Source organism: Chlorocebus sabaeus, chromosome 2 (genome assembly GCF_047675955.1).
Source record: "Chlorocebus sabaeus isolate Y175 chromosome 2, mChlSab1.0.hap1, whole genome shotgun sequence".
Classification (NCBI taxonomy): domain Eukaryota; kingdom Metazoa; phylum Chordata; class Mammalia; order Primates; family Cercopithecidae; genus Chlorocebus; species Chlorocebus sabaeus.
In genome coordinates, this window is record NC_132905.1 from 99,906,034 (window position 1) to 99,966,981 (window position 60,948).

Below are 60,948 nucleotides of genomic sequence, written 5' to 3' on the forward strand. Positions count from 1 at the left end.
ATGCTGCTCCTCTCCCACCATCTCTCCATAAACCAGACCCAAAAACTCATGGTCATGTGACCTTGGCATTGGCTTCCTCGTTAGGAGCCAGGCCTGGAGGTGCCCTGAGCACTGGCTGCCAACCTCAGCAGGGCCCTTTGTGGTGTTGAGGTGTGGTGTCCACAGGGCAGCCTGCAGCCTGCTGGGGTCCGGACTGGGGCCTCAGGTCCTGGGAACCCTGGTTGAGGCCAGGCTGCCTCAGTGCCCCTCCACAGCCTGCTGCACCCCAGCACTCTTACAAAAGGAGCAATCACCCAACTTCAGTCTGAAAATGAGCATGCGGAGAAGGGCATGATGAGGGGAAGCAGACAAGAGCCCACTGGCAAGGCTAGAACATCAGCCCGGCCCTAGTGGGACAGACGAGAGGGAAGCCTCCTCACACCAGGAGGCAGTAAGGCCAGAGCCTTCCCTCCAGGGCTCTCAGGAGAGCCTGTGCTGGTTCATGAAAAAGTGAGGCCTCCGGGCTTTGCTGCAGTAGTGTGAGGTCAAAGCCCACAGATCCCACAGATCATCCTCCCTGCCAAGCACAGGAGTCACCCCTGCTTGAATTCAGAGGTCAGTTCTGAGGGTCTCAGGTCCCCTGTGAATCTCCACAGAATCCTGGGACCTCACAGAGCCTGCATCAGTTGGGGCCCCATACAGGGACTTAGTGACTCAGAAGCCCCAGTCAGGGCCCGCTCTGTGCCAGGCATTGCTCTGCAGAGGACACCAGGCCAGTCCTCATCCTTGGGGCCCGCAGTGTAACACAGAGGCCGTGCCGCGGGCTCTGCTCCTCTGCCAGCAAGCTGCGCAGTCTTGGGCAGGTTATTTCAGCGCTCTGGCCTCAGCTTCCTCTGAAGTGGTGGCAGGGCTGTGCTGGAGGCATGAGAGGGATGTGGGAGCTGCAGGCTCTGGCAGGTGGCACGCCGGGGTTCTTAGAGAGGGGTGTGCAGCTGCCAGGGGACTACTACTGTCATTGCCATCTGCAGAGACAAACAGAAACCCAACATGGCAGCCATCACCGAGGCCCCTTCATGGGAAGAATAGGGTGGAAACTGTCGGGTCCTGGCAAGGCCCCAAAGCAAGTGCCCAGCCTCCCCTGATCCTGAAGTCAGGTCCTGGTGTGCACAGAGATGCCCGGCTGGGCTGCTCCACCCGCTCGGGCCACAGGAAGCATTTCTCTAAAGGTGAGCAGCTTCCTCTACAGGTGGCACGGCCTCCACCCACACCCAGGGGCTCTGGCCCTCCCACTGCAGCTTACCGCGGCCCCACACTTGCCTGCTCCCACCCTGACACCCCCAACACCACAGGGGCTGCCGGGTCTCATGGCCCAGGTGGCAGGACTGCTCGGACAGTCATTTTCTGCTCCTGGCCCCCTCGAAGCTGGCACCTTCCACGTCAGCTGAGCTATGGGTCAGAGCGGTGCTCCCTCCTTTAAATATGTTGCCTTCAGAACCCAAAAAGGCATGCCAGGCCCTGTGCTTCCTCCTTTGATGTAGGGAATGCAAGATGTAGCAATTTCTCTTTTACTTTAGAGGATGTCCTGGTATGAACCTGATCACTGGTGCCCTAAAAACTTCCATGAAGTTAGGTCCCTGAATCCTCAGAGTTCACCTCCCACCCATAAATGCAAACATGTCTCATTTAGCACATGACCCTCCTCGTCCTCCTCCTGCCCATAATGTCGTCACTGTAATGGATCAGTGTGGTGTCCGGTGGACTGCTCAGGTGCCCAAATCTTTTCAGGCTATATTAGGAGAGAGGACAGAGGACAGAGTTAGAATGGCCCTGCCACTAAACCAGGAATGAGTGTTGCTGTTCCTCCCATGTAAATGCAAACTCTTTCTGCTCCTCTTTTCTAATTGGAATAGCAAAGACTGCAATGGCCAATCACTGGCCTCATTAATCTGCTACAATGATACGTCTGACACAGCAGATGCAATTGGAGCTACTACCAGGTTGAGGCTAAGTGGTCTACAGTCACTTTCTAGGATCCATCAGTCTTTGCAATGACCAGGCCAGAGAATTAAACAGAGATGACAGTCCACCACCCTCACCTCTATGAGGCCTTTAATGGTGGTGCCATCCTCCCAGGATGCAACATGGTTTGTGATTTACTCTCTTGGCCATGAAAAGGGGACGGTGTCAAAGACTTTCCTGTGGGCTTCCGCACTGTGATGTCTGTTACCACACAGGCCTGGGATCCAATACATGGCTACTCCAGCCACCAAGTACATCAATTATAATTACGTACTGAGGGGGCAGGGAAGCGGCCACTGGATGGTCTTCTGGCCCAGGGGTCTCACTGTGACCCACACTTTAGCAGGATTCCTTTTATTATCTGGCCCCGGCAGCCCCTTCTCTAAGAGGGAGGCCATAGTGGCACTTTGGGCCTCCAGTATCAGGGTCCACTCACATCCCGTGTCCATTTGTCGTCAAGATCTCTGGATTTTCCCAGCGTGCAGCCACCTGAGTGACAGCAGGATTCTACAGAACATCCTTGTCAAGGTATTGCCTGGTCCTTCCTTCTGGTGACCTGGCCACCTCCGCAATCAATGGTTCCAGACAGGAAATTAGCTCAAGTCCAGGAATGGAGTAGGGAACCACGATGTTTTACTGGAGTCCCTGCCCTCGGCCTCTTTCTTCCTTCCTCTGCCATCTGCCAGGGCAGCTTGGCTCAACACAACCCATAGCCTTCTCCAGGCTTCTGGGAGCCATCCCAGAATCATCTTTGACCCACGACCTGCAGACCTTGCCAGGTAGTTAATCCTATGTGCCAAGCAACTGCCTCCACCTCAATAGTTCTTCTGTCCCCCTGGATAAAGCACCCTGGAAATCTAATACCGGGGCTGCTCCCTGGCTCCTGCAGGCACGTCCTGGCTGCCTCGTGCAGCTCCTGGACATGCAACCTCTCTTCTCCCTGACCAGGCCCAGCAGGTCCCCATCCAGGTTACCCTGGACTTTCTCCCTAGTCACTGCTGGCAGCCGAGACAAGGTGGGGCAGCCCCCAGTGAGGACACCTGCTGCTTTGGTTGGGGAGGCCCCTGGAGCATCTTCCAGCACAGAGGAAGTACTGGCTTCCAAGGGCAGGAGGGGTCCCTCTGCAAGCTCTGAGGGGACAGGGGTCTTCAGGGCCATGCCCTCAGGGCTTCCACCTGGATGTCCAGCCCATGTTTCAGGGTCCCAGGTTTTCCCAACCAGGGTCCCGACCTTCACATAGACCAGCATCATAGGCTGGTCTTCACATAGGCCAGGCATCAAAACATGCCTAGAGCCCGGTGCTCCCCACAGTCACTGTCGGCTCCTCAGCCACACCAGTTCTACCTCTGCCGGACATGGGACTCCTTTTCAGCCACCAGAGAGGCCCTCTGTTCTCACACCAAGCCTGATGGGCAACCATGGGTAACATTGCAATCTCCGTTCATCCCTCTGTGGAGCGTCCAACCCCACCGTCCCCCACGCATTGAAAGGGGGAAACGGCCACACCCACAAGGCCTTCCCTTCCACCAGGAAAACTTCCCAGGTCACTCTTGGTGAAATCTTTAACTGGGGCCCTAACTTTGTGCCAAAGACTACCCATGTCCCACATCAACCAGAATGGCGTCCTAGGTGTTGGCCAGGGAACGGCCACCGCACCAGCTGAGTCTCAGGCCGCTCCTGCACCACTTGTGTTAATTAGGGTCTTCCAAGAGGCAGGTGCCACGAAAGTTCTGACGTGACTGGAGATTTATCAGTGCATTGTCTGTGAAGGATGCTGGGGAGGTGGCCAAAGAGGATGGAAGCCTCAGACCACAGGTGAGACCCCTGTGAAAGAGACACAGGGAGCCTCGGCCAGCATGTGCCCCTAGACAGTGCTGGCCAGAGTGAGGGGAACATCGGAGCCAAGGTAACCCCTAAAGGATTCTGGTCTTGTGAGGAGGGGCCTGGCTTCCCCCGGGGAGCTGCTGGCTTGGAAGCAGGAGGAGTTGCCCAGGTGAGAGCTCAGCGTGGACCCAGGGGAGTGGCACACGGTGCCCACAGTCAGCTGAGCTCAGGTGCAGCAGGCAGGAGGCCTGAACTCAAGGCCACCATGTGGCTGCCACAGTCAGGCACACTTCGACACACACACTCACACTCAGGCACACTTAGACACACACACACTCACCCTCAGCCTCAGCTGCAGACACACACTACACACAGATGCACACACCACACACTCACACTCAGTCTCAGACACAGACACACACCACACACAGATGCACACACCACACACACTCAGTCTCAGACACACACACTCACACTCAGCCTCAGATGCAGACACACACCACACACAGATGCACATACCACACACTCACACTCAGTCTCAGACACAGACACACACCACACACACTCAGTCTCAGACACACACACTCACACTGAGCCTCAGATGCAGACACACACCACACACAGATGCACATACCACACACTCACACTCAGTCTCAGACACAGACACACACCACACACAGATGCACACACCACACACTCAGTCTCAGACACAGACACACACCACACACAGATGCACACATCACACACTCACACTCAGTATAGGACAAGGACACACACTACATACTCACAGATGCACACACCACCCACTCACACCCACTCAGTTGCAGACACACACCACACACTCACATTCACAGAGGACACATAGTCACTTGCACACTCACACCACCTCTCCTTTAACAACCCTGGCTCCAGGCACCACCACCCACTCAAGGGCCCGTGGGAGGTGGCAGAGGACAGAAGTGGCTGACGCTGCTATGGAGGGGTTGGCCGTAAAAGGAGGGGCAGGCACAGCTGGCACGAGCTGTGAGGTGGTCCAGCCAGAGTCCAGAAACCAGGACAGACGGGAGGCCATTGGCTCCCAGGCTGGGGCCAGGGTGGACCTTGCAGGCCCTGTGGACAGCAGGCAGGGGCATTTGGGGACAAGTTCCTGGGCATCCCGGTGGACAGCTGCCATGGCGGCTTTCCCTTCCTTACACTAGGAAGTTCCACCACCTGGGCACACTGGGAACACAAGACACTGCCACAGACCCCTGCCCTGGCCACCCTACCATCCACCAGGAGAGGGGGTGAAGATGCCGAGAGAGGGCCTGGCCTCAGGGGGCAGAGAGAGAAGGCCCTGAAGACCGAAGGACACCCACACAGGGGGCCGCCTCCTGGGGCAAGGGCCACCAGGCAGCTCAGGGACCCCCTCCGGGGAAGGGGCTAAAGCAGCCATCTGCAAACCTACTTATCCAAAGAGGGCCCTTGCCCCCAGCTGCTCCACCCCCTTCCAGGACAGCTCTGAAGAGGTCCCTGTCCTGGATCCCAGGGACCTCTCCCCAACCCTGCCTGCGTCTCACCTCAAGGAGGAACCCCGGCCCTGGTTGGGGGGCTGTGACCAGGGTGGGCAGTGGGGACCCCAGACACAGCCCTACCAGGGACTCCTGTCACTCTGTCCCAGGCTGGGCTCAGGTAGGGACCTCACGGTGGTCCCAGGGCCCAGCACCAAGCCCACCTGTGGTTTCCAGCGGTAAAAGGGTGGCAGGGGTGGCTCGCCGCATGCCCAGGCTCTGCTGTCCCTGCCATCCCGGCTCCCCACCCTCAGGCCCCAGGAGCAGCAGTTTCTGCAGGAGCTCCTGACCCGGGGCCTCTCCTCTCACAGGAGGCCAGAGCAAGCGGGACACGTGACACGGGGTACGGGAGGGTTGGGGGGACTGATGGGGGGAACCCTGCACCCCCCAGGGCGGCTCCTACCGAGGGGCGAGTCCCAGGGCCCCCGTCGGCCCTGCGTGCGGGGCGCGGTCCCCAACACCCAGGGCCCCGGAGGCGGGCACAGCCCCGGCCAGGTCGACCCTGGGAAATGGGGCGGGGGCGACGGGCGGCCGGCCCGGGACGTGAAGTCCGAGCAGCGGCGGGCAGGGGATGGCGGGGGAACTCGGCCCGGGCTGCAGGGGGGTCTCCATCCTCGCCACCTCCTCCTCCCGCCTCCCGCCCTCGAGGGTCCCCCCTTCCCTCCCATCCCCCTCCCGTTCCCCCCGCCCCCTCCTCCCATCCGCGGGGCCGCAGCGCTTCCTGGTGGCGGGTCCGGGCGGGCGGGGCGGGGTATAAAGGGGGCGGCTCCGGCCGCCGTCTCCTCCCTCCTGCTTACTCGGCGCCCGCGCCTCGGGCCGTCGGGACCGGAGCGTCCTCGGGACCAGGTGAGCGCCTCCCGGACCCGCACCCTGGAAGCCGCTCGGCCCGCGGGGGTGACCCCGAGTCCTGGGAAGGCGGCGGCTCCGTCCCTCGGGCCCCCGGGAAGGTGGACTCCAGCCCCAGGGACGGCGCGGGGGTTCGGGAGTTCGGGGCTCCTCCCCGCGGGGCTGGGGCCGCGCCCGCCCGTGTGGCTCCGCGTCTCAGTGTCCGAGCCCTCGGGCCCGCGACTTGGGGCCACCTCCCCGCGGCCTCCCCTGGGGCGGAGCCGGCCTGGGCGGGGTGGGGGGTCCCTCTCTGCGCCCGAGCTCGGTGCTGGGACCCCCGCTCCCGAGACGACCCCGGCACCGCACGGCCCGCCAGGCCCCGCATCTGCGAGCGGTTCGGGTCCAGCTCCGGCCCGCGGGGAAGACGCCCCGGCTGGCTGGGACCTCCGGGGGCGCAGGGCCTCTCCCCGGGCCGGAGGGAAGGGGTGGCCGGGCGGGGGGAGGAGGGGCCTTCGGTGCCCGAGGGCGGGACAGGGCGGGACAGGGCGGGGCGGGGACGCGGGTGGCCCCGACGCCCCATCGCTGCGCCCCCGCCAGGCCCCGGAGAGGCTGCAGCCGGAGGCGGCTCCACAGGGCGGCGGGACCCGGGCTGCCAGCGACCCCCAGCCCCTGCCTGGCCGCCCACACCCGCCCTGGGACGCCGCGAGGGGCGCTGGTGGAACCGCTGGGCCCGGGTCTCCACTGCTGGCAACCACACGGAGCGGCCGCCTGTGGAGCCGCAGGTGTGCGGGCGAGCCGTGCCCGTCCGGGCGGTGCTGGCAGGACCCCGGCGCCCACGCCTCGGGCATCCCGGGAGAAGGGACCTTCCCTTTGGGGTGGGTACCCAGAAAGGAGGGGCCTGCGATCCGCGGAGCTCCTTTATCTTGCGATAACACAGCTCTGGCCTGGAAGGCCCCTTGCACGTCGACTCTGGTGATTATTTTAAGAAAGGACAGGCCGCGCACGGTGGCTCACGCCTGTAATCCCAGCACTTGGGGAGGCCGAGGCGAGCAGATCACCTGAGGTCGGGAGTTCGAGACCAGCCTGGCCAACAGGGTGAAACTCCGTCTCTATTAAAAATAAAAAATAAAATAAAATAAAAAAATTAGCCGCGTGTAGTGGCAGGCACCTGTAATCCCAGCTACTCGGGAGGCTGAGGCAAGAGAATCACTTGAACCCGGGAGGCGGAGGTTGCAGTGATCTGAGATCATGCCCCTGCACTCCAGTCTGGGCGATGGAGCGAGACTGTCTAAAAAAAAAAAAAGAAAGAAAGAAAGGCCCAGTGAGATGCTTTCTCTTAAACACGGCCCTGCACGTTGAGTTGCTGCCTCCTGTGGCCTATCTCACATTTATGCAAAGTCGGGTACCTGGTGCGGGGCCCACCTGCCACAAGCAGGGGTCCTGGCGCTGCTCATGGAAGGGGCCCTACCCAGCCCGTGGGGCACTCGCCGGGACGGGGCTGCCCAGGTTCACCCAGGATCCAAACACCCAGCCCCGCCCAGAGGCCCATCCTGGCCTGCTGTGGAAGCTGTAATGGGCAGGGGCGGTGGGAATTCCCAGCTCACAGGGCGCCTGCTCTTAGAAGGGCGGCGTCTGGGTCCAGAGGTCAGAAGGTCAGAAACGTCAGATGCCCATCCCAGAAGTGGCGAGGAACCTGTCTCCACAATGGATAGGGGCACTGCCTTTGGGTTTTTTTGGTTTTTTTTTTTTTTTTTGCTCCTTTCATAGATGAGGAATGATGCCTTGTTGGGGGTTTGTTCTGCATATCTTTGGGTTTTGTGCAGTACAAGGTTATTTGGGCTATTTGATCACTGACTGTGTGTAGTGATGTGCATTGCCTGCTTGTGATGTCCCCGTGTTCCCAATGGATGTTCGTTTTTTGTTTTTTTGGATTTTTTTTTTTTTTTTTTTTAGATAGGGTCTCACTCTGTCACCCAGGCTGGAGTGTGGTGGTGCAATCACGGCTCACTGTAACCTGCACATCCCTGGCTCAAGTGAGCCTCCCACCTCAGCCTCCAAGTAGCTGGGACTACAGGCATGCACCACTGTGCCCAGCTAATTTTCTAAGAGATGGGGTCTCACTATGTTGCCCAGGCCATGGATGTGTGTGTGTGTGTGTTTGGGGTGTTTTGGGGGGTTTTTCTTTTTTTCTTTTTTTTTATTGATTTGAAAAAGCTTTATTTTCCCCAATTTTTTATTGTGGTATACAATATAAAATGTATCGTCTTAACCATTTTTAAGTGTGCAGCTAGTTCAGTGACAGTAAGTACGATCATAGTATCATGTAGCCATCACCGAGGTCCATCTCCAGAACTCTTTTCCTCTTGTCAGACTGAAGCCCGAGGAGCGCCAACTCCTGTCACCCCTTCCCTCATCCCCTGGCAGCCACCATTCTACTTTATGTTTCCAGGAATTTGGCCACTTAGGTGATTCATATGAGTGAAATTGTGTGAAATGTCTCCTTTTGTGACTGGCTTATTTCACGTGGCTTAATATCCTCCAGATTCATCCATACTGTAACATAGGTCAGCATTTCCTTCCCTCGTAAGGCTGAGTAATATTCCACTGCATGCATGTCCCCCATTTTGTTTACCCATTCGTGTGTTGCTGGACACTTGGATTGCTTCCACGTTTGAGCTGCTGTGAACGATGTGGCCATGAACATACCACACAGATACCTCTCTGAGATCCCACTTTCACTTCTTTTGAGTATGTTCCCAGAAGTGGGATTGTAGATCATCTGATTTTTTCATTTTTTTGAGGAATTGCCTCACTGTTTCCCAAAGCAGCTGCACCATTTTGCTTTCCTGCCAGCAGTGCACAAGGGTCCAGTTTCTCCACGTCTGCACCAACAGGTGTCATTTTCTGGGTTTATTTGTTTTAAATGTTAACCATCCTAATGGGTGTGAGGTGGTCTCTCATTGTGGCTTTGACTTGCATTTTCCTCATGATTAGTGATGTTGAGGATCTTTTCATGTGCTTTTTGGCCATTTATGTATCTCTTGGGAGAAATATCTGTTTAAGTCCTTGACCCATTTTTGAATCAGGTTGATTGTTTTTTGTTGTTGAATTTTAGGAGTCCTCTATATATTCTGGATATTAATCCCTTATTAGATACACAGTTTACAAATATTTTCTTTCATTCTCTGGGTTCTTTTTACTCTGTTGATTGTGTCCTTTCACTAAATAGATGCAAAAAATGTTTTTAAATTTTGGTGTAATCTTATCTATTTTTTCTTTTGTTGCCTATGCCCTTATTGTCATACCCGAGAAATCATCTCTCAGTCCAGTGTCATCAAGGTATTGCCTCGTGTTTTCTTCTAAGGGTTTTAAAGTTTTAGGTCTTAAAACCTAAAGATCTGGGGACATGGATCCATTTTGAGTTAATTTTTGTACATGGTATTAGGTAAGGGTCTAACTTCATTCTTTTGCATGTGGATATCTACTTGTCTCAGGACCGTTTGTTGAAAAGATTGTCTTTATCAAATGGTCTTGGCAGCCTGGTTGAAAGACATATATGCAAGGGTTTATTTCTGGACTCTCTATTTTATTCCATTCATCTGTATGTCTGTCTTTATGCCAGTGCCACAGCTGCACTGTTGATGACTGCAGCTTTGTAGTAAGTTTTGAAATTCGGATATGTGAGTCCTCCAGCTTTTTTTTTTTTTTTTTTTTTTTTTTTTTTGGTTATTCATGGTCCCTTGAGATTCCATCTAAATTTTAGGATTTATTCACTATTTCTGAAAAAAATCGCTGGGATTTTTATAGGTATTACATTAAATCTCTAGATCAACTTGGGTGGTATTGACATCTTAATAATAGTAAGTCTTCCAATCTATGAACATGAATGTCTTTTTTTTTAATGTCTTCTTCAATTTCTTTCAGAAATGTTTTGTAGTTTTCTTTTTTTTTTTTTTTTTTTTTTGAGACGGAGTCTCGCTCTGTCGCCCAGGCTGGAGTGCAGTGGCGCGATCTCGGCTCACTGCAAGCTCCGCCTCCTGGGTTCACGCCATTCTCCTGCCTCAGCCTCCCGAGTAGCTGGGACTACAGGCGCCCGCCACTGCGCCTGGCTAATTTTTTTCTATTTTTTAGTAGAGACGGGGTTTCACCATGGTCTCGATCTCCTGACCTTGTGATCCGCCCGCCTCGGCCTCCCAAAGTGCTGGGATTACAGGCGTGAGCCACCGCGCCCGGCTGTTTTGTAGTTTTCATTGTACAGGTCTTTCACCTCCTAAGTCAATTTTCAAATATTTTATTATTTGTGATACTATAGTAAATAGAATTGTTTTAATTTCCTTTGGGTTGTTCATTGTTAGTGAATAGAAATACAACTGATTTTTATGTGTTGCCTATGTATCCTGCCATTTTGCTGAATTTGTTTATTAGTTATAACAGTTTTTGTGAAATTTTTAGAGTTTTCTACATATAAGATCATACCATCAGTGATCAGAGATAATTTACTTGTTTCTTTCCAATTTGAATGCCTTTTATTTCTTTTTCTTCCCCAGTTGCTCTGGCTAGAACTTCTACTACAGTGTTAAATAGAAGTAGTGAAAGCAGGCATCCTTCCTTTATTTCTGACCTTAGAGGAAAAGCTTTCAGTCTTTCACCACTGAGTATGATGTTCACTGTGGCTTTTTCATATAATATGGCTTTAATTATGTTAAGGTAGTTTTCTTCTATTCCTAATTTGTTAAGTGTTTTTATCATGAAAGGGTATTGAATTTTGTCACATGCTTTCTCTGCATCAACTGCAATGATCATGTGAGAGTTTTTTTTTCCCTCCTTCATTCTGTTAATGTGTATTACATTGATTGATATTTTTTGTGTGTTGAACTATCCTTGCATTCCAGAAATAAATCCTACTTGGTCAATTCATTAAATTCCATTTAATTGCATCAAATTATACCGAATTTAGTTTACTCTTAATAGTATTTTGTTTAGGATTTTTGCATCAATGTTCATAAGGACGACTGGATTGTAGTTTTCTTCTCTTGTAATATCTTTGTCTGGTATTGTTATCAGAGTAATGCTGGCCTCACAAGAATGAGTTAAATACTGTTCCCTTCTCTTCAAGTTTTTTGAACATTTTGAGAGGGTTTGGTGTTCATTCTTTATGTGTTTGGTAGAATTCACCAGTGCAGCCATCAGGTCCAGAGGCTCTTTGTCAGCAGATTTTTGAGTATTGATTCAATCTCCTTACTAGTTATGTCTGTTCAGATTTTCTATTTCTTCATGATTTGATTTTGTCTTGATAGGTTTTGTCTGTCTGGAAATTTTTCCATTCCATCTGTGTTATTCAAATTGTTGACATATAGTTGCTTATAGTACACTCTTATAGTCATTTTTATTTCTGTAGAATTGGTAGCAATGTTGCCACTTTCACTTATAATTTTAGTAATTTGAGTTTCTTCTTTTTTTCTTAGTCTAGAATCTAGCTTAAGGCTGGTCAATTCTGTTGATCTTTTCAAAGAACCAACTTTTATTGTCATTGATTTTCTCTGTCATATGTCTATTCTCCATTTTGTTTATCTTTGCTCTGATCTTTGTTGTTTCCCTCTTTCTGCTAGCTTGGAGTCTCATTTGTTCTTTTTCTAGTTCCTTACACTGTAAGGTTAAGTTCCTGTTTGAGAGCTTTCTTTTTTAATGTAAGTATGTATAGCCCTGAGTTTCCCCCTTAGCACTACTTTCACTGTCCAACAAGTTTTTAAATTTGTGTTTTCATGTTCACTCATCTCTAAGTATTTTAGAATTTCCCTTGTGATTTCTTCTCTGATCCTTGCTTATTTGACAGGGTGTTGTTTAATTTTGTGATTTTTTAAAATGTCCTTGTTGCTGATTTTTAACTTTACTCCTTTGTGGTCTGAAAAGATATCCTGTATGATATAGATCTTTCAAAATCTATTGACACAGACATTGTTGTTGCAACTACCCCCATCATTGCAAGCCCTTCTCCCTCTGGTTGAAGTGACTTCCATGAGATTTAAAGGACTAGCACCCTTTTCTCCCTTCGTTTTTCTCTTTTTACTCTTTTGAGAGGTAGACATTGAGGACTAGCACACTCAAAAGCAACCATATATGTGGAGAAAATTAAAGAGTCATTGCACATGCTCAGGGGAAGTCACAGGCTCAGAAAAGACCTAAAGAGACCTTAAGGTTATACTTTATGCTGATCCTTAGCACAGAGACAGCAACAATCAAAATTATAAAAACAAGAAAAACTGGCAAACTCTGGGGAAGAAAGAGATTCTGATCTCACAAGGCATACAAAGAAACTTTCCTATTTCAAAGGAAAAAAAAATAAACCAACAGAAACGGTCACTGAAAAAGACTTAGTGGTAATCTACTAGACAAAGGCTTTGAAAGAACTATCTTAAAGATACTCAAATAACTAAGGGAAAATGTGGAGAAAGTCACAATGTAGGAACAAATGAAAATATCAGTAAAAAGCTAGAAAATTTAAAAAGAAACCAAAAAAATTCTGGAGCTGAAAAGTACAATAACTGAAATTTAAAATTCACTAGAGAAATGCAAAGGCAGAGTTCAGCAGGCAGAATAAAGAATCAGGGAACTTGAAGATATGACGGTGGAAATTATTGAGTCTGAGGAGCAGAAATAAAAAGACTGAAGAAAGGTGAACAGAGCCTAAGGGGCCTGTGGGATACCATCAAGCAAACCAACATAAACATTGTAGGAGCCCCAGAAGAAGAGAGAGCAAAGGGAGCAGAGAGACTTTTTGAAGAAATAATGGCTGAAAACTTCCAAAATACGATGAATGACATGAACATAACCATCCAAGAAGCCCAAAAAACTCCAAGCAGGATGAACTCAAAGAGACCCACACTGAAACATTCTAATCAAATTGTCAAAACCCAAAGACAAAGATTTTGAAAACAGAAGAGAGAATGATTCATCACATGTAAGGAATCCTCAATAAAACTATTAGCAGATTTCTGATCAGAAATTTTGAAGGCCACAAGGCAGTGGGCCAATATATCCAAAGTGCTAAAAGAATAAAAACTGTCCTCCAAGAAGCCCACATCCAGCAAAACTGTCCTTTAAAAGTAAGGGAGAAATTAAGACATTATTAGATCAACAAAAGCTGAGAGTGTTCATTACCACTAGACCTGCCCTATAGGAAATGCCAAAGGGAGTCCTGCAGGTTGAAATAAAAGGATGATAGACAGTAACTCAAAGTTGTATGAAGAAATAAAGATCTCAGCCAGGCATAGTGGCTCATACCTGTAATCCCATCACTTTGGGAGGCCAAGGCAGGAGGATAACTTGAGCCTAGGAGTTCAAGGCCAGCCTGAGCAGTATAGGGAGACCCTATCTCTATATAATAAAAATAATTTTAAAAATTGACCAAGCATGGTGGTACATACCTGTGGTCCCAACTGCTTGGGAGGCTGAGGTGGGGGAATCGCTTGGGCCTGGGAGGTTGAAGCTGTAGTGAGCTATCACCACACCACTGCACTCTAGCCTGGGCAACAGAGCAAGATCTTATCTCAAAATAAATAAATAAATAAATAACCAAATATCTCAGCAAAGGTAAATATATGGACAATTATAAAAGCTAGTATTGCTGTAACAATGGTATGTAATGCTACTTTTTGTTTTCTACATAATTTAAGAGACTAATGATTTAAAAATAACATTATGCTTTTGGACACATAATATATAAAGGTGTAATTTTGTGACATCAATAACTAAAAGGGTTGGGGCCAGAACCACTCAAGGAGCAGAGTTTTGTTTGTACCATTGAAGCTAAACTGGTATAAATTCAATTTAGACTGTTATAATTTTAGGATGTTAAATGCAATCCCCATGGTAACGACAAAGAAAATAACTAAAGAATAAATACAAAAGGGAATGAGAAAGGGATTTAAATGTTTCACCACCAAAAAATTAATTAAACACAAAAGAGGACAGTAATACTGGAAATTAAGGACAAAAAATCCATAAGGTATGCAGAAAACAAATGCAAAATGAAAGAAGTCCCTATTTATCAGTAATTACTTTAGATGTAAATGGATTAAACTCTCCAAACTCTCTCTGTTAAAAGACAGAGATTGGCAGAATGGATTTAGAAAGCCAAATCCAACTATGTTCTCTCTATAAGAGATGCACTTTAGATCCAAAAATGTAAATAGATTGACAGTGAAAGGATGGGCAATGACATGCCTTACAAATAGTAACCCAAAGAGAGGGAGAGTGGCTGTACTAATACCAGACAAGATAGACATTAAATCAGAAAAGGTTACAAGAGGGAAAGAAGGACATCATATATTAATAAAAGGCTCAATACAGCAAGATATAATAATTATAAATATTTATGCACCTAATAACAGTCCATCAAAATATTTATATCTTACATTGGGAAGACTGTTGCTGGCTCTGAGTCTGCCTCCAGTCTGCTCATGTTGCTTTTGTTGTAATGGTGGTCGTATCTGCGAGCTCAGTATCAAGAGGGCAGACTTGAGCCCACACTGCCAGGCTTCAGACCTCGGCTATTAGCTCAGTGCCCCCCTGGGCAAGTTACCTACACTGGGCCTTGGTTTCCTCATCTATTGGAGTGGGAATGGTAATGGTACCTATGTCCAATGGCGTAGGTCCAATCGTGAATGTTAAATGAAGGGATATAGGACAGTGAATGTTAAATGAAGGGATATAGGACAGTATCTGGTACAGAATAATTATAGATTTTTCATTGACATTTTATACATTCTGTTTTCTTCAAAGACTTTCTGGTTCATGTTTTGCACTCAGATGCTTACTTTTCCTGGAATTTATTTGGGAGCACCATGTGAGGTAGTACCTTTATTTCTAGTCGCAGGGTTGGCCCTCATCCCAGCCTCCTTCCACCACTCGGAAAGGCCACCATGTCATAGCCTAAGTTCTCTTACGTTGTTATACCCATTGTTGTGTGGACTGTTGGCCTGTTCCAGCACCAGAACCAAAACTGTAATTTTATTGTTTCATTTGATAGCACAAGTTTTCTCATCACTCTATTTTTTATTTTGCTCCACTACTCTTGCTTTTTCTACCAAGTGAAACTTGGATTCATTTTGCAAACTCCTATCTACAAAAATGCAGAAATTTTATTTGGAAATTGTAATTAAAATTACATTCTGTTATAGATTCAGTTACCTATAGCCTGGAAGCCATCCCTCCCCACTTTGAATTTTCCTGCCTTTCTGGATTAAACCAATGTATTTCTTAAATGTATTTGGCTGATGTCTCGTGCCTCCCTAAAATGAATAAAACCAAGCTACACCCCAGCCAGCTTGGGCACATGTTCTCAGGACCTCCTGAGGGCTGTGTCATGGGTCATGGCCACTCATATTTGGCTCAGAATAAATCTCTTAAAACCTTTTACAGAGTTTGACTCTTTTCATCGATGATATATTTTTCTAAGGGCTCACTAAATTCTCTCTCCCTAATCTCCCATGCTTTCTCTCTTTCTATAGATAGATAGATAGATGTCTTTATTTTTATATACATATATATTTTTTTTTTTTCTGTTTTTTAAAAAAACTTTGTTCAGTTGCTTTTCTGAGTAGACCATCCTATCTTTAATAAGGACAGTTTTGTCTCTTCTTTTCCAACATTTATACTTTGTTTATTTTCACTGTCTTATTGCATCGGCTTCCAACACAACACTGAATAGTAGCATAAGGTCAGCACCGTTTGCCCCCACCCCGTTTTTTTTGTTCTTTAGTAAGCATTCTTCTAATGCAGGAGTTTTTAACCCAGGGTTAGATCTGTGAATGGAATCCCTGAATTCCTGGATGTAATTTCTGTATATGAGTATCTATGCTTTTGTGTAAGGTGAAATTGTCTAGACTCTTAAAAGGGTCCATGACCACAAAGATAAGAACCACTGTTTTAGCTTTTTGTGTAAAATATGATGTGAGCTCTTGATTTGAAATGTATATCCTTTATAATGTTAATCCTACTCCTAAATTTCTTACTAGGTTTTACCTTGTCTGGCTGTTGTTGTTTCTCAATTAGAAATTGATGTTTCAGGGATCTGTTGAAGCAATTGCATATTTTTCTCTTTTTATGTTAATGTGACTTATATTAACATATTCCCTAGTGTTTGTGGTATCAGTGTACTTTAACTTCATATTATAGTTCTAGTATAGTGGTCCTTAATATGCTATTGGATATTAGTTTTTAATATTGGCTAGAATTTTTGTGATAATTTTATGGGATTTTTAGAGTGTCACTTTTCTGGCCTGAAACCTCTGTGGCCAGTGGCGCCTTTGCCCAAGTTCTTGTCCTATGTCCAGGAAGAATGAGGTATGCAGACAAGTGGAGGGTGAGCAAGACAGAGAAGCTTTATTGAGTGTTAGATCTCACAGGAGACCCGCAGGGGGCAGCCCCTCTCTGTAGGCAGGTTGTCTTGTTGAGTGTTCAGCTCTCAGCAGAGAGAAGGCCCTGGAGTGGGTGGGTCCTGTCTGCAGGAAGGTTGTCCCATTGTCTCTGCAGCTCTTAGCAGACAGGAGGCCCTCGAGAGGGTGTCTCCTCTTTGCAGACAGGGCATCTCAACTAGTGTTTAGCTTTCAACAGACAGGAAGCCCTGGACAGGGCAGCTCCTCTCTGCAGCTGGTCGTGCTGACGTCCCTTCAGGCCCTGAAGCTCTCAGCAGAGAGGGCAGCTCTTCTCTGCAGCCGGTCATGTCATGTTGTGCCCTGCTCTGATGGAGCCTGGGGCTTTTATGGGCCCGGGGGGGGAAGTGCATGCTGACTGATCCATGGGCAGCCATGTGTGGGCCCAGAAAAATCACCTTGAGTTCCCCTCTGGTTCATAGGACAGGCAGCCTGGCCCCCAGGCTTCAGGCCTGCCCCAGCCTGAAGGTGGGACTTTACTTGGGACCCATCCCCATCTGCCCAGGGGCCTATCTGCCTCCTGCAGCCATCCTGGTGCCCAGGCTTCTGGTACCAAGGCGCACGTGTGCCCAGCCACCCTCAGCACCCCCAAGCTTCCCCTCCTGCACCTCTCAGTGCCCACAGTCTGGAAGGCGCCAAGGCAGCAAGGGGCTGGCATGTCAGCACTGCCACAAGCAGGCACACACCCGGCCAGGCTGTGACAGTGCCCAGGCTCAGCCCCAATTCTGCTTTGAGGTTGGAGTGGGTGCTGGGAGCGGGAAGAGACTGGGCAGCGGGAACAGGCACCTCCCAGCCTACAAGGGCAAGAGGGGCCTTCCCTGGCTCCCCAAGAGTGCAGGGATGCCTGGGTCAGCAGCCCCAGTTTGGGCAGCTGCAACTGCACCAGGAGTGGGGACCGGCTCTTGCCTGCTCCGTGGAGCAGGAGGCCCAGATCCATAGCCACGAGTTGGGCAGCTGTAGTTGTGCCTGGAGAACTCCCACCTCGCCAACCTGCAAGGGGCAGGGATCCCACTTATCCCCAGCTCCTGCTGGCTCCGTGGAGCATGGCACCTGGCCACGTCCTCTCGCAACCTGGGGTGGGGTCTCCAGGTCCTTGCCAGACCTGAGCCAGCATCCCGGTCGTGGCAACACCGCCGTGAGCTCCCCTTCACCCAGCCCAGCCCCATGGCAGCGGCCCTCAGGGAGGCAGTCTGCAGGGTTGGGGGCCTGTCTGCCTCTGCCTTGGGCCCTCCCTGAGCAGCCGGTGTGATGGCAGCAGCTACATCGGATGGCCTGCCACTGCCATACGTAATATTTATAGTGATATTTATCTGTAGGTACTTTTAGGGATTTTTTTTTTATCAAGCTTTGGTCACAGGTTATGCCACATTTAAAAATGAATTGGGAAAAAGTTTATCCTTTTACGTTCTAAAACAAGTAAAATAGCTTAGAAGTATTTGTCCTTGAAGGTGTGAAACTCACCCACAGACTGCCTGAGCTGGCGCCTTTGGGAAGGGACTTCATTCCTCCCTGGGCCCCAGGCTGAGGGGGTCTGGCCTGGGTCACCTCATCCACTCCAGATGTCGCAGAATCACAGCAACCCTTCAGGGTCCTCTCCTGGCAGCGCCTCCCCTGGTTCTGGTGCTAGGACTCGCCTCCCGTCTGCACTGAGGGGAGGGCGGCAGTCCCATCCCTGCATTACCCTGGAACTGCATGCTCTGAAGCAGACCCAGTGCCCCTTCCGCCTGGCTGCCCAGCTACTGCCAGCCCCACTCTGCGGAGCCAGTGGCACAGTGAGGCCCGTCCTGATGGCCTCCTGGAGCTGGAGCTCAGGCCAAGCCACAGGGCATCAGGGAGGACAGGTGTTCAAGGGCTGGATCCATTTGCTCCAGGATCCTGACACCCAACAGAAAGGAAAGCCAGGCTAATGACGTCCGTGTCTCCACACCTGACAGAGTCCTCCCTCCGTCCTTATCAAAGTTTAAAGGGAATGGAGCCAGGCTGGAGAGAGTGCCTAGCTCTGCAGGGGAGCCCGTCTGGGGAAGCTGGGATCTTTCTCCCGCCCGCCCCTCTGCACTGCTTCCAGGGCAGCCCCAGGCAGTCAGGGGCTCCAGACAGTGGTGCTCCATTCCCTTCCATGCCAACCCGCCTAGCTGCCCACTCCATCCAGCCCTGGAGGGCAGGGAACGGCCTCAAACATCCAAATCCTACCCAAAACTGAGCCCAGAGTCACCCACTAAACTAATCTGTTTACCCTACCCAGGGCGGGGCAAGAGGGCACAAGCCCCCCCAGTTCAGATGCTGCTGACGGTGTGTGCTGGCTGCAGACTCTGCTTCCTTGAAGACTGAGGGCAGTGCCCCCAATCCCACTGACCTGCTGTGTGTGCACCTGCTATGGGGGAGGGTTCCAGGGGAGAGACACTGGAGGTGTCTGAGCCACCCCCACCCCCTGTTGCAGGACTTCAGGGCCACAGGTGCTGCCAAGATGCTCCAGGGCCCCTGCTCCGTGCTCCTGCTCTGGGGAATCCTGGGGGCCACCCAGGCCCAGCAGCAGGAGGTCATCTCGCCAGATACTACGGAGAGAAACAACAACTGCCCAGGTGCCAGGGTTCGGGGGCCGGGGGCTCTGGGCATTCGGGGGGCAGGCGGGACCAGTGCCCAGATGCCAAGGGTCACCAGGTGCCAGGGTTCGGGGGCCAGGCCTCTGGGCATTTGGGGGGCAGTTGGGGCCAGGGGCTGGGGGCCGGGGGCTCTGGGCATTCAGGGGGCAGTCGGGACCAGTGCCTAGATGCCAAGGGTCAGGAGGCCGGGGGCTCTGGGCATTCGAGGGGCAATTGGGACCAGTGCCCAGGTGCCAGGGGTTGGGGAGTGGGGACTCTGAGCGTTCGGGGGCAGTCGGGACCAGTGCCCAGGTGCCAGGGGTCAGGAAATGGGGACTCTGAGCGTTCAGGGGGCGGTCGGGACCAGTGCCCAGGTGCCAGGGGTTGGGGAGTGGGGACTCTGAGCGTTCAGGGGGCAGTCGGGACCAGTGCCCAGGTGCCAGGGGTTGGGGAGTGGGGACTCTGAGCGTTCAGCGGGCAGTGAGGTCAAACCACAGGCACGGGGCCGGGAAGCGGGGCTGGACCAGCAGTCCCTCCTGAGGCTGGCTCATGACGGGTCCGTGTCCCACAGAGAAGACGGACTGCCCCATCCATGTGTACTTCGTGCTGGACACCTCGGAGAGCGTCACCATGCAGTCCCCCACCGACATCCTGCTTTTCCACATGAAGCAGTTCGTGCCGCAGTTCATCAGCCAGCTGCAGAACGAGTTCTACCTGGACCAGGTGGCACTGAGCTGGCGCTACGGCGGCCTGCACTTCTCCGACCAGGTGGAGGTGTTCAGCCCACCGGGCAGCGACCGGGCCTCCTTCATCAAGAGCCTGCAGGGCATCAGCTCCTTCCGCCGCGGCACCTTCACCGACTGCGCGCTGGCCAACATGACGGAGCAGATCCGGCAGCACGGCACCAAGGGCACCGTCCACTTCGCCGTGGTCATCACCGACGGCCACGTCACCGGCAGCCCCTGCGGGGGCATCAAGCTGCAGGCTGAGCGGGCCCGCGAGGAGGGCATCCGGCTCTTCGCCGTGGCCCCCAACCGGAACCTGAAGGAGCAGGGCCTGCGGGACATCGCCAGCACGCCACACGAGCTCTACCGCAATGACTACGCCACCATGCTGCCCGACTCCACCGAGATCGACCAGGACACCATCAACCGCATCATCAAGGTCATGGTGAGCCGCGGGCGGGAGCACCGTCCACCCACTCCGGGCCTCACTTTACCCCTCCATGGGTGCCGAGGCCGAAGGAGGAAGCTTCGGGCAGGGCCTGGGCCACTCAGGTGTCCCTCGATCCCCACCCAGACTCGAGGTGCAGCCGCCCCAGGTCTCCAGGCGCACAGCTAACCAGCGCGTCTGTCTTTTCTGCAGAAACACGAAGCCTACGGAGAGGTGAGTGGCGCTTCCCTTCCTGCCAGTGCTGGCCGGCAGCTGACCCAGCAGAGATGACGGCACCGGGCTGCCAACTCCTGGCGCCTCCAGGCTGGAACAGATGAGAGGAGCGGGAACCACCTGCTCCATGTTGGACCTGAGGCCTTGGAGTCTGGACAAAGCCCAAAGCCAGGCTGTTTAGATCCCGGGGGGGTCAGCATTAGGGCCACCCACAGAGCACGTGTTACAAGGAGAGGTCAGGGTCTGGCCTCGGGCAGTGAGCATCGATGCTCACTGTGGTTTCATGGCTGTGTACAAATGGTGCCTCCCTCACCAATGCCCCTTGCTCTTCCATCCTTTTGTAAAATTTATGTATTTATATTTGTTTTTTTAGAGACAGGGTCTTTCTCTGTCACCCATGCTGGAGTACAGTGGTACGATCACGGCTCACTGCAGCCTTGAACTCTGAGGCTCAAGCTGTCCTCCCACCTCAGCCTCCCGAGTAGCTTGGACTACAGGCACCTGCCACCGTACCTGGTGTGAGCATGTAGTTCCAGCTACTTGGGAGGCTGAGGTGGGAGAATTGCTTTCATATTTTTTTTGTAGAGACAGGATCTCGCTGTGTTGCGCAGCCTGGTCTCTAAGTCCTGGCCTCAAGCAGTCCTCCCACCTCGGCCTACCTAAATATTAGGATTCCAGGCGTGAGCTGCACCCGGCCTTTCTTCCCATCTATTTTCTGGCATGGCTTAAACCAGCCTTGGTTTTTCAAAACTTACCTAGAGCACTTGACAGAAACAGACTCTTTGGCTTGTCCCTGGTGGGGGCAGAGCCTCACAGCACCCCATGTCTGCTCCCTCACCCCGCCCGGGTTCTCAGGGCGTTTCAGCATCTCCTTGGCCCCAGCTGAGGGTCGTGGGCTACACGTTCTGAGCCCCTGCTCTGCCACCTGGGGAATGTCCCACCCTGCAACCTTCTGTCTCTGCTTCCTCGTTTCAGTGCTACAGGGTGAGCTGCCTGGAAATCCCTGGGCCCCCCGGCCCCAAGGGCTACCGTGGACAGAAGGTAAGAAGCCCGGATTGCCCGCAGGGTCTGCGCTACCGGGAAGCCCCTGATTTGTTTTGAAATCACATTTCACCAGGCGTAGTGGCTCATGCCTGTAATCCCAGCACTTTGGGAGGCCGAAGTGGGTGGATCATAAGGTCAGGAGATTGAGACTATCCTAGTTAACATGGTGAAACCCTGTCTCTACTAAAAATACAAAAGTTAGCCGGGCATGGTGGCAGGCGCCCTTAGTCCCAGCTACTCGGGAGGCTGAGGCAGGAGATTTGCTTGAACCCGGGAGGCGGAGCTTGCAGTGAGCCGAGATTATGCCACTGCACTCCAGCCTGGGCAACAGAGCGAGACTCCATCTCAAAAAAAAAGAAAAAAAAAAACCCACATTTAAGGCCAGCTGTGCCTCAGATGGTCTCAACACTTCTGACCCTGGAGAAACTAAAATTCTATATTTGTCTAATTCCTTTTAAATAGTATATTGAGAAAAGCAGAAACTTTAAAAAAAATTATTAAGATATGCCATTAAACTACTTTTGTAAGCAAGCATTTTCAAGTAAGTAAATAAAATGTGAGATGCGTTACAATTAATAATATGATTGCTCATTAACATGAAGGAACCTCTTTTGTGGCTTCTTAGATAAGTGGTTTTAGGGAGCCTGGTTTGAACATCCCCTGCATTTTCTGGTTTGAACGTTCCCTGCATTTTCCTAACAGAGGTGCATAAAATAAAATCCTTCCAAAACTCACTAACAGAGTATGTGAAATTCCAACAATTCACGTCTGTCAAAAATTATAAAGAAAGGCATAGGAGGAGAAAGCAGCTTTTCAGGAGATGAAATAAGGAATTGACCATCATAGAGGATGGTATTGCTAAGTAGCTTCATGTTTTTCTAAATTTGGATGACAGCTGTCTAGACCAGTAGGTAACTGGATGTACTTTCTCCAGGATGAGACATCTCCAGGCTGCAGGTCAAATCCTGCCATCTCCTTCCTTGGCTTCTCCAGTCCTGGTGGCAGTGCCTACCCCACCACAGCTGGGAATCAATTTGCCACTTGGGGCAGCCTTGGCTGCACACAGCAGTGCAGTGACCTGTTCTGTTGGGGCCACTGGAAGCTGCCACAGGGGCCAGTGTGGTTAGAGTTTGAGGGGGTGGCAAGGTGCCAAGCAGAGCCCAGGACAGGGCACAGTTGCAATGTTCCAGAAGCCTCTGCCCACCTCATTCCCTGCCCTGAGTTTCCTCCCTTTTCTTCCCTTTGACCTCTTAATTCCTCCCCTTTCCTCTGCTCCTCTTTGCACTTAAATTGGGAGCATATCAATAAATTTATTTATTTAATAAAATTCTGTCATAGATAGATTAAAAATTTTAATTCCAAGGGAGTGTAACCTTTATGTGGTTTTCTGAAGTCCTGATCTTTCTAAAGCTACTTAGATAAATTAATCTTTGTAGTGACGGTGACCCGGGCATTGCTGGAGAATCAGAGCCCAGTGTTGGCCATGGTCACGGCCACTGGGTGCAGAAGGGACCCCCACGGGCCAGGCACCCCCACCCCCAGGCAACTGTTCTGGCTCCATTTTGCAGGTGGCTTTGCGGGAAGCTTCCCTCAGAGCTGGGAGAAATGGGTCAAAGCAAACCCTGGTCTGGCAGAGCCTGGCCCCTTGGGAAGCAGCCGACACTAAGACATCTCCACCTGGGCAGGGGAATCAGTAACCTCTGCTATGTCACCTCTCAGAGGAGCTGTGGCAGGGTCCCCAGCTGCCTACCGCCCACCCTACCCTGCCTCAATTTACTCCTTTCTCTGTTGCCTGCTTTTAGGGTGCCAAGGGCAACATGGGTGAGCCGGGAGAGCCTGGCCAGAAGGGAAGACAGGTGAGTGTCCCTGCCCCACGCCCGCCCCACCTGCAGCCTGGTGCCCCAGGGCTGGGCCCACACTGCTGCTTTGTCCCTCACAGGGAGACCCAGGCATCGAAGGCCCCATTGGATTCCCAGGACCCAAGGTGAGTGACCTCGGCCAGAGGCCTGGCTCCACCCTGCAGCCCCAGCACTGCCAGGCAGGCTCCCCCAAGCCCAGCCTCGGCCTCAGCCTCTACCACCCTCCCCCAGTTACCAAGGAACAGAAGCACATTGATAACTTGACGGCCGTCCCAAAACCCAGCCTCCGGCCCGACCCTGGGCTCAGCCTCCTCCATAGACTCTTTGTCGAGAACACCAGATGCCAGCGGCCCACCAGGCACGCCCCTCAGGCTGCAGGGCCGGCCCGTCCCTGCCTGCGTCTCTGCAGAACTCCTCACTAATCCCCTCTCTCCTCCTGCCCCCAGGGCGTTCCTGGCTTCAAAGGAGAGAAGGTGAGGCTCTCACCCTGACAGACCTCAGACCTGCTCCAGCCTTGGCCCAGACCCACCTGGCAGCGTCTGCCGCAGCCTGTCACTGCTCCTGGGGCACCGGCCTGGGCTTTTCTCAGTGGTGGCTTCGGGGTTCCTGGGGGGTCCTGTGGCCTCGAGTTTGGCCTAAGGGCTTTGGCCCCCCAGAGACAGCAGTACCCATGATGCTTTGAGGCACCGAGCTCACTGCCCCGGCTTTCCTCCCACACAGGGTGAATTTGGAGCCGACGGTCGCAAGGTAGGCTGGTTGGGTGAGCAGAGCCCCTCCTTTCTGCTGCTTAGGGCAGAAGGACCGGGGCTAATGGAGTCCCCTCTTCCTTCTCTCTCCAGGGGGCCCCTGGCCTGGCTGGCAAGAATGGGACCGATGGACAGAAGGTAGAGGAGCCTCGGGCTCACAGCTGGACTGGTCTCGTGGAGGCATCTGAGCCTCTGCAGAGCCCCCAGATCCAGCCTGACCTGTCAGCTTACACGTGTGCATACATGCATACACATGCATACACGCATACACACGCGCACACATGCACATACACGCACACATGCACGCACATGGAAACACATGTATGCACATATACACACGCACACGCACATGACACGTACACACATATACACACATGCACATGCACACGCACACATGGACACATGCACATGCACACACGTACACATGCACACACACACTCCAGGTCCCGCCATATCCTGCTGCCCCACCCAGGGCTTCACCAGCCTGCATCTAATTCAGGGCTGCACATCCTGGCTTGGGGCAGCTCCACAGCTGCTTCACTCTCCACATGTGGGAATGTCCTCTGTGCCCAGGGAGCTCTGCCCTCAGGGCCTCTGGGAGGCAGCCTGGGCTGAGGAGCAGCCAGGGATGGCCTGTTCCCGCACACCGGCCACTCTGCCTCCCCGGAGACGGCTGCACGGCAGCCATGGCCTCATGTGTGCGCCCGTGTGCTGGGAAGAGAACGCTGCAGCTCAGGGGCAGAACCGGGCGGGCTGTGCCTTGGTCATTGGCACACACGGACCCCAGAACCCTGCCCTGAGACTCCTCCTGCCCCCTTCTCCTTCAGGGCAAGCTGGGGCGCATCGGACCTCCTGGTTGCAAGGGAGACCCCGGAAACCGGGTAAGGGCCGTTTGCACCCCTCCTTCAGCCTCGGCTCGGGGGTATGGGTGCCTGACTGGGCGGGAGAGTGGTTGCTGCTGCAACGGGAGCTTGGGTTCTCCCGGCAGCCCAGCACCCCCAGCCCAGCGTTCTGCTGGGTCTGAGTTATATGAGGAATTCCCCCTGGGAGCTCCTGGCGGATCCCCGTGGCTTGAAGACCTGATGCATCTTAAGCTTCAGTGTCACTGGACAGCTCCATTTCCCTGAGCAGCAGATCTGGGCCTGGCCTCTCCGTCACTGAGCCTGGGGCCTCACAGTGAGGGTGGGAGGTGCTTCCCAGGCTGGGACAATGGGGCACTTGGGCCCTGGCTCACGGGGAGAACCTCACCCGCCGTGTGCTGAGCTCCACCTCTCACTCCTCTCTCAGGGCCCCGATGGTTACCCAGGGGAAGCAGGGAGTCCGGGGGAGCGAGGAGACCAAGGCGGCAAGGTAAGTGACCTTGTCAAGATGCAGGCCGGCCAGGGCAAGTGGGGTCACCAGCTTCCAGGGGTTTCCCTGCCCCCCACCGAGAGGGGCCTCCTGGAGGCAGCCCCAGCTGAGAAGCTGAGCAGAGAGGGCCTTTCCTGAAACACGGGTTAGTGAGGACTCAATGGCCGTGGGACGCAATGGGGGGTACCTTGCCCACTGCTTCATCAGCTTGCGTCTAACTCAGGGCTGCACATCCAGCTTGGGGCGGCTCCACCACTGCCCACCTAAGCCTCAGCAACAAACCCACCTCCTCCCAGGTGCAGCCCCAAGGAGCCCCACCCACACCTCCTGTAGCTTCCCCATGGGAACGTTCGTGCCACGGGGGCTCTGCCCTCCTGGGCTGCCTGCAGTATCGCCCCATCCCTGGCGGCCCCAGGATCCCCAAGGGCTTTTCTCTGGGAGCCTGGCATTTGGACCCAGGGCTTCCCAGTTCTGATCCACCTTTCCTCAGCCCGAGCCCAAGTCTGGCTGGGTCCCCTGTGCAGATGCACAGACGTCCTGCCCGTGACACACACTCTGCCCTCGGCTGGCACGGTGGTTCCGGCAGCCCCCAGCCAGCATCTGGCATCCGAGGTGCCCTGCGGACATCAGGGAGGTGCAGCCCCAAGCCCGACTGTGGGTCCTGCCCCACCGCTGGGCATCCTGCACCCCCTTCCCCTGCCAAAAGACGTGAGGCTGATTCTGCAAACCCTTCCAGGGGGACCCTGGCCGCCCAGGACGCAGAGGGCCCCTGGGAGACATCGGGGCGAAGGGAAGCAAGGTGAGCCCCTCTGCCTCTTCACCTGCAGCTGAGCTGGCCACACGCATGCCCATGGCCCGGATGGACGGTCACACTGGCCACCGTCTCTGCTGTCACCATGGTTCCCCATTGGGCTCTGGGGACATGGGGAGGGACAGGAAGGACAGGCCATGTGCCCTGAGCCACCAACCGCTCTGACATGTGTCCTCCTCACGAGGCTGGACAAGCTCCAGGGGACCCTGCAGGGCCCCACGTGCCTGGCAAGTGGATTCCGCTGGAAGACAGTAGGGGCTCCACACCACACACGGACAGGCGTGACAGTGCCTGAGGGCCCAGGGTCAGGTCCTGCTGTGGCCCTCCGCCTTTGGGTGACTGTGCTGTCCCCTCCTTCCCCAGGGGTATCAAGGCAACAATGGAGCCCCAGGAAGTCCTGGTGTGAAAGGAGCCAAGGGTGGGCCTGGGCCCCGTGGACCCAAAGGCGAGCCGGTGAGTCCCTCGCACCCCCGCCTCAGGGCCCCGCTCCGAGCATCCTCCTTGCAGCTTGAGGAGGACCATGGGGGAAGGGCACCTGGCTGTAGGCAGGACCCCCTGCTGGCAAGGCACAGCCAGGCCGCTATCTTCCTGAGAAGTGGACCCAGACCACCCCACGGGTACCCCCAGGGCTGAACTTAGAGGGGAGGCCCAGGCAGGTCCTCCATGGTGTTCCCTAAACCCAGCCCCAGCTGCCCAGGCCGTCCTGCGAAGAGTGGGTGGGGCCCGTCCCAGTGCTGACCACTCCAAGGGGATTCTGTCTGAGCACGGAGCCTGCCTAGGAGTGACCACAGTGGCTGGACGGCACCAGATCTCCGCCGGACCCCAGCTTATCACCTAAAACGCCACTCACTGGACATGCAACTCCACCTGGAGCCTCCCCAGATCATTCCTAACTCCTCAGCATGGGCGGGACCAACCCAACATAGGGGTGATGGCTGGTAGCAGAGCCACCGGCGCAGGCTGAGGCCGTTGGGAAGCAGAGCCCTCCTGGAGAGAAGCAGCATCGGCCCCGGCACAGCTCCCACCCTCCCGGGCCTCTGGGCTTGTGCTCAGCCCCCTCCCTCACCCACACGCCTGTTCTCTGCAGGGGCGCAGGGGAGACCCCGGCACCAAGGGCAGCCCAGGCAGCGACGGCCCCAAGGGGGAGAAGGTGAGTCCTTGTGTGGAGGTGCCACAGGGTCTCACTGTGGTGCCCATGGGCCCTCCTGATGAGGGCCCCAACCCCGTTCCTCCCAGAGAACAATAGAACTCCAGGGCCTCACCCTCCAGGGGACACTCCTGTAGAGTCTGGGAACGCAGCCCGGAGGTCCCCACACCCCCTTCCCTGCTGAGGGAGCTCCACTACCTGCCCAGGCACACCCCACACGGCTGTGCAGGCACCACTCACACCCCCGGCCCACTGAGGCACAGGCCCGTGACCTCAGGGGTGATGCTGAAGGGCTGTGCGGCAAAACCCCAGCCACCAGCTCCCCTCGGCATCAGGTGAAGGGGCTTCCTCCCGGGTGGTGGACAAGGTCTTACCCACGTGTGGGTGGCCTCAGGGACCGAGAGACCCCATGCTCAGAGCAGCAGCTACAGGCACCGGGAAGGGCTGTGGGTGAAACAGGCGACTGGTCCATGTCCCCCTGGACAGACGGGTCTTCCTCTCAGGCCCCCTTCCCCAACCCCGGCCACACCCGCCTCTCACGTGGGACCCAGACTGGAGGCCTCAGCTGAGACCCATGGGGCCTCCCTTCCCTTCCCACAGGGGGACCCTGGCCCTGAGGGGCCCCGCGGCCTGGCTGGAGAGGTTGGCAACAAAGGAGCCAAGGTAGGGGGGCAGGGGGCTACACCTCAATGTAGGGAGGCCCAGGGAGGCTGCACCCCAAGGTATGGTGGAGGGGGCTGCACCTCAAGGTAATGGAGGAGGGGTGCTGTACCCCAAGGTAGTGGGAGATGGGGGCTGAACCCCAAGGTAAGGTGGCCCAGGACTGCACCCCAAGGTTGGGAACCCAGGTGGGTGCTGCACCCCAAGGTAGGGGTGCTTAGGTGGGGACTGCACCCAGAACCTGGCCTACTCCACGCAGTGTGGTCAGGGCTGAAGGTCAAGTGGAGCCACAACCTCCAGGAGGGTCACGGGCCGGGGCCAGACCCACCTTACCCCCGAGGCCCTGCAGTGTCCACAGGATTGATATCGGGGTCTCCAGGGTGCCGCTGTCAGTCAAGAGGACCCCAAACTCCTCCCCTTTCTTCCAGGGAGACCGAGGCTTGCCTGGACCCAGAGGCCCCCAGGGGGCTCTTGGGGAGCCTGGAAACCAGGTCAGTGTGGGACACCTGTAGCCCCACGGCTAGAGGTGGGACCCCTGTGCCCTCTGACCCCACAGCTAGAGGTGGGACCCCTGTGCCCTCTTACCCCACGGCTAGAGGTGGGACCCCTGTGCCCTCTGACCCCACGGCTAGAGGTGGGACCCCTGTGCCCTCTGACCCCACGGCTAGAGGTGGGACCCCTGTGCCCTCTGACCCCACGGCTAGAGGTGGGACCCCTGTGCCCTCTGACCCCACGGCTAGAGGTGGGACCCCGGTGCCCTCTGACCCCACGGCTAGAGGTGGGACCCCGGTGCCCTCTGACCCCACGGCTAGGGGTGGGACCCCGGTGCCCTCTGACCCCACGGCTAGGGGTGGGACCCCGGTGCCCTCTGACCCCACGGCTAGGGGTGGGACCCCGGCGCCCTCTGGCCCCACGTCCATGCCCTCTTTGTGGCACCACTCAGGCTTCCCTGTCCATGTGGGGACAGGCTGGAGCCAGCCAGTGTCCCCATAGGAAACCCAGGCCGCAGAAGCCAGGACCTGCTCCCCTAGACCCCGAGCGCCTCATACCCACTCTCAGCCCCAGCCCCTCATTCTGCCCTGAAGGACCCAGGTGGGGGAGTCAGGGGCAAAGCGGTGGGCCTGAGCGCCTGGATGGGCCACGGGGAGAGGAGGAGCTGGGACCCTCAAGACAGGGGTCCATGGCCCCCACAGGCAGCAGGAGGAGCTGGGGCCATACGCCCTGATGCTCAGGGCTGGACGGAGCATGTCAGGTGACCCCTGGGCATGGCCAGTCCCTGCCTGTGGTGACTTCTGAATTTCTCTCCTGCCCTCAGGGATCTCGGGGAGACCCCGGTGATGCAGGACCCCGTGGAGACTCAGGACAGCCAGGCCCCAAGGTACATGCTCCTCCTCCAGCACGATGTGTTGGGGGTTCAGGGCAGCTGCCTGAGGAGCAGGACAGGGGGCCGGCCTGGGGCCTCTGTTGCCAGCAGACGTGCCTCAGGCCGGGCCTCTGCCTCCTGTTCTCTGCTCTGGAGGAAGGGGATGCCTCCAGGGTCCAGGAAGCCTCCCGGCTCTCCTCTTCAGCAGTGACCCTTGGGTGTGGGTGGTGCATCCTTCCTGAGGCAGGGCCTGAGGGCAGCCATGTGGCCTGAGCAGGGTCCTCCCCTTGTGTGGGCAGGCGGCAGCTCCTGGGTCTCTAGGTACATCCAGCCCCAACTGGAGATGGACAAGGCGAGGTTGGCTCTGCCAGGCCCCTGCTCACAGCCAGCCCTGGACAGCACCCCCAGCCCACTTCTACCCCAGTGTGCACCTTGGGCCCTGTTGAGCACAGCCCCCTAGCCCCACCCCATCCTATGACCATGCTGACCGACTCAACGTCCTCCTCCAGGGAGACCCCGGCAGGCCTGGATTCAGCTACCCAGGACCCCGAGGAGCACCTGTGAGTCACAGCCTGGGATGGCAGCTCCCAGGAGGGGATGGACATTGTCCCAAGGGCCCTGAAGGTTCCTAGTAGTTCCCTCAAGGCCTCCTGTGTGCAGAAGAAAGTGTGAGGTCCCTCCTACGGGACGGAGTGGTGAGAAGGCTCTGGGTGACTCAGGGAAGGACAGGTCCAGCCCAGCATCAGAAGAAAAGTGTGGCTCAGAACGCAGCACGGTGGCCTCACCCAGAGTGTGCATAAGCAAAGGAGGGAAACAGGGCTGCAGAAAGCTGCCCAGAGGGAGGAAGGAGCACCGGATCTGAGGCTGAGTCACCCTGACTTCTGTTTGCTTCACAGGGAGACAAAGGCGAGCCTGGCCCACGCGGCCCGGAGGTACATGTGGGTCCCGGCCACCTGTGCCCACCCAGGGTGGGGGTCTGCATGCCCACCCACTACTGCTGGGAACACAGCGCCCACCATCACTGACAGGACCATCCCTGTCTTGGGATGGTCCTGGCTCCCCAAGGCCCAGCCATGACACCTATGCTGAGCTCTGAGGGAGCCACCGGCCACTGGCTGGTCCCTTTCCAACCAAAGTTCAGGCTTTGCCAAAAAACCACATAGATATTCCTATTTAAATGATCCCAAAATGCCAGATCGATTTTTCCACGTAAAAATCTCACTGGTGTCCCTGGTAGAGATAAATCATCTGTCCCAGGCTAACATGTGTCCCCTGTCACAGGGCGGCCGAGGCGACTTTGGCTTGAAAGGAGAACCTGGGAGGAAAGGAGAGAAAGGAGAGCCTGTGAGTGTCGCCATCCCAAAGCCCACAGCAGCTGGGCAGAGGCAGGGAGGGGCCCTGAGGCTGAGCGTGTGCATCTGAGAGTACGGGAGGATGCCAGGCAACTTGGCCCCAGCCATGAGCACCACCTTCCTGAAGGGGACGGCTGGCTCAGGGTCCTCCTCCTTCCACCCACCCTCACTTCCAGCATCCCCCAGAGTCCACTCCCCAGCACCCCTCACACAGCATCCTCCCACACAGCATCACCCACCAGGGTCCCCTCCCCAGCACCCCCCACACAGCGTCCCCACCAGGGTCCCCTCCCCAGCACCCCCCACACAGCGTCCCCCACCAGGGTCCCCTCCCTCCAAAGATCCCTCCACGTAGCATTCCCCTCAGAGTTCCCACACACAGCATTCCCCAAGGGTCCCCTCCCCAATGTCCCACACACAGCATCCGCTCCCAGCATCCCCTCCCCAGGGTCCTCCCCACAGATATCCCCCAGCAGGTGCTCTGTGCCTCCAACTCCCCAGGCTGGCCAAGGGTTTAACCAGGACTGCAGGTTGGTCTGGAACTGAGTGAGCATAAGACGAGGGATCGATAATGATGGATGGATGGGAGGGTGGATGGGTGGATGGGCGATGGATGGATAGGCGATGGATGGATGGGTGGATAGATGAGTGAGTGGATAGAGGATGGATGGATGGGCAAGCGGATGGGGGTAGGCAAATGGATGGATGGGAGGATGGATGGATGGATGGGTGAGTGGGTGGGTGGATAGATGAGTGGATGGACAGAGGATGGATAGGTTAGTGGGTGGGTGGGTATGTGGATAGAGGATGGATGGATGGGTTAGTGGGTGGGTGAACGGATGGATGGGTGGGTGGGTAGGTGGGTGGATGGATGGATGGATGGATGGATGGGTGATTGGGTGGACGTGGAATTGGTGGGTACCTGATCATGGGGTGTAATAGCCATGGATTGGAATGAGCTGTTTTAGCTGCCATTTCTGGGACACTCAGCTCTGCCAGGCCCCTACCCCTCTGATGGGCCAGGCTCTGACGGTAGCCACTCACGGCCTTCCCAGCTCTGGTGCCAGCACAGGGAAGGTGGGGGCACAGCCTCATCTTCCTCCTTACACCTGTCAGGCTCCCCCAAGGCAGGACCCGTGGTTGGGGACGGCACAGGGCCCTGCTGGGTGCAGAGACTGTCCCTGTGGCCACTGAAGCCGACCTGTCCTTGTTCCTTTTCAGGCGGATCCTGGTCCCCCTGGTGAGCCAGGCCCTCGGGGGCCAAGAGGAGTCCCAGGACCCGAGGTAGGTGGCTGGCCAGTGCCCATGCCCTCCAGACCTCAGCCCCCGGCCTGCCTTGCCAACATGCACCCAAGCCTCATGGTTCCACCCATGGTGGACCCACGTTTCAGTGGACAGTGGCCTGGGAGTGATTTGGCCGCTCAGCCTTGGCCCCGGCGTCTCAGCCTCATCCTTCCCTCCCCAGGGTGAGCCTGGACCCCCTGGAGACCCCGGCCTGACGGTAGGTGTCACATGGGGCAGAACCAGTGTCCTTCTCCTGCCAAAACTAGAAACCAAGAGCAGCGGGGCAGGGGGAGGTCAGCAGGGGGAGGTCAGGGGAAGGTCAGCAGGAGGAGGTCAGAGGGCAAGATCAGTGGAGGAGGTCAGAGGGCAAGGTCAGTGGAGGAGGTCAGCAGGCAAGGTCAGAGGGCAAGATCAGTGGAGGAGGTCAGAGGGCAAGCTTGGTTGGGGGAAGGTCACAGGGCAAGGTTGGTGGGGGGAGGAGGGCGGCAGCGAGGTTGGCAGGGACAGGACCCGACCAGCCTCCCCACGTGGGCTGGAATGTCCCGGGGCCCCCGGGCCAGGACCTTGCTGTGGAAGCTCCTCTGGGGCGGGGGGCACCGCCCTGCCCTGCCTGACGCGTGCGTTGCAGGAGTGTGATGTCATGACCTATGTGAGGGAGACCTGCGGGTGCTGCGGTGAGCACTGCCCACGGTGGGGTCGGGGCCCACGCACCGGGTGGAGGGCGGGCAGGGCTGGGTCATCGCTGGTTCCCGCATGTGCGCCTGGCCCTGGGGTCTGAGGTCTCCCCGGTGCCCCCCGCTGACCCTGCCACCCCCCAGACTGCGAGAAGCGCTGTGGCGCCCTGGACGTGGTCTTCGTCATCGACAGCTCCGAGAGCATTGGGTACACCAACTTCACGCTGGAGAAGAACTTCGTCATCAACGTGGTCAACAGGCTGGGCGCCATCGCTAAGGACCCCAAGTCCGAGACAGGTCAGCGCGGCAGGGGCGGGCGCAGGCACGGCAGAGGGGCTGGGCAGGGCGTGGGAGGCGATGGGACGGGAGAAGTCCAGACACGTCCCTCCAACGAGGGCTCTGCCCGGCCGGGGACGCCCCAGCCCCCGAGGCCTCCGGCAACGCCCTCGCGTGCGGCTCACAGGGACACGAGTGGGCGTGGTGCAGTACAGCCACGAGGGCACCTTCGAGGCCATCCAGCTGGACGACGAACGCATCGACTCCCTGTCGAGCTTCAAGGAGGCCGTCAAGAACCTCGAGTGGATCGCGGGCGGCACCTGGACACCCTCGGCCCTCAAGTTTGCCTACGACCGCCTCATCAAGGAGAGCCGGCGCCAGAAAACACGCGTGTTTGCGGTGGTCATCACGGACGGGCGCCACGACCCTCGGGATGATGACCTCAACCTTCGGGCGCTGTGTGACCGGGACGTCACAGTGACGGCCATCGGCATTGGGGACATGTTCCACGAGAAGCATGAGAGCGAGAACCTGTACTCCATAGCCTGCGACAAGCCACAGCAGGTGCGCAACATGACGCTGTTCTCCGACCTGGTGGCTGAGAAGTTCATTGACGACATGGAGGACGTCCTCTGCCCGGGTGAGCGTGCAGGCATGGGGCAGTCAGCCGAGGAGCAGCAGGCCCCAGCCGCTGTCTAGCGCGGGCCCCAGGGACACCCCTCACCCGAGGGACAAATGTGCAGCCCAGGACACTGGGCTTGGATGGGAAGGAGTCGGGCCCTCTCGGGGCCGCGGGGCAGAGGTCAGCTGCACCCTGAGCCTATCTGGGCAGATCAGTGGGCGGCCGCTGAGGGCTCGCTAGGGACTGACCCTGGCCCGGCCTCTCTCCTCTCTTCCAGACCCTCAGATCGTGTGCCCAGACCTTCCCTGCCAAACAGGTAATGCAGGGCACCCCAAGCCCCCCGTCCCAGACTAGCAGAGCAGCCCCGGTGTCCTTCCTCCTCGAGGACCGGGCTGGGGGAGGGGCCGCGCAGGGACCCAGCGGGCAGCGAAGCCACAGAGGCTGCTCCTTAGTGAGATGCCCCCGGGACAGCAGGACGGCAGCGCAGGAGAGGAGGGGCTCGGGGAGGGCAGGCTCCCGGGAATGCAGGAACCGCATCGTCAGGCCATGGGGCGGGTGCTGCTGGCCTGGCTCTGTGCTTAGTGTGTGGCCACTGGTCTTGAAGGCCCACCACCCACCAAGGTCTCCATGAGACCTTGCAGTCTCCCTCAGCGGCCGCCCAACTCCCGTGGGCTGGCCATGCCTGTGCCACTCGGAGGAAGCCCTGGATTCAGTGAGTGAAACCATCCCAGGGCAGAGGCACTGACACCCACCAGCGCCGGCAGGTCTTGCTCCGACCCTGGCCTGCCTCGGAGCTGCCATGGCTCTCATCTCTGGGAGTGGGGAGCCCGTGTCCTGAATGTGGCCCATGTGGATGTGAAGCTGGAGCTGGGAGTGCCCAAGGCAGAGGTTCTGCCAGTGCCCAGGGCTGGGGGTGCCATCCGGGCTCTGCTGGACGTGGTGCTGCCCCAACAGTGACTGCTGCACCGTAACTGGGCCCACAGGAGTCCCCTCCGTGCGCCGTCCCCTCCAGAAGCATCAAGGTGGGGATGCCATGGAGACGGGTGGGAGGGTCCGACCTGGAAGACCACGGGGACAAAAGCTCGGGGTCTGCAGTGCGAAGTCAGCACTTCCTCAGCACTCGGGTCAGGGTGTGTGTTCAGGTGTTCCATGAGGGAACTCCCGGTGGGTGCGCTGGGCCACGTTCACGGGCCCTGAGGCTGCCCCAGAGAGGAGCCGTGGACTTGGGGCCAGGGTTCCCCACACCTGCTCCGACAGAACCTGGAGTTTGCATCTGGATCTGGCTGCCCTTCAGCAGGTGGGCAGCCTCTGGTCCCACAATACAGTGGGCTGTGCCTCTGCCACCGAGGTGTGGGCGTCCTCTCTCAGGGTCTGCCAGGGCCTGCACCAGCACCAGGGGCAGCTGGACCCTGAGGGCAGGAACCAGACCTTGGCCCCTTCACCCAGCCCCTCGTCCCTGATGGGGCAGGGAAGTCTCAGGACCCCATGATGGGCGACACGGCAATGTTGACTGTGGGCACTTTGCTCTCTACCAGATGGAGGCCTTCCCCTCCCCTCCACCCCGGGGTCCAGTGTGAGTGGGTGCTGCGGCCTCCACCCCGGGTTCTCTCGTGAGTGGGCGCTGCGGCCTCCCCTCCACCGCGGGTTCTCTCGTGAGTGGGCGCTGCGGCCTCCCCTCCACCCCGGGTTCTCTCGTGAGTGGGCGCTGCGTCTTGTCAGGGCCTTTCTCTGCGTCTGTGGATGTCACATGACCTTCCTCTTTAGCCTGCCATTGTGATTGGGAGTGAGCACGTTGAGCCTCATTGAATTTCCGATGCTGAGCCAGCCTTGCACGCTTGGGATGAACCCCCTGGCCGTGGTGTGTGGCTGTTTATGCGTGTGGGCCCTGATTTGCTGGTGCCTGCCTGAGGGTTTGTGCTCATCAGGGATACTAGCCTGCACTTTTCCTTTCTTACGATGTCTCTGGTTCTGGCTTCAGGGTGATGTGGGCCTCGTAGGGCCAAGATGGTGACATGGGGTGAGCCACTTCTCCCTCCTGGGAGTGGGTCACTCAGGCCACCAGAGCACCACAGGGAGGGCAGCCAGGGAGGACACGGGGCCCTTGAAGCTCTGGCCTCCTCTGAGGCCTCTAGGACCTGACAGTGACTGGGAACAGCCCCCCAGAACCCCTCCTCTCCTCTCGGCTCCCTGACACCCCATCCGCCACACTCAGAGCTCATCCTCCTTTCAAGCTGTTTGCAATTTCAAAGTGAACTCGACCTTGTGGCTCCAGGAGATACAGCAGGGACAGTGTTAAATCAGCTTTCACCAGCCCGCACGGCCAGGCATCCTCCTCGGCTCTCCTGGGCACTGGGTGGACGCCACTGGCTGTGGCCTGGCCCTGGCCTTCTCCAGACAGCCCTGTCCACCGTCAAGCCCAGCCACCCTGGGCCTGCACCAGGCCTGTGGAGGTCTCAGTTGCGTGGGGACCAGAGGGTGCTGGAGAAACAAACCGGACGCAGCTGAAGGCAGCCAGGGCAGAGCCCACTCAGCGATAAGAGCTGCATGGGGGCCGCGGCGTAACCTGAGCTCCACTCGGTGGAAAGAAAAGGCAGAGGCCAGGTCTGCTCAGGGGAAGACAGTTCTGGGTGTAGAGGACACATCCCAGAGAGGCCGAGGAAGAGTTTGCCACCGCAAGCTTTCTTAGGCAGGCTCTTGAAGGGTGGCTGGGGTCTTCCTGGCAGCGGGGCCTGCGGCACTGGAAGCCCTGCTGGAGTTCGGCACGTCTCTGACGCAGGTTTGGACGGAGCTGTTTTGTGCTGAAAGGTTTTCTCGGGGTCCGTGGTGTCCCCCAAAGGTGCTGCCGTGTGGGTCTCCTCTCCTAGCTCCCTGCCAGCTCCCCGTGCTCACCGCCCCCACGCCCCTGCCAAGGCCGAGCCACACGCCACCCCACTTGCACCTCCACCGACGTGCCGGCCCAAGTGCCGCTCTTCACTCTGGCCTCCCCGAGCGGCCGCCCGAGGAGGAGCTTTAGGCCCACGCCCGCCACAGGCCTTAAAGTCTTCTCTGGACGCTCCCTTGCAGATGCACCGTGGCCTGGTGGCGAGTCCCCGGTCACCTTCCTCCGCACGGAAGAGGGGCCGGACGCCACCTTCCCCAGGACCATCCCCCTGATCCAACAGTTGCTAAACGCCACGGAGCTCACGCAGGACCCGGCCGCCTACTCCCAGCTGGTGGCCGTGCTGGTCTACACCGCCGAGCGGGCCAAGTTCGCCACCGGGGTAGAGCGGCAGGACTGGATGGAGCTGTTCATTGACACCTTTAAGCTGGTTCACAGGGACATCGTGGGCGACCCTGAGACCGCGTTGGCCCTCTGCTGAAACCGGGGCGCCCGCCCAGCCGGGCCAGCCCCTCCCTGCCACGCTCACTTCCCAGGGCTGCCCCCGCAGGCTGGCTCTCAGTGGAGGCCAGAGGTCTGGGATCGGGGTCAGCGGGGCCACAGTCCCTCCAGGGGCTCCGGGGCAGCTTCCGGCCTCTTCCCACCCTGGTGGCCGCCGTGTCCCTTGCTGTGGCTGCATCTTCCGCTCTCTCCTCCATCTTCCTGTGGCCACTCTCTTTATAGGGACACCAGTCATTGAACTTAAGGCCCACCTGAAGTCCAGAATGACCTCCTCACAAGACCCTTAACTCAGTCCCGTCTGCAGAGTCCTTCTTTGCCCCATCAGGTCACCCTTGCAGGCTCCCGTGCTGGGGCGTGGAAGTCTTTGGAGGCCCTTACTTAGTGGCCCAGCTGGGCTGCTGTGCATCTAGGATGGGGCTGAGGGAGGGTACAGCCCACGCGCTGGAGAATGTCTCCCCTACCAGGTTCCAGTGGAGCCTCAGAAACAGGCCCCGAGGCTGCTAAGCCTTGCTGGGTGTGGGCACTAATCTCGTGCATGGTGACTTGTGGGCGCTCATGGCCCACCTTGTGGTGGGTGAAGGCTTTGGGTTGGGCAGCAGATAGTCCTCGGGGAACCTGGTGGTCCTGGCACTATGACCTATCTGGGCCAGTGTCATGCCCATTGGGGCAAATGGACACAGCTGCCTGCCAACAGCTCTGGTCCCGGGGTGTCTGCACCCTTCCAGCCCATCCTCTGGATCCCCAGAAGCAGTCAGGGAAGCATCCACCAGGCACAACCTCTGCTGTCCTCGAGGGACTGAGCAGAGAACCCTGGGGGCCACAATGTTGGGGAGCAGCAGGGGTCACCATCCATAGCACACAGCCCCCACATCGAGCTCAGAACCCGACGTTCTGAGGCTTCATCCAGGCTGGGCTCCTGCTGGGCAGGGCTGTGACCATTTCTCATGGGGCCAGGTTCTCGTCCCCACACCTGCTGCACAGGGCAGGCCAGGCTGGGCTTCCCACTGTGGGGATGAAGGATCCCCCACAGGAGGAGGAGAGCAGAGTCCACAGACATCCTGACAGCCTCAGCCTCCCTGTGCCTGGCCGGCCCCCACGGCTTCCCCGTCTCCTCGAGGTCCCACAGACACTGATACATGGAGAGGGACCCCCAACACCAGCTTCCCCTGCGTGTCTGTCTCCGTGTGTGTGCCGACAGCGTGACAATATTAGTTTGGAGGGGGTTTGGGAAGCCCAGTGGTACCTGAGAAGTTTCTGGACATTTAAGCCGGTTCCTGGGTGTGGCCTTAATGTGGAGGCTGCCCTTTCTATCACTGAATAAGCTGCGTCACTCATAAGCTCACTGAGGGAACCCCGTCTGCCAGCTCGCGTGTGCTCAGACGAGGTCCGTGGCTCAAGCGCTCTAAAAAGGCTGCAGTGCAGTATGAGGTCACACTGCTGTGTTCCGGGCTGTGCTCACTGCCTGCGGGGCTGGACCTTTGCACCTCCAGGGCCCCCGGAAGCTGAGTTTCGGGTCAGTGTCCTCCGTGTGCATTCCTGGCGTCAGGACCGTGCTCCCGAGGGATTCCTGGGGGTTCATGTACCAGCTGTGACAACGTCCAGGGGGTGGAGCAAGGAGCAGACACCCTTGGGGAAACTGACTGTGTCCCTCCTCTGTCCCAGGAGCTGAGGTCCTGGCAAGACCGTAGGGCCGGGTCCAAGCATGTGGACTGTCCATGTCCCGTCCTGTGGTCTCTGACCCCACGTGACACCCACATGTGTGGTGGGCGGCCTGGGCTGTAGCCAGGCCCCCAAGCTGCCCAGGGCTGGTGACCACCCAGGCAGGTGGGGGCCCCTCTTGGTAACAGGAGTCAGGGCAGAGCCCACCTGGGCGGCCGCAGAAGGTCTGGCTGCCCCTGTACCCACTGCCCCCCACCATGGCCAATCAGAAGGGTCAGGGGCTCCTGGTCTTTCTGGGAGGGACGTGGCCCAGCCAGCTGTTGGGTTCTGAGCAGCTCTGGGACCCAGCCAGTGAGGGGTCAGGCTGGGGGTGTCAGGGCCGGGGTCCTCCTGAAGTCCCTCCCACACCACACAGACAGCAGCCTTTTTGTGGACAGCAAATGCTTGAGCCACAAAAAGATGCAGATACAGGCCGTCACCAGGAGGGCAGCCCAGGTGGGGATGGCACTCAGCAGGCAGACAGGGCCTGGGGCCTGCCTCAGGGTCTCAGGCTTGGGAGCACCAGCAGAGGAGACAGTGGCTCCCGCCAGTACCGCTTCAAAGGGGCTGAGGACCCATACCCAGGGCTGCCCTGCAGAAATGCCCCCGCAGAGCCCAGCGGTCTGTGGGGTCAGCAAGTGGGGTGCAAGTGGAGGGGTGCAGGTGCGGGGCTGGTGCCTGCTCAGTCCTGCCAGCCTCCCCTCCGCCCAGCCCGCACCCGCGTCTCCCCGCAGAGCTGTCCGTGGCACAGTGCACACAGCGGCCGGTGGACATCGTCTTCCTACTGGACGGCTCTGAGCGGCTGGGTGAGCAGAACTTCCACAAGGCCCGGCACTTCGTGGAGCAGGTGGCACGGCGGCTGACGCTGGCCCGGCGGGACGACGACCCCCTCAACGCGCGCGTGGCACTGCTGCAGTTCGGCGGCCCCGGCGAGCAGCAGGTGGCCTTCCCACTGAGCCACAACCTCACGGCCATCCACGAGGCGCTGGAGGCCGCACAATACCTGAACTCCTTCTCGCACGTGGGCGCAGGCGTGGTGCACGCCATCAACGCCGTCGTGCGCAATGCGCGTGGTGGGGCCCGGAGGAACGCAGAGCTGTCCTTCGTGTTCCTCACCGACGGCGTCACGGGCAACGACAGCCTGCACGAGTCTGCGCACTCCATGCGCAAGCAGAACGTAGTGCCCACCGTGGTGGCCGTGGGTGGCGACGTGGACATGGATGTCCTCACCACGCTCAGCCTGGGCGACCGCGCCGCCGTGTTCCGCGAGAAGGACTATGACAGCCTGGCGCAACCCGGCTTCTTTGACCGCTTCATCCGCTGGATCTGCTAGCACCGCAACCTGGCCCCGCAGTCGAGGGTCGTGAGCCCACCCCGTCCATGGTGCTAAGCGGGCCCGGGTCCCGCACGGCCAGCACCGCTGCTCACTCGGAGGACGCCCCGGGCCCGCACCCCTCCAGCTCCTCCCACGGGGTCCCCGTAGCCCCGGACCCCACCCAGCCCCAGGTCTCCCCAGGCCCTCGGTAGGCTGCCTGGCCTCCCTCCCCCTGCAGCCCTCCCAGACTCCTGACCTGCCTGGCCCCTGAGCTCGGGAGCAAGCCCTGACCCAATAAAGGCTTTGAACCCACTGCGTGCCCGCTTGCCAGCATCTGTGCTCAAGAGAGACCCCAACGCTGTCTTGTGGTCAGGAGGAAAACACTGCAGCTGTCACTTGCCCACCAGGATCAATGGCTCCCCCTGGCCCAGCCCTGCCCTCCTAGGACATCACCTGCAGGCACTGGTTGACCCCACCTGTGCAGACCCCACAGGCTTGATCAGCAAACTCTCCCTCCAGCCCCAGCCAGGTCCAAAGTGCTCTAAGAAGTGTCACCATGGCTGTGAGGGTCTTCTGTGGGTGGACGCATGATTGCATGATTGACACTAGATGGGGAGAGACAGCAGGTTCTGAGCTTGTTTTGTTCATTGGGGCAATCTCGGTGAGTTTTTGCTGTTCAGACCCCCAGGGTCCTTCAGGCTTAGCTTGGGAGCCCCATGGTGAACCACAGGCTCCATGGGCAGACGCTGGCCTGGCAGGAGTGGGCTTGGTGGCCATCACGGGGCACCACAGACAGCTTGAACAACTACCATTATCAGCCACAGCTCTGGAGGTGTCTGCCAGGCCAGGCTCCCTCTGGAGGCCTAGAGAGGGGTCTGCCCCAGCCTCTCCCCAGCATCCCAGGGTTCCTGAGCTCCTGGATAATGACACAAGTCACCACACTGGACTAGGGCTCAGCCTGCTCTAAGGTGAGCTCACCTGAGTCACACTGGACTAGAGCTCAGCCTATTCTAAGATGAGTTCACCCGAGTCACACTGGAGCAGGCTCAGCCTATTCTAGGATAAGCTCACCTGAGTCACACTGGACCAGGGCTCAGCCTGTTCTAAGACGAGTTCACCCGAGTCACACTGTAGCAGGCTCAGCCTATTCTAGGATGAGCTCACCTTAGTCACACTGGACTAGGGCTCAGCCTATTCTAGGATGAGCTCACCTGAGTCACACTGGACCAGGGCTCAGCCTGTTCTAAGATGAGTTCACCCGAGTCACACTGGAGCAGGCTCAGCCTATTCTAGGATGAGCTCACCTGAGTCACACTGTAGCAGGCTCAGCCTATTTTAGAATGAGCTCACCTTAGTCACACTGGACTAGGGCTCAGCCTATTCTAGGATGAGCTTACCTGAGTCACACTGGACCAGGGCTCAGCCTGTTCTAAGATGAGTTCACCCGAGTCACACTAGAGCAGGCTCAGCCTATTCTAGGATGAGCTCACCTTAGTCACACTGGACTAGGGCTCAGCCTATTCTAAGATGAGTTCACCTAAGTCACACTGGAGCAGGCTCAGCCTATTCTAAGATGAGCTCACCCGAGTCACACTGGACCAGGGCTCAGCCTGTTCTAAGATGAGCTCACCCGAGTCACACAGGACCAGGGCTCAGCCTGTTCTAGGATAAACTCACCCGAGTCACACTGGAGCAGGCTCAGTCTATTCTAGGATGAGCTTACCTGAGTCAAACTGGACCAGGGCTCAGACTGTTCTAAGATGAATTCACCCGAGTCACACCGGAGCAGGCTCAGCCTATTCTAGGATGAGCTCACCTGAGTCACACTGGACCAGGGCTCAGCCTCTTCTACAATAAGCTCACCCGAGTCACACTGGAGCAGCTCAGCCTATTCTAGGATGAGCTCACCTGAGTCACACTGGACCAGGGCTCAGCCTGTTCTAAGATGAGTTCACCCGAGTCACATTGGAGCAGGCTCAGCCTATTCTAGGATAAGCTCACCTGAGTCACACTGGACCAGGCTCAGCCTATTCTAGGATGAGCTCACCTGAGTCACACTGGAGCACGCTCAGCCTATTCTAGGATAAGCTCACTTGAGTCACACTGGACCAGGGCTCAGCCTGTACTAAGATGAGCTCACCCGAGTCACACTGGACCAGGGCTCAGCCTGTTCTAGGATAAGCTCACCCAAGTCACACTGGAGCAGGCTCAGTCTATTCTAGGATGAGCTTACCTGAGTCAAACTGGACCAGGGCTCAGCCTGTTCTAAGATGAGTTCACCCGAGTCACACTGGAGCAGGCTCAGCCTATTCTAGGATGAGCTCACCTGAGTCACACTGCACCAGGCTCAGCCTATTCTAGGATGAGCTCACCTGAGTCACACTGGACCAGGCTCAGCCTATTCTAGGATGAGCTCACCTGAGTCCCACTGGACCAGGGCTCAGCCTCTTCTACGATAAGCTCACCCGAGTCACACTGGAGCAGGCTCAGCCTATTCTAGGATGAGCTCACCTGAGTCACACTGGACCAGGCTCAGCCTATTCTAGGATGAGCTCACCTGAGTCCCACTGGACCAGGGCTCAGCCTCTTCTACGATAAGCTCACCCGAGTCACACTGGAGCAGGCTCAGCCTATTCTAGGATGAGCTCACCTGAGTCACACTGGACCAGGGCTCAGCCTGTTCTAAGATGAGTTCACCCGAGTCACACTGGAGCAGGCTCATCCTATTCTAGGATGAGCTCACCTGAGTCACACTGGACCAGGGCTCAGCCTGTTCTAAGATGAGTTGCACTCGAGTCACACTGGAGCAGGCTCAGCCTATTCTAGTATGAGCTCACTCGAGTCACACTGGACCAAGGCTCAGTCTATTACAGGATGAGCTCACCTGAGTCACACTGGACCAGGGCTCAGCCTTTTCCAAGACGAGCTCACCCGAGTCACACTGGACCCATGGCTCAGCCTGCTCTAAGATGACCTCACTTGAGTCACAGTGGACCGGGACTCAGCCTGTTCTAAGATAAGCTCACCCAAGTCACACTGGACCAAGGCTCAGCCCATTCTAGTATGAGCTCACCCGAGTCACACTGGACCAGGCTCAGCCTGCTCTGGGATGATCTCACCTGAGCTCACTGAATCTGCAAGGACCCCATTTCCAAACAAGGTCACATCCAGAGGTCTGGGGTTAGGGTTAGGGTTAGGGTTTAGGGTTAGGGTTTAGGATTAGGATTAGGGTTAGGAGTCAAGATGTGAAACTGGGGGAATGCAGTTCACTCCGGATAGCCTGAAACTTTGTTGTTCTTTGAGAAGACTCACTCTTTTCTTCAAACTCCACCTCTCCATCATCTGACCACACAGCCTGCAGCTCCAGGACAGGACATCAGTTATTTTCTCTTCCTCTCCTCCTCTTCCCATCCCACAGAAATCTCTTCAAATGCCTGCAACAGATGCAGAAAAGGTCTGCCTGTTTCTCTAAGCCCCTGTGCCCTGAGTGTCAGCCCTCAGATCTCTGTGCTCCAGGTGAACATCGCAGGTCCCTCAGGTGGAGGGAGGCAGAGGCCTCTGCAGGTGCACAAGCTCTGCCCACAGGAGCCGCCCAGGGCCTCTGCAGGGAGAGGATGCTCCCCTCCTTGGTGCCAGCTCCTGTGTGTGCAGCCTTGGACCCTGCAGGGCAGGAACGTCAGTCCCACTAGAAGGGACTTCCAGCTACCCACAGGCTCCACCCCACAGCTCCACCCAGCAACTGCCCCTCACCACTGGCCCTTCACCAATTATACCACACCAGCATCACCCACCAGCGTCCCTCACCAATGCCCCCTCACCAACACAACACCAATGTCCCCACACAAAAAGTCCCTTCACCGTCCCAACACCAATGCCCCTCACCAATGCCCCCTCACCAATGCCCCCTCACCAATGTCCCCTCACAAATGTACCCTCACAAATGTCCCCACACTAATGCCCCCACACCAATGTCCCCTCACCAATGTCCCCTCACCAATGTCCCCTCACCAATGTCCCTTCACCAGCCCAACACCAATATCCCCTCACCAATGTTCCCTCACCAACATCCCCTCACCAATGTCTCCTCACCATCCCAACACCACTGTCCCCTCACCAATGTCCCCTCACCAATGTCCCCTCACCAATGTCCCCTCACCAATGTCGCTTCACCAGCCCAATACCACTGTCCCCTCCCAGTCTCCCCTCCCGGGCGCCCCCTGCCTGCCGGACATGTAGGAACTGCTGGGTGTGATGGTGACCCTGTGCCCACACACACCTTGGGTGTTTTTTCTCCCTGTAGGATTCTTGTCGTTTGTCTTGGGTGACAACATCTTTTTCCAGGAACAAGTGTGTTCTATTTTCAGAATGGGAAATCTCTCCAATAAAGCATTTGAGTTTTCTGCTTCACTCAAGGACATAGTAATCTTTTTAATGCCCTGCATTGCTGTCTAACAAATACATTCATACTTTGTCTATCACATGTAATAGTCCATCTGGAAGTAATTTGAGGGCATAGTCATTTTTAAAATTATTTTTTAACGAATAACTTCTCTGGAGGCAGGAGGCTGGCCCGGCAGGGAGCTGAGGCAGGGAGGAAAAGTCCCCCAGGGAGCTGCCGGTTGAAGGGTAGACAGGAACTGAGGACGGGGCCAGTACCGTGCTCCGTGGGACTGTCCGGACCCGCTGGCAGCTGCACCTGGGAAGCGAGGCTCTCCTTCCAGCGTCAAAAGTCCTGCCGTCCCCAGGGTTTCTGTCCCATGCACAACCAGGGCCCCTTTCCCTCAGATGAGGGGCCTCACGGCCCAGGGACCTGCACTGAACCCCAGGTGCTCCGAGTACCTGTGACCCTGCCCACTGTGGGCTGCACTAGGCTTCTGGGGACCCTGGTGCTGAGGTCTGTCTCCTCACACTGCGGTCCCATTCCCTCCAACCCCAGCTCCCGTGGCCCACTGACCATGTGTCCTGCTCCTGCCCCAAGACCCGCAGCTCAGCTCTCAGCCCTGCCCCCAAAACCGCAAACACACAACACAGGTTTGGCGCTAAGACTTTACTGGAGGTCACATGGGACTAAGGGGTCTCCCGTTCCTACCAGCACCTCCATTCCTGGGAGATGCCCCACTGCCCACCCACCTATCCTCCGGGCCCCACACAAACAAGCTGTGTCCCGACCCAGGTCACAGCTCTGCCCTCTGGGGATGGGCGAGGGAGGGGCCGCAGAGCCCGGAGAGGCCTCCGGCACCATCACTCCTGCCGGGTCTCCAGGCAGTCCAGCACCAGCGCAGCCTGGGTCTTGGCTTCCTGCAGGAGGCTGGAGATGCGATGGTGGACCTGACAGACACACGGGGAACAGGGCCCGGGAGTTCCAGTCTCAGCCTGGCTTGCTAGGCAGCAGGCTCCCCCTCCCGCTGCCCGTGGACAGTCGCAATCACCTTGAGGCTGTGAATCCAGGCCCCATGTGGGGTCCGGGCACCACACCTGCCTCCTGCTCACCTGGTCCTTAAATGCCTCGTCTGTGATGTCCCTCAGGTTGATGAGCACGTTGAAATACGCGCCAAACACACCCGTCTCCAGGGCTTTGGCCGCCACCTGCAAGGACCCCAGGGAGCCCCTCCATGGATCAAGGCTGAGCAAACTTCTCAGACTGTCTCTGCCTGAGGGACTCCTCCTCACTACAAGGAGCCCAGTGCAGCCCCCACTCTCACCCCACAGAGGGAGCCGCCTCCGGGGCGACAAGCTCAGCACGGCTCCTGGTTTCTACCACCGCTGAGCTTAGAAAACGAAACGTCCTCTTATCCAAGCAGGGCTCAGCCCCACAGGAGGCCCGCGAGCAGCTGCGCTGGAGGCTGTCCGCCACTCTAGGAGCCGGGACCACAGTTCTAGAGGCAAAGTCATCCCCTGGAGGGCCCCCGGAGGCAGCTTCAGACTAACTGCCCTGGGCCACTTCCCAGGGATTGAGGGGACACTTCTGTGGGACCAGACGCTGAAAACTGGTGTCTTTCCTATAAAGACCCCGAAGACCATGAGGTCTTAGGGCGGCTGCAGAAAGTGCCGAGCCCATGAGATAGATGTTCCTTGTCCGGGAGCCTCTGCCTGGCTGTGGCCCGTCAGTGTGATGCGTCTACTTCCAGGAGCTGCCTTGCGTGCTTTCTTGTGTTTTGTTTGTTGTTGTTGACACAGGGTCTTGCTCTGTCACCAAGGCTGGAGTGCAGTGGTGTCATCACAGCTCACTGCAGCCTCGACCTCCTGTGCTCAAGCAATTCTCCTGCCTCAGCCTCCCAAGTAACTGCGACCACAGGCACCACCGCGCCCAGCTCATACTTGTCTATTGTACACACATATGTTGCCCAGGCTGGTCTCAACCTCCTCTACTCAAGTGATCCTCCCGCCTCAGCCTCCCAAAGTGCTGGGACCACAGGTGTGAGCCATTGTGCCTGGCCTGACGTAGGTGTTTTCTTTTTTTTTTTTTTTTTTTTTGAGACGGAGTCTCGCTCTGTCGCCCAGGCTGGAGTGCAGTGGCCCGATCTCAGCTCACTGCAAGCTCCGCCTCCCGGTTCACGCCATTCTCCTGCCTCAGCCTCCCGAGTAGCTGGGACTACAGGCGCCCGCCACCGCGCCCGGCTAGTTTTTTTTTTGTATTTTTTAGTAGAGACGGGGTTTCACCATGTTAGCCAGGATGGTCTCGATCTCCTGACCTCGTGATCCGCCCGTCTCGGCCTCCCAAAGTGCTAGGATTACAGGCTTGAGCCACCGCGCCCGGCCGACGTAGGTGTTTTCTAAAACAAGCGGGTGGGTGGTAAAGGGGCCCCTGGGGGAGGTGGAGCAGTGTATACAGTGGTCAGGATGGGCTCTGCAGACACATTTGGGTCTCTGCCTGTCTGTGGTGCGACCGTGGGCGAGATCTTAGAAGGCAGTGGATACCCCGGCCCTGCTGGAGGAGGCCAAAGCCCCGGGAACTGCCCGTGAAGTGAGATCTCCCCGCCTGGCTCAGCCAGCAAACCACCATGCTCTCCAGCCACTGAGCCCCAACAGCTGCTTCCTGCTCTGCAGCAGACCTGGGGTCCCCCAGGCACCCCCTACCTGGAGGTCTGACCGGCAGGCCAGGTTCCCACACCGGGCCAGTTCCTGCAGCGCCGGCCATAACGAGGCCACCGTCTCCGCCAGCGTCAGCGGCACAAAGACTGCCCGCCTCAGCCCCTCCTGCAGGGCTGCCGTGCGCCTGGAAGGAGCAAGAGGAGAGCCTGGGCACAGGGGCACACACGGGCAGGCAGTAGTCACACTGCACCCCAACAGGGCTGAGCAGGCGCAGAAGCGGGGAACGGGAAGTCACTCCCAAACACCTGGCACACCCAGGCTGACCTCGCCCCGTCACGGCGCCCAGGTACCCAGCACGCCCAGGCCAACCACGCCCCATCACAGCGCCCAGGTACCCAGCATGCCCAGGCCAACCACACCCCATCACAGCGCCCAGGTACCCAGCACGCCCAGGCCGACCACACCCCATCACAGCGTCCAGGTACCCAGCACACCCAGGCCGACCACACCCCATCACAGCGCCCAGGTACCCAGCATGCCCAGGCCGACCACGCCCCATCACAGCGCCCAGGTACCCAGCACACCCAGGCCGACCACACCCCATCACGGCGCCCAGGTACCCAGCACGCCCAGGCCGACCACACCCCATCACGGCGCCCAGATACCCAGCACGCCCAGGCCGACCACGCCCCATCACAGCGCCCAGGTACCCAGGATCCTGGCTGCCAACTCCCCAGACAGAGAGGCCCCCAGTGCGGCTAGCCCTCCAGGCTCACCTGTCCTTTTCCTCAGGTGTGTTCTTAGGCAGCCTCATTGCTTCCTGCCAGAGAGAGACAGAACCACTGGGTGACGGACCGTTGGGGGAACAGCCATGCCCTCTGAGCTCCCACAAGGGGCCGTAGCAAGGACGGTGTCCCAGGTAGGGACAAGTTCTCTGGGAACCAAGCTTCTGCTAGGTCAGTGGTTTACAGCCCTTGGCATCAGGCCTGGTGGAGTGGGGTGGGGCGTGGTCAGGGGCACACAGCAGATGGTCGGAGCCCGGGGACGTGAGGAGGGGCAGGTAGCTCCCTCAGGGCCCTTATTCTCAGATAAGGAGCCTGAGGGCCCAGGAGGTCCCCTGAGCCCTTAGAACCTATAAGGCAGGAGTGGCTCTGGCCTGCGTCTCCAACACAAGCAGCTGCACCACCCTCAAGCCTGGGCATAAGAGGCTCAGACTGTGCAGAAGGACTAAGAGCAAACCACAAAGCCCCTCGAGTCCCTGCCTTGGCCACAGGCACTGGCCTTTCCTAGGTGCTCACACGTGTGGCATCACCCAAAGGCACTCGGCTCCTCAGACCTACCCCATGTGGGCGAGCATGGCTGGGGCCACACACCAACCGCCTAGGGTGAGACGGAGCACGGGGACCCACCAAGCCCTGCTCACATCCGCTGTGGCCAGAGCCCCAGCCGAAGGGTGGTCAGTGGGGAATGTGCTCCCTTCATCTTGGAAGATTCAGCCAAATCTCCACCAGAAAGTCATCATCGATGGCCCCTACCCTCGGCCACGGCTGGGAGAAAATGCTCCCTGGGCCCTGGCCAGAGCTGGATCCTATGACCTTTCCAACAGCGGCGATCGAGGAACAGAAATGCCCAGGGTCTCCCTGACTGGCTGAGGCGTTGTCCGGACCAGGCCTCCTGGCTGCAGCCCCTCTCCCGGGCTGTCCTCTGCACGAGGGTCTGTGGCCCCTCTCCCGGGCTGTCCTCTGCACGAGGGTCTGTGGCCCCTCTCCCGGGCTGTTCTCTGCACGAGGGTCTGTGGCCCCTCTCCTGGGCTGTTCTCTGCATGAGGGTCTGCAACAGTTGCAGGCGGAGCAGGGACAGCCATCCCCACGCTGTGACTCGTACTACGAACACCCTCTCACAGCCAGACCTTGCGGTGTGCACGGTCTCCCTGGGCAGATCTCAGCCAAGCGTGTGCTTCACGTGGCCACATCTGTGTCTGGCCGAGGCCTGCCCACCTGGTCAGTTTTGTTTTCTGTGATTTCTCATGAGGCTTTGTTGTGTTGGTGATGGGGAAACACAGCTTTCTATTTCATCTGGAAATTACTTATGTATTTAGTGCAAAGTAAGGGTATCTCCTTATATTTTTCAAAAATCTACCTTCCCATTGCTCAAAAGGAGCATAAACCAATCCGGCACTCCCCACACGCTGGAGTGACCACTGATGCCTGGTGCAGTCTCACCGTCCCCACTCATGTTTCTCTAAACCACACGTCTTATATGTTTCTTTCCTGCCTCTTGATTACATTTTCATTTATGTATTTTTCTCTCTACTTGGTTTTTATTCAATTATTCATCTTATTTTAAGTTTCTAAATTTAAAGTTGTCCTTGCGTTTTGTATATATTTACTTTAGAGACAGGGTCTCATTCTGTTGCCCAGGCTAGAGTGCAGTGCTGCAATCACGGCTCACTGCAGCCCCAACTCCCGGCCTCAAGCCACCCCCCACCTAAGCCTCCAGAGTAGCTGGGACCACAGGCACCACCTACCACGCCTGGCTTTTTCCGGGGGAGGTGGGGGGTAAATACCAACCCTCAAACCCTGCTGGGACCATGCACTTGCCGAGTGGAGGCGGTGCTGGGGGTCAAGGCCCAGACAGCAGCCAGAGGTGACCCCCTCAGGCCACTCCTGGTCCCCAGCCCCTCCCCCAGCCGGAGGCTGACCCGCTTCTCACCGGGGCCCCAGCTGGGGGTTCGCTGTCGGAGGGGCCCGGGGTGCCCTGCTGCGGCTGCCACTCACCAGGTAGGCGGCGAAGGCCTCGGCGTCGGCGTCCACCAGTGCGGTTAGCTTGGCCGAGGCCTCGCGGAAGGGCGGGATCAGGCGCCGCATCGTCGCGTCCAGGGGCTGGAACTGGCGCCGCCCGTAGGTCATGAGGCCCGCCATGGAGCCCAGCGCCGCGCCCTGCGAGAGGGGTGGATGTGGGGGTCGCAGGGACCCCAGACAGCCCGGGACCGCCCCCAGGAACAGCGAGGGGCCCTGGGGGTCCCGCCCGTTTGGCCCCCGCGTCTCCGCCAGGGCTGCCCCACCGCGCCCTCCCCCGCCTCCCCTCCCCCTCTTCCCCTCCCCCCCTCCTCCCCTCCCCCCCGCCTCCCCTCCCCCGAGCTCACCATGGCTGCAGCTGCCGCCGCCACCGAGCCGCCCCCGGGGGCCGCGGAGCGGGCACCCACCTCCCCCACGAAGGCGCGCAGGGACTTGCTGCCCAGGCCTCGCTCAGGCCCGCGCTCAGGGACCAGGTACCTGCAGGGTGGGCGCGGCTCAGCGGGTCCGGCCGGGGTTGGTGGGGGCAGCGCAGTCCTCCCCAGGCGGCCCCAGGCCCCACGCCCACCCGCACCCACGGGAGGCGACCACTCGGGAGAGAACCAGCGGGGACCCGGCCGGGGTCTCTGTGCCCCCCTCACCCCCCACGCCCCGACTTGGCGCAGGCCGAGCAGGTGCCCAAAGGGAGGCGCTGGGAGGGTGAGCCGGGTCTCCACGCAGGGACCCCAGCGCCCCGCAAGGCCGGGGAGGCAGAGCCCGGGACGGGTGAGAAGAGGGCGGGAGGGCAGAGGCTTACTCGATGATCCGCTCCTTAGGGCTGAAGGGACACAGGGAGTCCAGGCCCAGCCGACTCACCACCTGCAAAAGCGGCTTGGAGTGGAAACGGCCTCGGCGCGTCTCCACCACCAGGAAAGCCTCGGAACCCGCGGGTCCCACCCTTGCGGCAGCCGCCCCCTGCCCCGAGCACATGGGCGCTTTTGCGGGGAGCAGGGCAGGGGCGTGGCTGGCACCCCCCACCTCTGCTCCACCAGGAGCCCTGTGGGCCCCGCCCCAGCACGCACTCTGTACGGGATTCTGGAAACAGCCACTCACCCTGAGTTGCCCTTAAGGAAACCGAGGCCCAGAGAAAGGAGTTGCCCCCTGGAGACCCCACAGCAAACTGCTGCTCATCCCTCGCCGTCCCCCCACCACTCGCCCCACTCCACACCACTCGAACCCCCCCCCACCGCACCACTTGCCCATCGCTGACAGGGGCGGGCAAGATTTTAATTCACCAAGTCTTCACATCTAACAAGTCCTTAAAAGCTGAGGAACAGCCCTAAGTCACCCACACATAAACTTGTATGCCAGAAAAGTGAATTTTACCTAAATTCAAAATAAAGTTGTGACAGTCCCATTTAAGATTAGAATGCACTCTGCAAAACCCATTCAGAACACGTTGGCTATGCGACCGCCACCCCACAGAGAGGAACAGCAGCCGGGTGGGGTGGAGAGCACCTTCCCATGGCCACAGAACCAGCAAGCCGCAAGGCAAAGCCTCCTTCAGCAGAAAACCCCAGGGAGATGCAGGGCGTTTTAAAGGCCTGGCTAAGCTAGTAGATAGGGACATCATTGGAGACCAGACATGACCAGAAAGGTGAGTCTGGAACAGCCTGCCAGCCTGGAGCTGGGTCCGCCCTGGGGGCAACTGCCCTGCTCTGGCAGCCCCTCAAGAGTGGGGGAGGTCTTGGGCCTTCAGAGTGGGGTCGGACTGAGATCCCTGGAAAGTGACATCCCCAAGGATGAATTAGAAACAGCCACCTGCCAGAGGGAACAGTTGAGGTACTTCCCAGTTCCCGCGTTCCCTTTGGGTGAAGTAGGAAAAAAAAAAAAAAATCTCCTGTGAATTCCTAACCACAACCATACGCCACCCTGACAGGGCTACAGGCCTCGCCCGACACCGAATTCACTCTTGTGTGGTTCCAGAGCTCCAAGCCAAAACTCAGCTTCGGGAGTCCTTTGAGGCAGTGTCCACAAGCGCCAGCACAAAGCCTCCTTGGAGGTGAAAACTTTGAACCCAGGTGACCAAGAACTACCATAGATACAATTCCAAAGAGCATGCACTTGCAATCAAAAATCACACAGCACAAAGCAAAGCAGCCTCACCACCAGGAGGCAGCACGCAGCCACCGGCACAGCCAGACCTATGCATGTCACAGGCATGGGGTCCTTCGGGTAAAGAAGACAAAACTCTGGCTGGTCACGGCGGCTCATGCCTGTAATCCCAGCACTTTGGGAGGTCAAGGTGGGTGATCACGAGGTCAGGAGGTCAAGACCGGCCTGGCCAAGATGGTGAAACCCCATCTCTACTACAAGAAAATACAAAAATTAGCCGGGTGCAGTGGCACACGCCTGTAATCCCAGCTACTCCCTCCCAGAGGCTGAGGCAGAGAATTGCTTCAACCCGGGAGGCGGAGGTTGCCATGAGCCAAGATTGCACCACTGCACTCCAGCCTGGGTGACAGCAAGACTCAGAAGACGAAGACGACTCAGAAGAAGAAGACTCACAAGAAGAAGAAGACAAGAAGAAGACTCAGAAGAAGAAGAAGACGACTCAGAAGAAGAAGAAGAAGACAAGAAGAAGAAGAAGACAAGAAGAAGAAGAAGAAGAAGAAGAAGAAGACAAGAAGAAGAAGACGACTCAGAAGAAGACGACGACGACTCAGAAGACTCAGAAGAAGACTCAGAAGAGGAAGAAGAAGACTCAGAAGAGGAAGAAGATGAAGAAGACGAAGACGAAGAAGAAAAAGAAGGAAGAAGACGACTCAGAAGAAGAAGAAGAAGGGAAAAGGAAGAAGAAAGAAGGAAGAAGGAAGAAGAAGGAAGAAGAAAGAAGGAGGAAGAAGAAAGAAGGAAGAAGGAAGAAGAAGAAAGAAGGAAGAAGAAGAAAGAAGAAGAAGGAAGAAGAAGAAAGAAGAAGAAGAAAGAAGGAGGAAGAAGAAGAAGAAAGAAGGAGGAAGAAGAAAGAAGGAAGAAAGAGAAAGAAAGAAGAAGAAGAAAAAAGAAAGAAGGAAGAAGGAAAAGAAAGAAGAAGGAAGAAGAAAGAAGAAAGAAGGAGGAAGAAGGAAGGAGGAGGAAGAAGAAGGAAGAAGAAAGAAGAAGGAAGAAGAAAGAAGGAAGAAGAAAGAAGAAGGAAGAACGAAGAAGAAAGAAGGAAGAAGAAAGGAGGAAGAAGAAGAAGAAGGAAGAAGAAGAATGAAGGAAGAAGAAAGAAGGAGGAGGAGGAAGGAAGAAGAAAGAAGGAAAAGAGGAAGAAGGAAGGAGAAGAGGGAGAAGGAAGGAGGAGGAAGGAGCAGGAGGAAGGAGGAGGAGGAGAAGGGAGGAGGAGAAGGGAGGAGGAGAAGGGAGGAGGAGAAGGGAGGAGGAGAAGGGAGGAGGAGAAGGGAGGAGGAGAAGGGAGGAGAAGGGAGGAGAAGGGAGGAGGAGGAGGAGGAGGAGAAGGCAGGAGGAGGAGAAGGCAGGAGGAGGAGAAGGGAGGAGGAGAAGGGAGGAGGAGAAGGGAGGAGGAGGAGGAGAAGGGAGGAGGAGGAGGAGAAGGGAGGAGGAGAAGGGAGGAGGAGGAGAAGAAAGAAGAAAGAAGAAAGATGACGACAACAAAACCCCATGCTGGAAAGCAGAGGGCCTCACACATAAGAAGACAAGGAAATGTGGAGAAGTGACAGCTGCTGCTTAGAGAGACAGGATGACGTTAGAACACTGTCACTGGCTCCTAAAACGCTGGAATTTCAGTAGATAACAGGTATTTCTCTACCTACTCAATACTTTAAACACCTTCAAGTACTCCCCACAATGTATTAATTGCAAAAGGGAAAAACAGTAACATTGCAGCGAAGGGCCCAGGAGGAAGGAGCCGCCTTGGCCAAGTGACTGGACCTCGTCGGCACCCTGAGAAAATGTGCATCGTGGGGAGGAAACAACACCATCTATGCTTTTCCTGCCAAAAATGAGTAACTGGCTTGGCGTGGTGGTGCACACCTGTCGTCCCAACACTTTTGGGAGGCTGACGTGAGTGGATTGCTTGAGTCCAGGAGTTTGAGACCAGCCTGGGCAACAGAGCAAAACCCCATCTGTGCGAAATTAGCCAGGCCAACCTAGTGGTGCTGCCTGTAATCCCAGCACTTTGGGAGGCCGAGGTGGGAAGATCGCCTGAGCCCTGGAGTTTGAGGCTGCAGTGAGCTGTGACTGTGCCACTGTACTCCAGCCGGGTGACAGAGGAAGACCCTGTCTCAAAAAAATTAAGAAATTAAATTAAAATAAAAATGCACAACTACATCTGGCCACAAGCAACATCAGACTAGTCCCCACGGAGGTGCTTTTAAAAGTCTGTCCTTTTAAACTATGTCAAGGTCAGTGAAGGGCAAGGAAGACAGGAATAGTTCGGGATGAAAGGAGGAAAGGTGGGCTCAGTGCTCTATTACATGAGCTGGATCGTGGATTGGAGGAGAAATTGCTCTGATGGGAATCACTGGGACACTGAAGCAATTTGGTTATGGCCTGAGGATTATTAGGTACTAGGATTGTATCAGTGTTGAATTTCCCGATTTTGATAATTACACTGTGGTTATGTAAGAGAATGCCCCTGTTCTTAAGAAACACAATCTTAATAAATTAGGGGTAAAAGAGCACAATGTCTTCAACCTAACCTTTAAATAGTCCAGAAAAAAATATGATTATACACAAATAAATTGGGCAAAATGCAAGCACTTGGAAAATATGGGCAGAAGGCAGGAGTGGAGGGCCACCCCATCTTCTCCGTAAGAAATTATACAAAATTTAAAGTCACAAAAAAAATTGTTAACAGCCGGGAATACAATAGACTAGGCTACAAATGTACCAGTGATTGAGAGGCTGGGTTTCGGAAAACCACTGTGAATCCAGAGGAAAGGAGTGACGGAGGCAGAGAAGACATCACAGCTGCTGCAGCATCAGTGTCCCTACAGCTAGAGAACTAAATAACTGGGTCAGTGATCTAATAGAAGAAAATATGCCTGAGACTAAACAAGGATGGAATCCACAAGTCACAAGAGCTAAATCAGTAGAAACACAAATGGTAAAAAACCAACACCAAAAGACAAAACCTCTCCAAAAAATCCAGTCAAGTGCATTGTGCTTATTTCGAAAAACACACCTAAAACAAAGTGACCTCTAGTGAAAGGACAGACCAAGGTGGAGAGTGGCTCTGCAGACACTGCCACACCCCAGCAGGACTTAGGGCCCCACCGGAACCCAGACTCCAGGAGCCTTGAAGTCCAGGTGTCCACAAGACCAAAGGAATCACTTTCTGAAGGAGACGCTCCGTGGACGGGGATTTAAGTCCCATAGCTGGAGGCACACACATCTGTGAGCCGCCAGTTCCAGGGGTGCAGGGAGCCCCTATGGAGGTGGTGAGAGGAGGCACAGGCCCCTCCACGGGAGCACAGCTGGCCCAGGAGGCAAGACCCAGCAGAAAGGGGGCTGTCCTCTCCATGGAATTTGCACAAGTGAGTATATCATAGGTCACAAAAAAAACCTCAATAAGGTTTCCCAAATGAAAAGTGAATCTCATCTTCTGAACACAAGTCAACAAAATGAAGGGGGAGGAGGGGGAGGGAAGCTGCGCCCCAGGGGATGGAGCTCCGCCGCCTCCCCACCCTCCCCGCATGCCCCTGTCCGACCCTTCCTCGGCAGCCCGGCCCACCAGTCTGATCCGCTGCTCCTCCTCCAGGATGAATAGGTTCTCCTTCTTGCAGTAGAAGGCGGCCGCATCCAGCAGAGCCTTCAGGGGCACCAGGCCCACCAGCTGTGAGCCCACCACCGGGAGGCTCAGCTCCTGCCGAGGCACAGGTAGCATCACCACCTGGGGGCTGGCTGGAGAACGGCCCTGACTGGAGGATGCGGGGCCCCTGCCCTGCCCACGGGACGGATCTGCGCACCCCCCACCGCAGCAGCGGCTGCTCCCGGGCTCACCTGTGCTTCTCGGCAGGTCTCCTCGTAGACTGTGTGCAGCGCCGTGACCTCAAAGTCCAGGAGATTGGTGGACACCTGAGCCAGGTTCTTCTCGTCCAGGTACCAGCCGATGCCCTGAACCTTCTTCAGACGTCCTGGCTGCAAAGGAAAAGCATTTCCCAGCCTGGGCTAGGAAGCTCATCCTGCCTGGCCCTGCCAGCCTCTCCTGGCGCTTGCGTCCCCCAGCGGGACAGGGAGGAGCCTGTGCCTGGGTGGGTGCTGTGGTTCTCCTCTGACCCCCACTGAGCTGACCAGGGAGGGCCAGAGTGACTCGCTTGCCACAGGGAAACGGAGGCCCCCAAGGGTCAGACACCGGACGCCCACCCCGGCCGGCCCTCGCTCAGCCCAGGCCCTGCCTCCCAGCCACGCTGCGTCCTAGATGTTGGGGGAATGCTGAGGGGTGGGGCCCCAGGCACCCCCATGCCATTCTCCCATCCCATCTGCTCCCCCATCCCCTCAGCCCCGCACTCCTCGGGGTGACTGAGTCCACATGGGGGAACTTTGGCCTCTGCCCTTGGCTGGGGCCTAAAGCAGGACTTGGAGGCCCCTGTGCTTTTGTGCTGAGTCTGCAGGTCGGGAAGCTGGGCCCCAGCACCTCTGCTGCCTGTGGGACTGGGGTCTCTGAGTGAGGAACAGATGGGCAGGGGGTCCCTCCACCTCTTTCTCCAGGTATCTGTACCATCTGTGCAGGGGTGACGCTCAGAGCGGGTAGCCACTGCCATGTAGACTTGGAGGGAAAGGCCCGGGGGCACCTGAAGGTTTGTAGGGGTGTCAGGGCTCCCAAGGCATCTGGAGGGATGTGGGGGGGCCCTGAGGGCACCTGGGATTCCGGAAGTCGCTGTTTCCCAGCAGTATGGAAATACTGCCACATTAACAAAGGGAAGCCCTGCCTTCTTCCATGGAAAACCCCCATGAGGCCGGAGCTCCCCAGCTTCACTCCACCCCCGACCTGCCGACCTGCGCTGTCCCCACACGCTGTGGACGCGGAGGCTGGGCCAGTCTGCAGGTGGGAGACCAAACCCTGTCTGGCCGGTGCCCCGTCCACCAACGACCGCCCCAGCTGAGGCTCTCGGCCTCTGACCCTTTCCCGAGGGGCTGGGTGGGGCTCCACGGGGTTGGTGAACGGGGTCACCTGGTCCTTCCCGCGGCCCTGCTCCCGCAGGTTGAGCGCGATGCGGTGGGCTTGTTCCTTCGTGCTGAGTAGGTTGATGTTGAAAGCGATGAGGAACTTCCTCGCCCCCGTGGCCGTGGCCCCCCAGCTGGGGACAAAGGAGCTGGGGCCAAAGTCGGGCGCCCACTCGGCCTGCTGGAGCTGTGGGCAAGTTTGCCCTGGGGTGAGACATCCCCTACGGGACGGAGGGGCCTAGCCCAGCCACCCCAGCCAGGACAAAGGGGCAGGTCCACCTCTTTCCCAGGCCCAACCACCCAGGGTGGGGGCACCTTCTTAGGGAGGGCCTCGTACTCCCCGGCCCGGATGGCCGGCAGGGTCCGGCGACTGTCCGTCCTGGCAGCCTCACCATACAGGTACACTGCAGGAGAGCCCAGCGGTCAGGCCTTGACCGGCAGGGGGTCCAGGACTCAGTTCCTGGAGGACCCAGGTGGAGGGGCTCCCTCAAGCCTAAACCTGGGAATGGACCCCCACTGCACCCTCTCCCAGGGAGTGCCCGTTCTCTGCCTCAGATGGATGATTTCGGTATTGAGGGAGGCTGTGTTGATTTTGTATTGTTGATTTTAGTATTGAGGGAGGCTGCCTTGATTTCGTTATTGAGGGAGGCTGCCTTGATTTCGTTATTGAGGGAGGCTGCGTTGATTTTGTATTGATGATTTCAGTATTGAGGGAGCTGTGCTTCTACGTATTGGCTTTCTGTAACACTTTGCCCTTGCAGGAGCAGCCAAGGGCAGGGAACTGCGGGACACATAAGGAGCCAGTAACCTGCACCAATGAGACGGGAGTGGAACAAGGAGGGTGGGGCACACTCACCTGGCACGTCCAGCTCCTCTGCCAGCCGCTGACCAAAGGCCTGGGCACAGAGCACACACTCGTCCATGCTGACGCCCCTCACGGGAATGAAGGGGCAGACATCCAGGGCCCCCATGCGGGGGTGCTCCCCTGCAGAGAGATGGCAAGGCTGGGCAGGAGGCCAGGTGTGGAAGTGGGTGGGAGCTCCACGGGGTTCTCGGACCCTCTGTCCTCTCCGGCCTGGGCAGCCCCCCAGTCCACACACCCAGCGAGCTGCTCACACTGACCACAGGGAGGAGACCGGCCCTGGGGGCTCCCAGCCCCACCCCAGCGGTAGCACCAGTCCCTCCCGGGACAACGGATGTCCCTGCACCGTCCTCTCAGGCAGTGTGGGGAGGCCGCTCAGCCCAGGACCAGCAGCAGCCTGAGTGGGTGGTCTGGCATCTCTGAGATAAACCTCTCCCTCTCCTAACACACATAAATAACTTTCCAAGGCCTGCAAAGCTCAGCTCTCAGGAAGCCCTGACCAGGCCAAGAGTGGGCGCTCGAGGCTGGGTTCTGACCACCCCAACCCCCTCCCCTGAAGCCCAGAATCCACACTGCGTTTCCAGAACATTCTTCTTACTAGCTGAGTCCCTCACTGTGGCTACACCAAGCCGTGGGTCAGCGCCCACCCCAGGGGATGCCAGCCTCCCCCGCCTTTGCTGCCCCCGCCCAGGGCTGGTCACTTTGAGATAAGCTTCTCATCCATCCACCCCTTGGGATCACTGAATCCCTGACCTCTCATGAGTGACCCACGGCCCAGACCCTGGCCAGCGCCCGTGTGTCCACACACCTTTGGCCCTGCCCGCCCACTGAGGTGTTTGGCTTGTGGGCTTTTGACATGTCAGCTTCTGGGCAGCCCTTCCCCAACCAGTGCCTGCTCCAAGACCGGCTCTCAGCCCCCCTGACGTGTGGGCAGGTCCCCGGCCTGGCCCCCTCCCCTCACCCAGCCATGAAGGTGGCCCGGTGCTGCAGGAGCGTGGCGACCTGGGGGTCCCCCAGAGCACAGCCCTGCAGGCAGGCTGGGGGCCATGACCCCCCCCACTCCAGGGCCCTCCTAGGAGAGCCAGAGTCAGCCCCACTGGATCCCACGTTCCAAGCCTGGGCCCCGGGTCTACCCCCTCTCCCAGGACACCAGGACAGGCCTCAGCCCTGACAGTCCAACACACAGCGGCTGCAGGAGAGCCTGGAGCCCTCACCTTGGTGCCTGCTCATGTCGATCAGCTGGGAGGCTGCCCGGGCGGCGTTGAGGGCCCCCTCCACCACGCAGTCCGGCGGCCCCACGAAGGTGTACACGGTGCGGTTGGTGGAGGGGCCTGCATCCACATCCAGCAGCACGCAGCCGGGGGTCTGTGTAATGGCTCCAGAGATGGCCTCGATCACCTGGGACACAGGCCCAGCCCCCACACCTCAGTCTCCCCATTTGAAAGAAGGAAAAGGAGCTTGGAGGTGGCTGTGCCCAGACACCCAAATGGGGGCCTTTGGGGGCTCTCTGACAAGCTGAGCTCCCACTAAAAGTGCCTGCACACAGTGGCTGCCCAGAAACCCTCACAGAGGCCACAGTCCCTCAGGCCCAAGCATGGTCCCCACGAGGGGCTGCAGGTGGTGCCTCCAGTAGAGACTCACAGGCTCTGCCCCAACAGACAGATGCTGGAGGCGTGACCGGGGAACCAAGAAGGTGACCACAGGCACAGGTCACAAAGGGGCCAGGACCTGCAACTCCCGAGCAGGGGAGGGGCCTGGAACCTTCTGGGTGACAGGACGGCTGGGAGCAGGGGCTCAGCCCCAAATCTCGCCCTGTCCCAGGGCCTTGATGCTGGCTGGAATCCTGGCGTGACGAGGCCTCCCTGCACCCCTGCAGGTGACCCCTGTGGCCCAGTGTTGCCCTCTGGGGGGGCCTTCCAGGTGGCCCTTGGGGCCTGCGTTTGTTCCTACAAGAGCCTGGACCTCAGGGCTGTGGGGGGCGAGAGGCCAGACCTGGGGGCTTGCTGCACCCTCTGTGCCTACTTCATTTTGGGTCCAGTGGGGATAGTGGCTTCAGAGTGGGAGCTCAGCAAGCTAACTCCAGTGGAGATGGAGTGGCGGTGGTGGGGACCACACTGGGCACACCCCGTGTGACCTCACGCAGCCCTTTCGGTCGGTGGCAGGAGCCCCATTCCCGGGGGGGGAGCACCAAGGCTCTTTGAGGCCCAGAGATCGGCCCAACCCCCGACCAGAAGCACCCAAAAGGCCCCTGAGCCACAGCCAGGCCTCAGCCCCCACAAGCACCAGTCGTGTTCCACCCACCCCTGGGTCAGGCACTCCCGAGGCGCCCCCAGTCACGGGATGTCCTTGGGGCCCACGGGCAGCGGCTTCGCCCATCCTGGGAAGACGACCCCCACACCAAGCCCGCCGCCTCCTCCACGGCCTGGGCCTCAGCCACTGAAGCTGTCCCGTGGGCCCTGGATGCTTGGCCAGCTCCTCGGGGCCTCACCTCCTGGTTCCTCCCCTCCGAAAAGTTGGGGACGCATTCCACCAGCTGGGACATGGCCAGCACCTTGATCCTGATGCTCCTGTCTGGGCAGACGGAAGGACGGGGCCTTTATTCGCTCACCGGCAGCACCTCCCCACCGGCTTCTCATTAACCAGCGAGTCACAAAGGGCACTGGAGCCACTGTCCCTGTGCAGGCGGGGAGTGGGGCGCTGCAGAGCCACCCCGGTGCTGTTGACCTGGAGGGGACGGCTCCGCTCAGCCAGAGTGTGGGTCCCCCGGAAAGAAGCACATGCTGGGGAGAAGGGGCGTGTGCTGAGGACCCCCAGGAGCATCAGGCCAGCCTGGCTGGAATACGGTTGTGACGAGGACTCCCTGCGCCCCTGCAGGTGACCCCCGTGACCCTCTGCTGCCTTCTGGGAGGTTCCAGGGAGCCCGGGGGCCTGCGCT

The 60,948-nt window shown here is 57.4% G+C and overlaps 2 protein-coding genes across 4 annotated transcripts; one reads left to right on the top strand and one right to left on the bottom strand.

Moving 5' to 3' along the window:
- The first annotated feature begins 6,132 nt into the window (after nt 1-6,132).
- COL6A2 (collagen type VI alpha 2 chain) lies at nt 6,133-40,488 on the top strand. Of its 2 annotated transcripts, none has more exons than XM_007970689.3 (28): nt 6,133-6,218; nt 19,068-19,209; nt 19,781-20,379; nt 20,575-20,595; nt 21,571-21,636; nt 23,442-23,495; nt 23,579-23,623; nt 23,945-23,971; nt 24,219-24,245; nt 24,338-24,382; nt 25,072-25,125; nt 25,532-25,594; nt 26,331-26,393; nt 26,769-26,858; nt 27,493-27,555; nt 28,153-28,215; nt 28,641-28,703; nt 29,528-29,590; nt 30,085-30,135; nt 30,472-30,507; nt 30,857-30,919; nt 32,149-32,211; nt 32,393-32,428; nt 32,840-32,885; nt 33,030-33,182; nt 33,349-33,801; nt 34,061-34,099; nt 39,595-40,488. In XM_007970689.3, the coding sequence occupies exons 2-28, from the start codon at nt 19,095-19,097 to the stop codon at nt 40,191-40,193; spliced, it is 3,060 nt and encodes a 1,019-aa protein (XP_007968880.1). In that variant the 5' UTR covers nt 6,133-6,218; nt 19,068-19,094; the 3' UTR covers nt 40,194-40,488. The 2 variants fall into 2 exon arrangements, with proteins under 2 accessions (XP_007968880.1, XP_007968886.1); XM_007970695.3 differs by lacking the exon at nt 39,595-40,488 and adding an exon at nt 36,847-37,453.
- A 4,680-nt stretch (nt 40,489-45,168) lies between these two features.
- FTCD (formimidoyltransferase cyclodeaminase) lies at nt 45,169-60,629 on the bottom strand. Of its 2 annotated transcripts, none has more exons than XM_037984963.2 (14): nt 60,502-60,629; nt 59,228-59,411; nt 58,008-58,136; nt 57,467-57,555; nt 57,159-57,338; nt 55,988-56,125; nt 55,719-55,850; nt 50,799-50,860; nt 50,353-50,482; nt 49,985-50,146; nt 47,984-48,027; nt 47,253-47,391; nt 45,666-45,761; nt 45,169-45,483 (listed from the first exon to the last, which is right to left on the bottom strand). In XM_037984963.2, the coding sequence occupies exons 1-14, from the start codon at nt 60,553-60,555 to the stop codon at nt 45,223-45,225; spliced, it is 1,800 nt and encodes a 599-aa protein (XP_037840891.2). In that variant the 5' UTR covers nt 60,556-60,629; the 3' UTR covers nt 45,169-45,222. The 2 variants fall into 2 exon arrangements, with proteins under 2 accessions (XP_037840891.2, XP_007968893.3); XM_007970702.3 differs by having other exon boundaries at nt 45,208-45,503; nt 60,502-60,625.
- Nucleotides 60,630-60,948: the final 319 nt, after the last annotated feature.

Coding starts and splice junctions, on each gene's coding strand:
- FTCD (XM_037984963.2), bottom strand. CDS start 60,555: ATGTCCCAGCTGGTGGAATGCGTCCCCAACTTTTCGGAGGGGAGGAAC. Junction 57,339..57,466: donor ACGAGGCCCTCCCTAAGAAG/GTGCCCCCACCC, acceptor ACTTGCCCACAG/CTCCAGCAGGCCGAGTGGGC. Junction 48,028..49,984: donor AGGCCTTCGCCGCCTACCTG/GTGAGTGGCAGC, acceptor TCTCTCTGGCAG/GAAGCAATGAGGCTGCCTAA.
- COL6A2 (XM_007970689.3), top strand. CDS start 19,095: ATGCTCCAGGGCCCCTGCTCCGTGCTCCTGCTCTGGGGAATCCTGGGG. Junction 21,637..23,441: donor AGGGCTACCGTGGACAGAAG/GTAAGAAGCCCG, acceptor GCCTGCTTTTAG/GGTGCCAAGGGCAACATGGG. Junction 33,802..34,060: donor GGAGGACGTCCTCTGCCCGG/GTGAGCGTGCAG, acceptor CCTCTCTTCCAG/ACCCTCAGATCGTGTGCCCA.